This window comes from Gossypium arboreum, chromosome 10 (genome assembly GCF_025698485.1).
Source record: "Gossypium arboreum isolate Shixiya-1 chromosome 10, ASM2569848v2, whole genome shotgun sequence".
Taxonomy (NCBI): Eukaryota; Viridiplantae; Streptophyta; class Magnoliopsida; order Malvales; family Malvaceae; genus Gossypium; species Gossypium arboreum.
Window position 1 is genome coordinate 115,970,543 of NC_069079.1, and position 72,089 is coordinate 116,042,631.

The following is a 72,089-nucleotide window of genomic DNA, read 5'->3' on the forward strand; positions in this document are numbered from 1 at the left end:
TGTGCCGTACTGGTGTGTTGGTTGGATCCGTGTATCCGTCTGAGTCGAGTCCGAGTCATGTTAATAGGGGTAAATAAAGGTATAAAATAACTGATTATTACTGAATAATTGATATTCTTCGAATAATTGATATTCTTGGATAATAGTATTCTTGAATAATCGAATATTCTTGAATAATTGTTCATTACTGAATAACTGATTGTCACTGAATAAATAATTGTTACTGAATAACTTAATTGCTACTGAATATCTAATTTTACTAAATAATTGACTGTTACTGGATAACCGATCAATTGATCGATACTGAATGACTGGTTATTATTGAATAATTGATTGTTACCGAATAAGTGACTGTTACTGAATAAATAATTGTTCTGATTGTTAATAAACATTACTGATTGATTAATTGCTATTGAAATTAATAAATGATTTCGAAATTTAAAGTAGACCAAAACAATGGTTGGAAAGTGAATGTTTGAATACTCATTGAGTTTGAATAGTTCAATTTATATAAATTAATAAGTTTTATAATTGTTTAAGTGTTCGGATTATAGAAATACCACTGAGTGTATACTCAGCGTACGGTTTGTTTCCGTGCGCAGGTTAAGTTAAGGCTAGACTGTTGAATCAACATCCCAGGCCGATCCCAAATTCAATGAGGTAAAGTATGTTGAGTGTTGATAATGGCATGTACCGAGGATGTTTAATGAAAGTCATTTAGGTTGTAAAAGTATTGATGAAATAAATAAATTATGGTTGGCAACAGTATATAGTATGAATTTTGAAATTTATTAAAAATTCTTAGTGATTATAAATTAGTTCCAAATTGAATTTACTGTTCATATTGGATCGCGAGGGCCCATTAATGGGACGACATCTTAAAACTAGGATGAGTGTGGATATTTATTTTAATTAATGACCGAAATTGGACTGATCTTGTTGGTAATGTCTCGTAACCTGTTAAATGACGGTATAGGGTTAGGGGACGATCTGATTCAGCTCAATAGAGTTCTTTATCGCTCGAAGGAGCTTACCGACCATGACTCGAAAGAACATGTATGATAATGAATTGACGGATTACTGACGTTGTTCACTCAATTATCCTTTAAAGTTCTAATAGGTTCAATGGGCTTAAATATTGGTTATTCGGATAAGTTACAGGTTATAAGTGTTAAATATTTGATATGTGACTTTAGAATTGATGCAAAGTAAAGTGCTAATAAATAGCTTTTTTTTTTATTTGTTAAATGACTAACATGTGATGAATACTTGTGATTACGTGATGGTTAAATTGAATTGTTGGCAATTTTTATTATTTCTTAATAGTTTTTAAATGGTAAGTTTAAATTCTAAATTATACGGGCTTACTAAGCTATAAGCTTACTCTGTTTCTATTTCTATGTCTTATAGAGGTTCATTAGCTCTCTCATTCTGGACAATTTAGAGTTGCACGTCACACTATCAAATTTCCAAGTGGTATTTTGAACTTGTGAATAATTGTAAATATGGCATGTATAAACTAGTTTAAATGATGTTAATTATGATACTTAACAATATGGTTTTGTTATGTTTTTGTATATAAGATAAGCCATGTGATTTGGCTTATTTGGTATCATGTTTTGGTTGTATTTATACGTGGTTGAATATGGTATGTTTTGGAATGGTAATATTTGAATGAAATTATGCAAAAGAAGTCTTGTTATATAGATGTTGGATGAATGAATTGTATATGTGGTTATGTAGGTATTTGGATATGTAAATGGAAAGCTTGGATATGGCTTATAATGTCTATTGAATTGGTTAATTTGGTTGCCAATTGAGTTGCATATTTGTAGTCAAATTTGAATGTAAATGCTTATGTTTTAGGGTGGCAAATTTGGCTTTTCAAATGGCCTATTTTTGTCCACACGGGCAGAGACACGGGCGTGTGTCTCAACCATGTGTGACACACGATCATATTACACGGTTGTGTGTCCCCAGGGGTACTCTACAAATTAAAGTCAGTATACCCTACAGTTTTGACACGGCCTAGACACATGGGTGTGTCTATCGGTCGTGTGTGGCACACGGGCATGTGGTCGGCCGTGTAACCCAAGTCAGTTTGGACCACAGCCAAGGCATACTGGCGTGTCTCTGGCCGTGTGGTGCAAGTCAGTATGTATACCTTATATTGCCACGGCTTAAACACACAGGCGTATTTAATGCCTTGTGAGGCACACTGCCTGTTCACACGGGCGTGTGACACTTGAAATGTTGAAAATTTTATAAGTTTTTGGAATTTTTGTATGTTAACCAATTTAGTCCCAAATGCATAATTAAGACTTTGTATAATTGATTTAAGTACATTTTGAATGTGAATGAATGAATGATAGTTACTGAAATGAGATGAAATTTTTTAAATGATTGTTTGGAATTGAGTTATAGGCCTGGTAATGCCTCTTAACCTTTTCCAGCGACGGTTACGGGTTAGGGGTGTTACAGCACGTCATGACGACGAACTTCTCACATCGCAACGAGATTAAGTCATTAAGTGACATCGCAACGTGTAGCCCCTGACTGTGCGAATTTAATCTAATTGTTTGAAAAGGTTACAAATTGGTCCTTAATCGACTGTAGACTATTAAATGAGTTATCGTAAGCTCGTATAAAGTGCAAACATGAGGTTAAATTTTTTTATAAGTACAAGTTGATTATAACAACCTAAATGATATGATGCATTGAATTGTAATTTATTATTTTGTTGCTTTTCCAACAAACATAAAATCCTAGTGCCTTGACCCGGCGATCTAGTCGAGTATGGGGGTGTTATAGTGAGGCCTTGCCCATAGAGATAATTCATTATCTTAACACCTCGTACAACAAGTGATTTTAGGCACTAACACTCCCTATGTAACACCCCTTCCCTTTCCTAGCATCCAATAAGGATAGGAGATGTTGTCACTGTAACACCCCAAACCCGGCCTAGATGTTATGGCCGAATCTAGCAATGTCACATTGAAGTGTTTTTCGTAAAGCATGATATTGTTCACAAAGCCCAATCTTTATTAAGCCTCTTTGTGTGATCTAAAAGATGATTTTAAAACTTGCGTCGCTATCAAAAGTATTTACTTTAAAATGTTTTTAATTTCAAAATCTCGTTTGTAGCTGAAGCTTTTTAAAACAGTTGAGTACTAGTGTTTACTTGTAAAATGTTGTTTTCTTGCGGAAGCTCTTAAAATCATTTACGTATATGTGGTATTTTTGAAAAACATTTGTATTTTTGAAAAACATTTATCTTTCGAAAACCCGTGCCCTACTGCTAGCAGATATAAATAAAACCCTAAATTAAAATGAAAACTTAAAGAGGCCTTATTACAGAAAATACCCAAATTAAAATAATTATAATTTAAAAGATAAAATGGAAGCGTAAGCTATTGTGTGGCCATATTCGAGTCCCTTGCAGCACCGATCCACCCAAGGATTACCTGTGCAGATAAATAGAAGGGTGAGTTTACGAAACTTAGTGTGTAATCCCTTAATAAGCAAATAGTCAAACATACAGTGAGTAAAAACAGTCTGGGCCTAAGCCTATATCAGTAACAGTTCAATTTTAGTTGGGGCCTTAGCCCAACACAGTAACTGTATAAGAGTGAACCTTAGCACATTGCAGTAACAGTAAATAGTGCAATACAGATATGCAATCAGAAATCCTACCCAATCAGCCTCTACACACCACTCCGTCCAGCCCTACACACCATGTGGCGATAAAATCAACCCACCCATCCCTACACACCAAAAATAGCACCATTCTTGCACTAAACAAGATATTCTGAGAGAAGCGCCAAGATAATAAGCTTAGAGCCATTAGTTGTAACACCCCGAATTTGGGCCTAGAAGTATTGGGCCTTGAGTGGGGGTCCATAAGGAGGTTGTATATAGGTAGTTAATTGTGCAATAAAATGAAACAATTAAATGTTTGCTTTAGTGGTTAATCAGCTTTAAGAAGTGTTGGAGAAATCTTGGGTTCAAACTTGGGCTTTAGCAAAAATTTTGGTATTAAGTGAAAAAAAAACCTGGATGCTTGGATGAGGGCTTTTAAATTATTGTGTTAAGTAAATGACACAAGGAAGTTTGTAGTCTAATGGTTGTGGTGTCATTAAGGTTGTATGAGAGCCTGGGTTCAAGCCTTGGCTCTTGCAATTTTTTTGGTTTTTTTTTAAGGGAACCTGGACTTTGGCCTTTAGACCCTATAATTAATTGGGGATAAAATATGACACAAAAAGCCTTGTGGCTTAGTGGCAAGTAGCGTGTGGAGCATCTGAGGGGAGGCATGGGTTCGAATCCAATAGCAAGCAAGGAGCATTTATTTTGCTAACAGGGGGGGCAAGAGTTGGTGTTGAATTTAAACTCTGATGTTGGAGGGATCCCATATCGAGAAGCTAACATAAGAGTGGTTGCGAAGCTGGCTTTAAATAGAGGGAACCATGAGGAGAGTAAAGGTACCTTTTCTTGGCTGATCCCTTTCGTTGTATGGCATGCTCGTTTGGGTTGGGCGTCGGCTAAGAGTACTCGGAGCGTGGATTAACTCCGATCTCCTATCAGTGTGTATTTTCTCGCTACTCTAGTCAGTAGGATGGCTACTTGGACGCGATGGTAGAAAGAGGTCATGTGGGCCTAATGGGCCTCTGGTAATTGGATAAGTTGTTTGATTGTGTAGTAAATATTGGACTAGGCTAGGTGAATCTCATATTTGTGGCTAGATTTGGGCTAAAAGGGCCACACGAGCGTGTGGGCCCATTTTAATGAGAATAGGCTTTAGGCCCATTCGTATTGTTATCCCTATTTAGAATACTTTAGTTTACCAATTACAGAAATGCCCTCGACTTGTAAAATTACCAAAGTACCCTCAATTTATAGAATTATCGTTTTACCCTTGATTTACAAAATTACCGTTTTACCCTTGATTGTGAAATTACTGAAATACCCCTATAGGATAGAATTACCAAAACACCCCTAGTTTGCAAAATTACCAAAATACCCCTAGTTTGTTAAATTACCAAAATATCCCTAGTTTGTAATATTACCGAAATACCACTGGTTTGTGAAATTACCGAAATACCTTCAATTTGTAAAATTACCAAAATACCCCTGATTTACAAAATTACAGAAATACCCTTGACTTTCTAAAAATTATAGAAATACCATTGGTTTACAAAATTACTGAAATACCCTTGGTTTGTAGATTTACCAAAACACTCTTGTAGGATGAAATGACTAAAATACCCCTATTAGGTAAAAAGACCGTAAAGATCGTATACCTTTGTATGGTAAAATGACGAATATGCCCTTATGTTCCGTATGACTGATGTGCTTAGGATTTACATATATTGATATTGGATTAGTTAAGTTTGAGTGACAGGTGGTGGTTATCGTAGGTGATTGATTATGGAAACGTTTCAACTTTAACCCATAACAGGTGTGTACTAACCCTTGTAGTAGCTTAGATTAATATCTGATGAGAAGCTGAAATGCTAAAATATCGGTATTTCGGGAACTTGTAATGTTGCGTGTGGGTATAGATGCGATAAATACGATAAGATCGGTGTTTGGATCGATAGAACGGGTAAGAACTCAATTTTGTGCACGATGGTAAGTTGGGCCTCAATGGGCAGGAATTGGGCCAAATGGGCTTTTGGGCCCATTTGGGTAAAATTAATAGAAAATGGAATTTGGAAATGTTGCATGTTAACACGGTTAGTATTGTTGTAAAATTTGGGTTAAGCAGGCTTAGTGGGCTAAATCAGCATTCGTAGAGCCTATTAGAGGTTTTGGGCCCAAAAGCCTGAATTTGATAAGTGGGTTAAAGATCATTGATTAAACACTCAGAAATATTGACAATTGTAATGAACATGGAAAACCCTGATTTTTGGCAAAATTACGAAAATACCCTTATAATATGAAAAATTACTGTTTTGCCCTTGTGGGCAAGTGACTGACTTTGTGTGGTTGTGGATTTGATTGTGAATATATGTTGGTGATATGAATAACTTGACTATGATTGTTTGATTCAAATATGGGCATGACATTCGCATACATGACATATTGCATGGGATATGGGTTATATTGATGGAGGAGTGCTAAAAGGGCTCACCTGCCATTTCTGAAAAGGCTTTGCCCAGTTTATCGAAAGGGCTTTGCCCAGTTATTAAAAGAGGCTAGGCCTCGGTTATATGATAAAGCGACTATCTTTGCCGGTTGGAGAGTTTGGTTGGGTGGGTTGAGTTATTCCCCACATGGAGAGCTTGGTTGGTATGGGTGGAGAGTAGCGGATGGTGGGTCGAGTAGTCTCCCAAATGGGCTTGCATACATTCATTGACATTACATGTGATATTGAAATGGGCTTGCATACATCCATTGACATTACATGTGATATTGAAATGGGCCTAAGGGCCATACCGTTTCTGAGAAAGGCTTCGCCCAAATGATATGGTTTATGAAAAGGCTTGACCGATGATATGGTTTATGAAAAGGCTTGACCCATGATATGATTTATGAAAAGGCTTGCCCGGTGATATGATTTATGGAAAGGCTTGACCCAAGATATGTCAAGGCTAAATAGGGCTTTGGCCGATTGTACTAATACCGTGTTATTTCTTGTTTGTTTGTTATTGGGGTTTCACACCGAGTTTTCGTAAACTCACCCGTTTCTAACTCGTGTGTAATCCCTAAGCTTAGATGGTTTGGAGCTGCGAGGACTCGGAGATGGCCACACTACTATTTCTGTTTCTTTTAATTGCAATAAGTAGCCGATTTATTTCTTTATAAGTTTTATCTTATTAATATTATTATTTGGTTTTGGGTTGTAATAAGGCCATTTTAATTATTTTTCTGGGATCATTTTATCTTATCCCCTATATTTTACTGATAACAATCCAAAATGGGTTAGACTTAGGGCGCGTTTCCAAAATGATAATTGTTTTCAAAATAAAGCAACAATACAATTAATCGGTTTATCAAAAATATCCACTTAAATGAATTCCAACTCGTTTTTCTCAAAACCTAACCCCGCACCAAAGTGTGGCAATGGTTGTGGGCATGTCTAGGATTGGATCCAATCAAGAGCTTGGTACTTAAGCAGCCTTCATGGCTCACCTCCTCTGTTTCGGATACCTACCTGGTACACAGCTTCCATTCACTTTATTAACTTAACAAAGGCTATCTTTTAAAACACTAAGAAGGATGTTGAAAGAGGCATGAGTTTTCTTAAAAACTTCAATGTGACACGTCGGATCCGGCCATAACGTCTGGGCCGGGTTTGGGGTGTTACATTTAGTGGTATCAGAGCCAGATTAGAAAACTTGACTGTGGTATGGGTAGCAGAAAATTATTTTTATTTTTTTATTTTATTTTTTTCTTTTTTCGAAATTGGGGTTTGAAAAGGGTTTTTCTAAAATTTTGTTTTGAAATTTATCAACGAAACTTGACTTGTTTCTGAAAAGATGTTACTGGAAGTGTGGCACATCGAGTCTCCGGCACCAAATCTGTAAGTTCTCTAACTCTGTTTACTGTTATAGATTGAAATGCTATATTAAGAAACCATTATAGATAGTAGCACTATACTAGAACTCTCTAGTTAGAGTAAACTATAACGCTTGAATTTAGATTTAGTATTTATTTGGTGTGTGTTCTAGAAATGTAGAAATTGGTTGCATGTGAAATCTATCCACTCCGATGGACAAATGTTTTAGGTGTATGTTAGTATTATTAGTATCAGAGTGCGCAGCGAAAGTGTGGTGGTGTAGTCTGAGAGTGGGAAATTTCGAGGACGAAATTTCTTTAAGGGGGTAGAATTGTAACACCCCGAATTTGGGCCTAGAAGTATTGGGCCTTGAGTGGGGGTCCGTAAGGAGGTTGTATATAGGTATTTAATTGTGCAATGAAATGAAAGAATTAAATGTTTGCTTTAGTGGTTAATGGCTTTGATAAGTGTTGGAGAAATCTTGGGTTCAAACTTGGGCTTTAGCAAAAATTTTGGTATTAAGTGAAAAAAAAAACCTGGATGCTTGGATGAGGGCTTTTAAATTATTGTGTTAAATAAATGACACAAGAAAGTTTGTAGTCTAGTGGTTGTGGCGTTATTAAGGTTGTATGGGAGCCTGGGTTCAAGCCTTGGCTCTTGCAATTTATTTTGGTTCTTTTTTTAAGGGAACCTAGACTTTAGCCTTTAGACCTTATAATTAATTGGGGATAAAATATGACACAAAAAGCCTTGTGGCTTAGTGGCAAGTAGCGTGTGGAGCATCTGAGGGGAGGCATGGGTTCGAATCCCATAGCAAGTAAGGAGCATTTATTTTGCTAACAGGGGGCAGCAATAGTTGGTATTGAATTTAAACTCTGATGTTAGAGGGATCCCACATCGAGAAGCTAACATAAGAGTGGTTGCGAAGCTGGCTTTAAATAGAGGGAACCATGAGGAGAGTAAAGGTACCTTTTCTTGGCTGATCCCTTTCGTTGTATGGCATGCTCGTTTGGGTTGGGCGTCGGCTAAGAGTGCTCAGAGCGTGGATTAACTCTAGTCTCCTATCAGGTGTGTATTTTCTCGCTACTCTAGCTGTAGGATGGCTACTTCGGGCCGCGATGGGCGAAAGGGGTCATAATGGGCCTAATGGGCCTCTGGGCCCAATTGGATAAGTTGTTTGATTGTGTAGTAAATATTGGACTAGGCTAGGTGAATCTCATATCTGTGGCTAGATTTGGGCTAAAAGGGCCACACGAGCGTGTGGGCCCATTTGGGCTGAGAATAGGCTTTAGGCCCATTCGTATTGTTACCTCTGTTTAGAATACTTTAGTTTACCAATTATAGAAATACCCTCGACTTGTAAAATTACCAAAGTACCCTCGATTTATAGAATTATCGTTTTACCCTTAATTTACAAAATTACCATTTTACCCTCAGTTTACAAAATTACCGTTTTACCCTCGATTGTGAAATTACTGAAATACCCTTGTAGGATAGAATTACCAAAATACCCCTAGTTTGTAAAATTACCAAAATACCCCTAGTTTGTAAAATTACCAAAATATCCCTAGTTTGTAAAATTACCGAAATACCACTGGTTTGTGAAATTACTAAAATACCCTCAATTTATAAAATTACCAAAATACCCCTGATTTACAAAATTACAGAAATACCCTTGACTTTCTAAAAATTATAGAAATACCATTGGTTTACAAAATTACTAAAATACCCTTGGTTTGTAGATTTACCAAAACACCCTTGTAGGATGAAATGACTAAAATACCTCTAATACATAAAAAGACCATAAAGCCCCTGTAGGGTAAAGTGACCGTAATACCCTTGTATGGTAAAATGACGAATATGCCCTTATGTTCCGTATGACTGATGTGCTTAGGATTTACATATATTGATATTGGATTAGTTAAGTTTGAGTGATGTGGTGGTTATCGTAGGTGATTGATTATGGAAACGTTTCAACTTCAACCCATAACAGGTGTGTACTAACCCTCGTAGTAGCTTAGATTAATATCTGCTGAGAAGCCAAAATGCTAAAATATCGGCATTTTGGGAACTTGTAATGTTGCGTGTGGGTATAGATGCGATAAATACGATAAGATCGGTGCTTGGATCAATGGAACGGGGAAGAACTCAATTTTGTGCACGATGGTAAGTTGGGCCTCAATAGGCAGGAATTGGGCCAAATAGGCTTTTGGGCCCATTTGGGTAAAATTGATAGAAAATGGAATTTTGAAAAGTTGCATGTTAACACGGTTAGTATTGTTGTAAAATTTGAGTTAAGCAGGCTTAGTGGGCTAAATCAACATTCGTAGGGCCAATGAGGGGTTTTGGGCCCAAAAGCCCAAATTTGATAAGTGGATTAAAGATCATTGATTAAACACTCGAAAGTATTGACAATTGTAATGAACATGGAAAACCCTAATTTTTGGTAAAATTACGAAAATACCCTTATAATATGAAAAATGATTGTTTTGCCCTTGTGGGCAAGTGACTGACTTGGACTGTGTGGTTGACGGATTTGATTGTGAATATATGTTGGTGATATGAGTGACTTGACTGTGATTGTTTGATTCAAATATGGGCATGACATTCTGCATACATGACATATTGCATGGGATATGGGTTATATTGATGGAGGGAGTGCTAAAAGGGCTCTACCCTAGTTTACCAAAAAGGGCTTTGCCCCAGTTTATTAGAAAGGGCTTTGCCCGATTATTAAAAAGAGGCTAGGCCTCGGTTATATGATAAAGCAACTATTTGCCGATGGAGAGTTTGGTTGGGTGGGTTGAGTTATTCCCCACATGGAGAGCTTGGTTGGTACGGGTGGAGAGTAGCGGATAGTGGGTCGAGTAGTCTCCCCAAATGGGCTTGCATACATTCATTGACATTACATGTGATATTGAAATGGGCTTGCATACATTCATTGACATTACATGTGATATTGAAATGGGCTTGCATACATCCATTGACATTACATGTAATATTGAAATGGGCCTAAGGGCCATATCGTTTACAGTAAAGGCTTCGGCCAAGTGATATGGTTTTTGAAAAGGCTTCAGCCCAGTGATATGATTTATGAAAAGGCTTCAGCCCAGTGATATGATTTATGAAAAGGCTTCGGCCCAGTGATATGATTTATGGAAAGGCTTCGGCCCAATATATGTCAAGACTAAATAGGGATTTGTCCCAGATTGTACTGATACCATGTTGTTTACTGTTTGTTTTTTATTGGGGGTTACACATTGAATTTTCGTAAACTCACCCTGTTTCTAACTGTGCAGGTAATCCCTAAGCTTAGATGGTTTGGAGCTGCGAGGGACTCGGAGATGGCCACACTACTGTTTCTGTTTCTTTTAATTGCAATAAGTAGCCGATTTATTTCTTTATAAGTTTTATCTTATTAATATTATTATTTGGTTTTGGGTTGTAATAAGGCCATTTTAATTATTTTTCTGGGATTATTTTATCATATACCCTATATTTTACTAATAACAATCCAAAATGGGTTAGACTTAGGGCGCGTTTCCAAAATGATAATTGTTTTCAAAATAATGCAACGATACAATTAATCGGTTTATAAAAAATATCTACTTAAATGAATTCCAACTCATTTTTCTCAAAACCTAACCCCGCACCAAAGTGTGGCAATGGTTGTGTGCATGTCCAAGATTGGATCCAATCAAGAGCTCGGTACTTAAGCAGCGTTCATGGCTCACCTCCTCTGTTTCGGATACCTACCTGGTGCACAGCTTCCATTCACTTTATTAACTTAGCAAAGGCTATCTTTTAAAACACTAAGAAAGACGTTGAAAGAGGCATGGGTTTTCTTAAAAACTTCAATGTGACACGTCGAACCTGGCCATAACGTCTGGGCCAGGTTTGGGGTGTTACATTAGTGATTTGCAGAAGAGCTGCTAGTACAGTACACTTCCTCCAATCATATATAAACCCATACCCATACAATGCATCATGCAACAGGTCATGTCATGTCATAATATTAAACATGTACTCAATAGAGTTACCAATAGCATGCTAAAATATAAACACACATCACATAGGGGCAAAACAGTCATCTTACCATATAAGGGAAAAATAATCATTTTACCTCACAAGGGCAAAACAATCATTTTACCACGTAAGGGAAAAATAGTTATTTAATCACACAGGGGTAATACAATCATTTTACCACAAAGAGGCAAAACAGTCATTTTACCACATAAGGGAAAAATAGTCATTTCATCAAACTGGGGTCTACGTATACTTACCGACCATACAGTATGTCCACAGTCACCTCAGGTGACCCGTGCAACCTTAGCAATCAAACAGTAAAAAATAGGCCCACCATAAGGAGGCCCATGTGGGCCCACAAGCTCGTGTGGCCCACAAAGCCCAAAAATAGCATTGGCTGAGTAAACTACACAGCCTAGCCCAATAATCTCCACACATCCATGTGGTTTTCTCGTGTGGGACCCACAAGGCCTATTTTGGCCCAACGTGGCCCAAAGCGGCCTAAGCCCATGAAATCGCTCATGGTGTCCTTCATGATCAAACGCCCACGTCTATGCGTTCGATTTACCACACAAGCAAGTGCATGCCCATGTGCCATCAAAGATTACGTTTTTCGACTTTTTACCGATCTATAGTTTGGGCAGTGTTTTACACACCTTATAGGATTCTTGGTACGTAATGCTCCTGAAATAATCACCTACAACATAAGACGAATCCATGACCAACATTAGTCATGCTTAGCACTAATAATACAAAAATAGTCCCCAATGAAACCATTACTATCACTTACTTCCACTCCTTCAATCAATATGGCCCCATAGCTCCGCAGGTAAACCAAGTTCAATACAATTTGTTGCTGCCCAAAACAAGTTGACCTAATCAAAAGTTAGAACTTACTCCATAATAAATTACAACTTCTCTTAAAAACGATTAAAGCATACTTTTCCGCTTACCAAAAGACTTACCAAGCCAACGGGATTTAGGAGTTGAGTGCAGTAGAAAGAACAGATTCGGTAAAGAACCAAAGAGGAGGATTGATCAACATTTGGCCAATGAAAAGCAATAGGGAGAGAAGGAGGAGTACCATGCACCCTAAGCCAAATGATCAAAGAACACTTTGCCGAACCAACAACAAGAATAGAGAGGGAGGAATGGAGATGGAGTAATCGATCAAGTAAGGTCACAAAAAGAACAAGAAATCGAGAGAGCCTTTTGTCAAAATCGAAAATGTTAAAAGGGAAAGAGAGTGAGAGTACTGTAACGCCCCAAATCTCGAAAACCCTGATAAAAATTATTTTGTGTGTACATGACATAGATGTATGGTTGCCTTAGTGGTTTGGTGCACTGGGAGTGTCTAGGAAGTCTTGGGTTCAAGCCTTGGCTTGAGCAATTTTTTCTCCTACTTGAATAAACCCTTGTCTTCTGATAGTAGGCTTCTTAAATTAAAGAGAGTATTATATGACAGAAAAAGGTTTGCTAGCCTAGTGGTAAGTGGCGTGTGGAGTGTGCCTAGAAGTCTTGAGCTCGAGCCTCCTATGTGCAAGGATGTTCTATTTTGCTACTCTTGTAATGTAAGAGGTGGGGTTTATTGAAACTCTGTAGTGTGAGTGGTTGAGAGGGTGTGGACAGCATAGAGAGATAAAATTAGGAAAAAAGGGGATTTGGATAGAGGTTGGGGCGGTTGGAGTGTGTGATCGACTTGATGGGAGCAGTTTGAAAGGGTTTGAATTAGTTAATTGAGGGATGAAAGGAGAGATTTGGGGAGATCTTTGAGGAGTAGAAGTAGTTGGCCGAATGTGGGTTTCCTTCTGGTCATTTCGGTCTTATGCTTTTGGTGCCAAAATTGCCAACTTTGCTCTCTTCTCCCTTTTGGATAATTATTCTATTCTTTCTCCCTCTCTTTTGTTCCTTGTGTGATTGATAGCCAAAATTGGCCTTGACCTTTTTGGTATTTTCTCTTCTAATTTGATTCTTTCAATTTTGGTCAAGTACATGTGTAAACCGAACACATCTACTCTCCCCCTCTCTTCAATCTTCGATTCTCTCCTCCTGTTTTTATTCTAGCTGAATACTTCCCCATCTCTTTTCCTTTGATCGGTTTGGTTACCATCTCTCTCTAGTTGTAGTTTTATCGAATACTACTTCACCCTCTCTTCTCTCGACTTTACTTTTGTGGCTAGGTTTGAGTATTCACTGACAATCAGTAAATACCTAGGGTTTTCTCTTTTATTTCTCCTCTCCTCTATGATCTTTTGTTAACTTTTTATCTTTTTTGTCATTGTGCTAGGAGTACTATTGTACCATCTTGTCCCTTTTATTCGACTTTCTTTCGGTGTTCGTGGTGTGTGTAGGCCGACTGTCCTATTTCTCTAAAGTGATCTTGCATTTTCGGAAGGTCCTTGGTTGGTTCCTACTCTTTCAGTTTCCTCTTATTTTTTCCCTCTTCTTGCGCTAATCATGTGGCTAACACTTTCTTGTACTGCCAATTGGCTAGGGGTTTTGGGAGATCAATAATATTTCGACAGCTTAAGTGAATTAAACTATTCTTGGTTCATTCAAGGCAGGTATCTATGCTTTGAGATTGAGTAATTTAGAGAAGGGTGAGTACTCTAGTGTTAAATGGCTAACTGAATGCCTTGAATGAATGCAAGATTGGTACTCATAGACTGCTAGCACTTCTCACTAATAGGTGTGTGTAATCACACTGCTATTGGCATAGATTGACAAAAAGCCGAAAAGTGGGTTGTCGACACTACATTAGCATGTGGCTGCCCATGTGGCAGTCCGAGTAATAAAACGAGGCCTTTTGGTCGATGATATGGCCATGATCTATTTCATGGGCCGAAATGGTATTGGGCTAGTTTAGGCCAAACTGGGTCGTGTGGGCCCAATGGGCCCGTGGGCCCCATGAGGAAAAATCGCACAAAGTGTGGTAGATTGTAGGCCAAGCTGTGTAAACTACACGGTTGAGGCTATTTCTGGGCTAAGTGGGCCATATGACAATATGGGCCTACATGGAAAGGCCCATAATCACTGTTTGATTATTAAGGTTGCATGGGTCGCCTAAGATGATTGTGGACCTACTGTTGGGTCGGTAAGTATACTTAGACCCTATACTGATGAAATAACCATTATACTCCTGTAAGGTAAATTGACTGAAATACCCATGTATTATGTATGACTGTTTTTGAGCATGAAATTTCTACATACACATATGATATTATGTTGCATTACATGGGGTGGGATATATGATTTTGGAGGAAGTATACTGAAAGGCTACAAGCCTATTACTGGCAGCTCTGCTGCAAATACTATTTAGTACCGAAATCAATACGACTTGGTGTGTAGGGTTGGGTGGGTCGATTTTCTCCCCACATGGTGTGTAGGGCTGGTACGGAGATGGTGTGTAGCAGTTGGATTGGGTAGGATTCTTTGTTTGCTTACTGTACTGAAATGGGCTAAGGCCCAGACTGCCTTTGTTACTAAAATGAGCTTAGGCCCAGACTGATACTGTTACTGAAAAAGAGGCTAAGCCCTAACTAGAACTAACGGGCCTAGGCCCAGATTGCGTTTACTCTAATTGTTTGTTATTTTGGGATTTCACACACTGAGTTTTCGTAAACTCACCTATCTGTTGTCTGTGCAGGAAATCCCCAGGCTTAGAAGGATCGAGGTGACAGAGGACTCGAAGCTGGCCACTCAACGTTGTTAGATTATTTAATTACTATAATTTAGATTTTATTTGATATTGGGTTTTCGTTATGTAATAAGGCCTTTTAAAGTTTCTTTTAATTTGGGGATTTAATTACTTAAATTTTTACCTATTAGTAATAGGACTCGTATTTTCAAGAAAGCATAAACCAATGTTTTTTTGAAATCATCACGCTTACGCCATACGTTTTAAAAGCTCCCGCAACAAACACTGTTTTAAAATTTGAAAAACTAGTATAACTAATATCTTGCTTAAATAACTTGAGTTTTCACAAGGAACTAGTCATCCTAACCTTTTATTTAGAATCTAAAGAAGTTTTTATGAAAAACACTCCAATGTCACATCACAAATTTGACCATAACATCTAGGCCGAGTTTGGGGTGTTACAAGTACGGCCAAACAATATGATGTAAAAGAGGAGGTTTGATAGACTCAAAGGAATTGAGGGAGAAGGAAGGAGAGCATTCATTAAAGAAAGGAGTGTAAATCTGAAATCAGCAAAGATAAAAGGTATTACTTAATCTTTCTTAGCACTATTAGGCCTCCAGGGAACAAAAGAAGCAGAACCCAAAATGCTCAAAATAGCCAAAAATGGAGAATAATCCTCCCAAGACCGAATTCTGAGTGGTTTAGCTTACCATTTCGGCACCAACTCTTCCACATATCAAATTCCACATTTTCCTCCCTTAATTCTCTCCTAAAATCCCTCCTCAAATCCCTCTAAGACCAACTCAAACTTCACTCCACTCAACAGTGTTTTAGTCACCCTCTACTACCCACACAGCCAGTGCAGCAAAATAAAACACTCCACTGCTCAAAGTAGGATTCGAACCTCAGTCCTCAGACAACCATAGCACGCCACTTATCCCCTAGGCCAGCAGGCTCTTTTTTGTCATGTTCTTCCCCTATTTACTTAAAAGCCTACTGCATAGAGGCAGTGTTTATTTCTTAAAAAACAAAACTTTTTGCACTTGCTCAAGCTTGAACCCGAGACTTCTCAGACACTACCCAGAACACTTAACCATTGAAACAGATACGCAGTTGTGTCACTTTCTTGCACAACTAAATATTTATGTGTAGCCTCCTAACTATTCCCATTCTTAATACCTAATACTTCTAGGCCCAAATTTGGGGCGTTACAGTCACACTCAGTTTCCTTTAAAACCTAAAAATTTGGAACAAATTAGGGGTTAAATTGAAAGAAATCATAAGTTGGTGGCCTCTATTGAAAAATTAGGAAAATTTAGTAACTGAAATTGTACAGGATTGATGTCCAAATCTGGTTCAGTTAGAATAGAACCATTAATTTCTTTAATGGGAGACAAAATAGTTATCAACAGACAATTCCTAAAGGGTTGATAGCTGAGTGAAAAGAGCTATAAAATAGTTAGGAAAATGACTTCACAGGGAGAATTCTTCTCCCTTTTGTTTCATTTTTCCTCTATTTTTTAGCTTTTTCCTTAGTTACTTCGAAGAAGTGATAATCATGGGAAGCTCTGTATAGAGCGGTGGGTGTGATTTTTGAGTCAAGAAAGTAGAGTATCTAGCAAGCTAAAGTGTTACAAGTTTCTAGAAAATCGATTTTTGAGTTAAACATGCTGAGTTTAACCCATTATTTGGTTGATGTTCTTAGCTGCCTGGAGAATGGAAGCTTTGGCAGTTGGAAAAGCTAAGCTAACAAGACAAATAAGCATTAGGTTAGTTTCTGAACCCAGCCTTGAAATGCTAAGAATGCATGAATTAATTATGATTCCATGGTAGCTCATCTGTGAAATGCATGTACTGCATGTTTATAATAGTGGAACATGTAAGAAAATCATCTTTGGGTTAGACAAAGTTAGGATTTGGAATAAGGGATGATTTTGTCAAATACCGCCATATGATGTTATTGAGTGCACTCGTGATGTGTGAGGCTTTGGGCCTTACGGAGGGTAAATTGTGGTGTTTGAGTATCAAGGTCAAGGTAAAGAATGGAGGAATAGGTGGAGGAATGAGAAAAAAGAAAATTGGAATTTCGTTAAAATTCTGGCATCCGGGATTGCTGGGAGCAAACCGTAATGTGCGAAGCTTTGGGCCTTGTGGAAGGGACATTTCGATGTTTGAGCATCAAGGTAGAAATAAGATAAGAGGATATTGATGGTATTTAGGTTCCATAGAGTATCACTGGGATGGCTGTCAGCAGGCTTTTTAGGGCAACATTGTGACTATGGTAAGGTTTTTTGGGGCGACAACTCTAAAAGGTTTAAAGTGTAAGACCATAACTCGACTATGGCAACCATTATAGTCTGCTGGGATAGTAAACATGGCGAGAAAGGGTGTAAGACCATAGCTCCATTGTGGCAAACAATAGAGTCCATCAAGACTTTAAATTCGATGTAAATCGCTAGGACAAAAATTAAGGAAATTCACGCTTATGGAAAAAGAGTAAGTTCTGAAGAACCCGTCGAATATGGAAAACGTAGTAGAAAAGGAAACAGTAATCATGAAAGCTAGTAGGGCATAAGGGTGGTAACCCAACAAGAACTAGATATGGGAAATGATGTACCAGCAATGCCTTATAATTAGGTAAGAGAAGAGGACTTATTCGTAGATCGCGGTTAAGGACCCACCATTAAAAGCGGTTAAAGAAGTGCTTAAGGAGGCTTTGTATGTTAAAGGAAAACTTAGAGGGTTATAGAGAGACTTGCTTGCAATATATGGTTTGTCAAAGCCAAAGAAGTGAGGGGGGATTGATTAACGATACTCCAGGTAGTCAAACTGGTGAGAAGGGGTTAATTAATACTTGGAAGGATAAACCAAATGACAAATGTGTCTGTCAAGACTATTTCTCTTTAAGGGGATTATATTGCAAAGTACCCACCAAAGGGCTAGTTCTATAAGGAATCATCTCATAAGAGAAATCGTAAACTTAAACGGTCATGTAGATGGCAAACTACTACGTACAGTAGGCCCAAGCAGTTCCTAATAGACGTACGTCTCTCATCTATGAGCTTGGTATCTTGTATAAGGTTGATTATAAGGAAGTAATCCAACCACTGCTCATCCCGAGTGGGACCTAATTTGCCAGAGTGACAGGGAATCTTAATAGTTACCTCAAAAGATTGGATGACTGGAAGTCCTTCGGGATTAGGGTAAGAAAATGAGTCCACTATAGATTGAATAGATTTGGAAAGACCGCCAAGGGGGAAATACCTAAGGGTAATTAGAAGAGTAGACCATAAGACTACCTTATAAGGATATGGTGGAAAAATAATTTCCACTCTAGGAATAAATGGAAAGAAGAATTCAAGTAAATGAAGGACAAAGTCCACGAAAATGGCGAGACGTCTGAGGAATCTGTCAAGACTGATCATGGGTTGATAGGATTACCCAAGGATAATTCGATTAATGATCTATCCACAAGGAGATAGGATTGGGAATAAATCTGAGCTTACTACAACGAGTTTAAGAGAAAATTACTTATACACGCAGGGAGTTATTTGTATTTAGTTCTTTTTATTTAAACCCTTGTAAGATGGGGTCTATTTTTGAGTAATGTAGAGACTTACTAAGTTCATCCAAACTTACAAGAGTTTGACTTGTGGTTGCAGGACTCATGTGTTAAGGAGCAAAGAGGGACTAAGCCAACTTGAGTTATTTCAAGATTTAACATTGGTATGGTATCATGCACATAGGAGAGTTTTAGCCTTGGAGTCCATTGCATTGTAATTATGTAATTCCCTTAGTGTTCGAAGTTGAGACAAGTGAACTTTTTTTAAAAATTTTTGTCTCTTTTGTAAGTTCTCTTTTAAATAGGTAGTACAGTCTGATTTTAAAAATAATGACTTCTAATCTTGTACATGAACACAGTTTAGTTGTGACTCCTTATACCTGGATTCAGAAAATGGGTTAGGTAAGGGTGTTACAGATGTTACTGGAAGATATACATAAAGAAAAGCTTAAGAATTATTAAGAATTTAAAACATGATCAATTAAACAAAATTCTTAAAACACGTTTAAAGTTACTTAAGAGTTTTGAAATCATTTTGATAGGTGTTGGACATACCCAAATCATAAATCAAGGCCTCGGGGACTTAAAATGATAAAAAATAAAGTTGTACAGCAGTAGGGATCGTGACTTGACTTGCGCATGCGTGTTAAAATGAACGATTTTATGAAACTAATTTAAAGAGCAGGTTTTAACTGTAAGTGTATAGTTTGAGTTGTAATATTTATAGTTCTAATAAAATACTAAGTATTCCAAGGGGTCGAACCTAAAGGAAGAGGTGATTGAGTAATAGCTAGCATACACAATAGAGTCTAAGCGGCTACAAACACTATTTTATAGTACGAAAATTTATAAGAAGATAAAATTACAAGAAAATTAAATATTCTACTCTAAGGACTAAATTACAAGAAATGTAAAATTAAAGAACTATCTAATAATTACTAATGGGGGTTGGTTGACTTTGAAGTGGTTCATTGAACCTCGAACTAAGGACATAAATGCGTAAATTACTAAGTGGCTCCATTTTATCTTTTGATCTCTATTTTATCGACTTAAACGAATTAGGTCTGGTTCATCTTCCGACCTCACCGGTTAATCTGCGACTAATAAACGGGTTCGCGGCAAGATTACTTTTCAGTCTCACTTTATCTAGATATTCCCTTAGGGGTGTCACTACCTAAGTTCTTAATTCTATTTGAATTAGTCAAATTTATTATGATTTAGTCCTTTGTCCAAATATTTTAGTTTACCCACATCTCTATCAACCAACCTCCTTGAGGGTTTAGCTACACATGCTCAAAGTAAAGAAAAGAAACGTAACAATGGAAAATAAAGCAACCATGAAAGCAAAGTTTAAGAAAAATATAAAAGTTGATATTTTTATGCAATAAACTTAAATAGCATGAAACCAAAAGCATTTAACAAGAAAATCTAAAGAAAGAAATATAAAACGAACAAGCTTTAATAGATTTAAAGTAAAATAAACTAAAATGTATTAAACTAAAGCTTAAAAAGTGTTGAAAGCAAGGTACAAGGACTGGAAATATAAATAAACCTTAGCTATAGTAATAACTAACTTAACTAACACTAAGAATAGCAAGAAAAAGAACTAAATGCAGAAAAATAAACTATAATCTAAGGTAGAAGAAGAGAAAAATAAAAACCCTAGAAAAGTGTAAAGAAAAACTAAAGAAAACCTAAAACTAATCTAATGTGTGTCTCTCTCCTCCTTAAATTTTTTTGACTATTTTGAAGTGTATTCTTCTGACTTTTCATTTTCAAAAATGCCCTTATATGGGCCTTGTGTGATTGGGGGGCTGTGTAGACATAGACATCCCTTTTTGTCCAAGTTTGTCCCCCTAACTAAGGTGATATCACAATATGCATAAGTGAATATCGAGATATCTCAGTCAATATTGAAACTTGGGGTCTTCCTGGAGAGGTGGATATCGCGATATCCTCTTTACATTTCGTGATACTAATGAAGGGGATCTTTTTTCTTTTATTCTATTTGAGGTATCACAATTCTAAGGGTTGGATATCACAATACCCTTGCCTTAGGTGTCATTTTTGCTCGTTTTCGACCTCCAGCACATCTTTACATCACTTAAATACATATTAGGCCTCCCAATGGCACTATCGACCAATTTGGGTCACAAAAAAAAGAGAGACATTTTCACTTATTAATAAAAAGTACGAAAATAACAAAAAACTACACTAAAGACGCTATTTTACTCGAGCAAAAACTCCTTAAGTACATCAAAAAAGCCTAATTTTCCATATCAATTTGTGGCAGATGAACTCTCGCACACTTAAGTCTTTACTTGTCCACAACCAATCACACAAAACATGCAAAAAAAAAAAAAGAAGACCATTGGACTAAATTAGGTAATTAATTTACGCGGCAGTAAAACATCAAATTTGGACAAGAATTACTTCACATGTAACTTAAGAATGATATCTAGCTAATTTACGTACTCCTAATGCAAATATTATTAGTTTAAAAAGTTAAAGTTTCAATAGATAGAAGGGCAATATAATGAACATATGTACAAGTGTTATCCGTCAAAATAAACTATATGGATCGCTCATAGATTCGTTCTAACAAATGCAAGTAATATACAAATTAATGCATTGGTGTTTTATTCGGGTCCAAAAGGTCTTTTGGCTTGTAACCTTCTGAGGCTGAGGTCGATATGGATTCAAAAAAAGTTCATCTCAAAATGATTCAAGCACTATGGATAGTATAGCACACGACATTGTTCCCAATTCCGCCAAAATATGATCGTTTTATCTCACGCCTTATTTCTCCTTTCACCTTCCTTATTTCTCCAATAATGTGGAAGAGGATGGTAGATATCAACTCATTTTTGTGCACTATGATTTCGAGACTATTTTATGCTTCTTTCCTTTTCTTGTTTTGAGCATTTTTGTCATTTGTTTGTTCTTTTCTCTCATAATGATTTTGATCCTCACTTTTCTCTCTTTCAAGTTTTTCTTTTCTTTTTATGCACAATTTCTAGAAAGAATCAATTATGAGCTAATTCAACCTCTCTCCAAAAATCACTCAGGTACACTTTTGTGAGAAACCTCTGTAATGTTCCTAACCCTTGATGTCCATGGCCTAACGTCCATTTGATAGTGCATTACAAAGTTCAAGAACTGTGAAAGGTTGAGTTTAGAACTCAATTTCGGCTCAAAATCAAACAAAGAGGCTCATTAAGAAGGGCAATGTAAGGCTCAAATTTGAGAACTAGAGATAATGTAGTGTTTAAGGTTGGTCCTTTAGGCTCAAGGCTATACAAATAGTATCTAAGGTCTTTCCTAGAATAATCACCTAGCAACAATTCTATTAAGCATACATCTATTTAAATGAACAATTATCAATTCAAATTATTTATCTATAAGGATCCATATATTTTATTCATCATACGGTACATTTTATACATTTTCATTTGGGTTGTTGCCTCTAACCTATTATACATATAAAAGTGAGCTAATTAATCTACAATTAAGAGCAATAAAGTATCTATTATGATTCAAATTTTACAAGTTTGACAATTTTATATACTTTTGATATGTACAACTACTAACTTACTACTTAAATGCAGTCCAAGCACCGTGAAATAATAATAATAATAAGAAATATTCTTGGAATTTTGGAAAGTTTAAAAACAAAAATGGAAAATAATTTTTGATTTTGATTTTTTTTGAAAATGCATAAAAGCTAAAATAAACACATAAATAAACATAAAAACAAGAAAACATAAACACCATAAAAACTTATGTGCACCCCACTCCTCCACACTTAGACTACACATTGTCCCTAACGTGTTTAAAAGAAGGGATAGCAGGTTACCGGACTTTCCTAGAATTAAGCATCAAACTAGTTCAAGCATTCACCTCGTCGTTAAAGCTTTAAATGTTGTGTAGTATTTTAGGTTACTCGCTGCACATAAGAAAATCAAATAAAGAAAAACAACACAAATACACCAAACAATAACAAACACAAGATAAAAATGAGAAATTCAAAAGTAATCAATAGTTTACATGCTGCATTAAAAACAAATAAAATGCAAAGACATGTAATTATTGAGTTGTCCTCATGGACCTTCACTCGATCCTGCAATTCCTTTCCCCTTGCCTTGCACGATCGACTTCTGGTAAGGTTTTTGGGTTGGTTAGTCGATTCTCTAATGTCGGGGCCCCCCGTGGATGGTTGCTCAGACGCAAATAAATCCTCGAATTCCTTACAGTATGGTGCCATGTTAACATCTTCCCTTGTTTTGGCGTCATTACCTTCTTCCTCTTTGTTCCCCTCTTTTTCGGCTTCCTCCTCCATATCTTCATCAATGGACCTCGTCGGTCGCTGAATATATAGGATCTTTCCCTTGGCTTTCCATGAATGCATCTGCAAAATTTTGCATTGCATCCAGTCTGTGATTAGTGTATCAAATCTCCTTAAAAAACTTTTGAAGTTTTTTTTCGAGACCTCTATATGCTAATTTAATGGATCCTTTCTTTGGACTAGTAGGTGGCATGTCCATCTTATGCTTCCTTCGATGGTTAGAGTTTTTAATTTGGTCTCGCTGAAGAGCTTGGAACTGATTAAGCATTGAGTCACCAAGTATGTTGCGATCCAATTGGTGTGATTGCTCCATTAGGTTTATAATCACCTTCGTCATACGATATAAATATATAATCAGGTGAGGAAAATAGTCCCAACTAACACGCGTGCAAATGAATTGCATGCATCCACATCTTAGCTATGGGGAACAACATTGCTTGTTTAAAATAAAGTAGAAATTCAGTGCCCCCGTCACGTTTCCATACACCTAGGTCCCTGGTTAGAAAATTTAAAATGGTGTCCATATATATATTTGTAAAATAGTCGAGATCTATGTTTTGAATATCGTCACTTTGATAAAAGTGACGCCGTAATGTTCGTAAATATGTTCAGGGGCAATGCCTATCCACTTACACCTTACGTATATCCGATTATCTTATGTAAATTTCAAATTAGCAAAAAAACTCTAAAACAACAGGTACTATTGCAAGTGTAGTTGTTACATCTACGATTTGATTCTACCAATAATGGCGACCAAGTCCCAAATTTTTCAGAAATCATGGGCACTAAGTAAAAACCAGGTTTATAGATGACTGATCGACTTTGAATCAATTAAAAATACTTTTCTGCTTGTGCAGACACAAATTTTTTCTCATTATATCCCGATGATAGGATAGGTTCGATTTGGGTGTGAGATCGTTTGAGGGCTCGTGGTGGCACTTTGAAAAAAAATTGTTTCTTTTTTAACACGTAATTTATATGAAAATAATATAAACTGACCTACTAACTAATAATCAAACTACGACGATAATTGAAAAATAAAAGAAAATGGTAGTAACTAAAAATTCAAGAAAATATTAAAAGAAAAGGAAGATTGAATCAAAATGATTTAATGTTGTCAAAAGGGATCGAGGCGACGTTTCATTATTGACCTAATACAAAGACAAACTCAAACCTGCAAAATGAAAAACAACACATAACAACTAACAAAAGATTCACTAGAAAAATTGAAGAGAGAATTTAGAGAGGTTGGATGAAAAGATGAAAGGAAAATGAGTGTTTTGGGGATTTAGGTTGAAAAAATTAGAAGCAATGAAGATTAAATAAGAGTTTTGAAGACTAGGATGCTTTACCAATTTGCACGGATCGCGATACCTGAAGCCAGGTATCGCCTAACCCAACTTGTATATCGCAATACCCTATAGTGAATATTGCGATGTCCTCTTCTCTTAGACCCTTCAAATTCCAATTTGTTTGAGGTATTGTGATACCACCGTGTAAGCCAATTTTTTTTTTTGTCATTTGAAATTCTAAGGGTATCGCGATATAAGGGGTCTGATATCATGATACCAAAAAGAATTTTGGCCCCTTTTTCAGAACTGTCCACGAAAACGCAACATCCCCAATTGAGTATTGCAATTTCACTGATCTCATTCCAGAAACACTACAAAATCATCAAATTTCACCTTAATCCTCAAAAATTCAACCTATCAAGTTTAAAACTAGACCAACACAAATTAAAATCCTAATTTTCATGTAGAAAATAAGTGGACTCCATGCTCAATAATTTAAATATTCACAAATTCAATCCCCACAGGCAAAAATTCAACTTTGGGCAGTTAGTTACACCACCGAAATGATGTTTCATTGGTGTTCTCGACACTTGAACACGTATTTTATTCTATACATGACCAATGCCTCTTGAGAATCATATCTTCTTTATTATCCTCATTCGTTTCCTAACACTCTTACGTGGCGTTCGAACACTTGAAAAGTGACAACATTCCATAAAGTTTGCAAATCTATTAGCATGATGATTTTTTGTCTCAATTACTTGGCACTTATACTCTTATAATGGAAACACCTTCTTAGACCTAGACTAAGGCTCAACAAATTTGAATCTTTGGTTTCTAGCTCGATGTCCATAGTCAATGCACCCTGTCCAACGTCGATGGTAGCTCTAGACGTGGTTAAGAAAGGTCTCCTTAAGAGTATATGAATTTCCAGATCCTCCTCGAAGTCAAGCATGATAAAGTCAACAACCCTTACTAACACATTTTCAAGGACTCCTAAACCTAACCTCCTATAAATGGTTATTACTATTTCCTTAAGCTCTCTCAAACCTAACCTCCTTTAAATTGACAATGGCATGAAGTTAATATTGGCACCTAGGTCACACAGTGCCTTTCTGAAACTCACTCTACCTATCTCAATTGGGATGGTAAAGCAACCGGGATCCTTTAGTTTGGGAGGAACTCTTCTAGACACTACCGCACTACATTCCTCATTAAGTGCAAATTACTCTTCTCTCCCTATTTTCCTCCTACAATATATAACATCCTTAAGGAATTTGGTATATTTGGGCATTTTCTCCAGGATTTCTAACAATGGCAGGTTCACATTTAAGGCTTTAAACATTTTAAGAAAGTTTAAGAAGTCCTCATGATCCCTCTTTTTCTTCTCTTCCAAGCAGCTCGGAAAGGGTATGGGCTTCGCGCTTGGTGGTGGTGGTGGAATGGTTCTATCCTTGAGTTCAACTTGTGTGGGTTCACTATCTGGTCTCTCCTTTTCTAGCACCCCATCTCCAACATTAAGAATGTGGATGCTCTCATCCTTCTCACCTACTTCTTTCTCCCCACCATTTGATCGGATAGGTTCCTTCACCATAGCCTCAGATATAAGGGTGATCGCCTTTGTGTGCTCTGTTCCTTCTCTCTTTGGATTAGGTTTGGTATTACTCAATATGCTGAAGGCTAAATTGTTTTGCAACAATTGCAAAACTTGGTCTAATTGACCATGAATTTGGCACACATCAGCTTACACTACATGTAAACCTTCCTCTACTTTGCTCACCTTAATTGACAATAGAGGGTCACTACTATAGGATGATTTTTTCTCTTGGTTTTTGGGTGCCCTAAAAGGTAATAGAGGTTGATATGATGCACTGGGTTTTATAAGATTAAGGTTCTAGTTCCTTTGATTTGAAGGTCCCGCTTGGTTCCCTCCCCACCCGAGGTTAGGATGGTCACGCCATCCCAGGTTATAAGTGGAGTAAGGGTTATATCCTCTATTCCCTACATAGTTGACCTCCATAGGGTTGCCCTCATCATCGTGTCTTAAATTAAAATAGGTTAGATTAGGTTGATTTTAGGCTTGCACCTTGGTTACATTCATTTCCAATTGATTTAACCTTTCGAGGGCTTGTTGGTACTTATCCTTACTACCAATAGTGTTCATTGCCAATTGTTTAGCCCGGTATGTAAATCGCTCAACCGTCCACTTATAAGAGTTCATGGCCATGTCCTTGATGAGTTGACAAACCTTGACGTAAATCTTTGACATGAATGCTTCTGTAGATTCTCTATCAATACTAGAGCATAAGTTTCTGTCAAATCCATTAGAGAAGAATTAAAGTTACAACCAATCTTGTCAACCATGGTATGGACACTTGCGCCACATCAACTTAAAGCGCTCCTAAACCTCGTATAGTGATTCTCTATCCAATTTTCGAAAATTTGTAATATCCATCCAAAGTTTCATAGTCTTGCTTGGTGGAAAATATTTTGCCAAAAACTTGCTCGCTAGCTCATCCCAAGTGTTGATGGAATCTACCAACTTTGAATCTAACCACATAAAAGCATCGTTAGTAAGAGAATAACTCAAGACGTATGGTGTCATTAGGTACCTTATTATATTTCAAAAGTATCGCAAATGGTTAGTAACCACTTGCGATGCTGATTTGGATCCTCATTCATCGACCCTCGAAATTGAAGGTTTGATTGTATCATTTTTATCATTGTTGGCTTGGTTTCAAAGTAGTTAGTGTAGACACTCAATTTTGCCCGGGCCTAGAAATAAGTCCAAAAACGAAGATTTCAGCCCAGAATTACAAATATAATTTGGCCCGATTGGAATGGCCCATTACTTGAAAAGATTTAAGGTCCATCTACAAGTTTGACTCATATGGAAATATAATCTTCAATGATATGCAATCTTAGATATGATATGCAATCTTAGATATGATACAATCTTAGATATGATTGCAATCTTAGATATGATTGCAATCTTAGATATGATACAATCTTAGATATGATTGCAATCTTAGATATGATACAATCTTAGATATGATATACAATCTTAAAAGATATGATTTTGTAATCTTGGAGATATCTTTTAATCTTAACTGTTGATATAATTGATCTCATCTGTTAGATTTGGGGAGGCACAACTATAAATAGAGGCCTCTCCCCTCATTGTAAAACGACTTGACTACACTTGAGTTTTGGGAAGCAATAAGAATTCTTGAGAGCATTCACTCAAATTTGTCTCCCTCTTGCGTTCTTATTTTCTACGGTTTGTTCTTATTTATTCTTTGTTCATCTTCGTTTTCAACTTTTTATTTAATCCCTATCTCCTTGATTTTTAATTCTCTTTTATATTTTATTTTTAATAATTTTAGTATTATATCAAATTATTTTTTATTAAATTCTATATTATTCATTGTTTTAAAAAATATATTTTATTTAATTGAAAAAGTTTTTTTCTTAAATAAGGCAATGTTTGGTGTTTAGAAATTCGGAAAATAGTGCCCTAACATGCTGGGTTGCGATTTTTTCGTTTGACTAAATAACCAAATATCCTTTTAATAAATTTTCAAAATCATGAGATAATTTTAGTTACGAGGATTTAAAACATCGTGTCCTAACATGCTGGATGTGATGTTTGTATACTTTCGGAACAAAGGAATCTCAAGTTTCAACTTTAAATTGTTCAAGTTTTAAAATCTTTTCAAATTTTCTGACATTAAGACAAAAAAATTATTCAATTTGGTACCAATTTTGGGCGTTACGAGGGTGCTAATCCTTCTTCGTATGTAACCGACTCCCGAACCTATTTTTCTCATAATTTCATAGACCAAAATTAATGTTTTAAAATAAAACATTTTATAAGGTGATCCAATCACACCTAAAAAGATTGGTGGCGACTCTGGTTTTCATTTTTCAAAAAGTCGATCCCCGTTTTTCAAACATCCCTTTAAAAAATAGGTTTCGACAGCTTGGCGACTCCGCTGGGGACCTATAAGAGAGTCAAGCTGAAAATTGATTATTTTCTGTCTTAATGTCGGAAATTTGGAAAATTTTTAAAATATGTCATTTTTACATGTGTTAGTTGCATATGTTTGTTATTGTTTACGCACACATTGCATTTGCATGACCATTGTGGTCACACCCTTAAGTGGGAGTGAGAAGCTATGCTTTCGTGAGGTTTTCACCTCCGCATAGGCTAGTGGATTACTTCCGGGATACATCCGTACCTATGTCTTTGTAAGATTTTCATCTCCGCATGGCCATAGGGAAATGTGTCCCCCTGAACCGAACTTGGTCCATATGAGCCTATAATTGGTGAGGATCGAGGAATCTGCTGGTTCAGGTACCCTTGCTTTAGAACCGAAATACATATAGTGAACTTTAAGTGCTTGCCCCAGGTAGTATGATGATGACCTTTAGTGCCTACCTTTATAAGTTCTTATTTATTATATTTTTTTTTATATATGTGACACTAACTTGTTTTTCTTATTTTGCTATCATTGCATGTCATTTATCATTAAAAGGTGTCAATTCAAGGTTCGATTTCTAAGTTAGAAAGTTTTGTAATGGGGAACGAATATCTTAATAGAGTGGAGGACAACTCTTTCGTTTGTGCTTGGTCAGAGAAAACCCAGATAGAAAAAGGAAATAGTGTCATCGAAGGATACACATCAGAATTATGGGACTACACTCTCATTAGTGTGATGCAAAATAACCTCCAAGAGTTAAAGGAAATATGAGATTAATGGAGTAACAAAGCCAAGCAGTTGTTCTACAACAGTTATGGGGAATTGCAGTATTTGCTTGACATGAAGATAGATGAATAATTCAAGGTGAGCGTGGGGAGTACTGATGGACACTTCTACATTACAGATGAAGATAGTCACCTCGTGGATGGTAAGGGTTTAAGACCTACAAAATTGAATTGGATGGAAAGAATTTTGCTTATGATGGTAGAAAGGCTCACTTACTATAGGACCACTACCAAACAACAAGCTGGAATTTACTGTGGTACTTTAGGATGTTGTACTTATCAGATATAATGGAAATGCAAGCCCTGGTGACCGGGACAACCCAAATGAGCATGAAAGAAAGAGATTAAAGAAGATCGTATCGTTTAAAGACCTTTAAAGTAGAGATTAGCTATGCTGCGAAGATGCCCACGCAAGCAATTCGAAATGTTCTGTGGAGGCAGAAATTTAAAGACTCTCAAGAAGCACTGAGGATGTTTGATATCATTTTAAGGCAGTATGCTGTGAAGCTGGAATGCCTACTTGTTCGCTAATCTTTTTTTCAAGGTAATCAGAGCAACTTCACAGATATTGGAGGAGGTGTCTTTGGCTGTAGAGCTTATTTCATAGGTGAAGCCGTAATTTAAATTCAAGAGATAGCTGATCATTTACAGATACTAGTAGAAAAGGCAAGCATGTTGAGCACCAATATGAGCTACAATTCAGATAGAGGTCGAGAGTTAGCTTTGTTATTAGATAGGGTTAAGACTCTGGGCCTACGAGTGAAAGCGTATTTGTAATCCATTTTATGAAAAGACTTTTGTTCCTTAAATAACGTTTTCTAAAATGAAACTGAATCGAGATCGATACCTTTTTGCATTCATGCATTTGCATTACATTACATCAAAGAAAAGAAGGTGTTGATTTGAAATTTGATTCCTAAATAGAATAGTTTGTCATAAGGAAACAAATTTCTTGATAAAGTAGATTATAGTGCGGTCGTCTGAATATAGTCCAAGTAAACACGACGAGAGAAAGCTGGTAGTCCACGGAGGAATACATGATGTAATTGCCAGAGATTCAAGCCAAAAAAGGTTATCCAAGAGCATGACAAGAGAAAGTTGGAAGTCTACGAAGGAATACATGACTTGATTTAATTGCCAAAAAAGATTATCCAAGAGCCGACACTTTTTGATGAGTATTATGGAGATAAGCGAGCAAGAGATCGAGGCTCAGATTATGTAGCAATGAGCTAGCAAAGGCATCTTTTGGAGAATTTACAGGATTCGACCATGAAGAAAAGATCAGCGTTTACTTGGACTATGAAGGGCAAGATCGCATATGTAATCTATTTTCATGTAAAGAAATCTGTTTTCTAGAAAAGTTATTCTAATGGAATTGAATTCAAGATCAACATCTCCTTTTCTTTTGCATTCATGCATTTGCATTGCATCACATCAAATGCATTTAAATCCATAAAAAGACCCTAATTAGTTAAAGTTATTAAAAAGAGAAAGAAAAAGAGAGAGAGAGAAGAGGGTCACGGCTCAGTGAAAAAGAAGTTGAATGGGAATTAACGACATTCCCTTACATATCCTCGACTTTTGTGTCAGGAGGGATAGCTTACTCGGAAAAGGGGGTGTTTGGAAATGAAAATCATCCCATCAATGTCATACATGAGGAAATGACTGAACAAAAAAACCTTGAGGGCATTCGCCCTTACGAACCGGAAATTTCTTTAAACAATTGGACTGCAGAAGAACTTCTTGTAATCTTTAGGAATTTTACAGAGCAATATTCAGAACACTCTTATTGCTCTATAGCCTAGGAGTAATGAGATTTCTTTTGTGAAATAGGCTCATGTTCGGACATTTTTATTTTCAATAAAACATACTTTTATTATTCATCCGAGTAAATATTCTTTCATTCTGATTCTTTTGACCTTTGACATTCTTTATAAATTTTCATTTCATGTAAATAGTCATTTTTGAATTCATTTATTCCTTGTATATTCTTTTGTGTGCCTATCATAGATCCCTAGATATCAATGACACGAGCAACGATACTACAGATTCAGAGTTCCTTTTGAGTGCGATATGTGTTTAGAGGAAGGAATCTCAGTACTTTGAAGGTGACAAAAATTGTGACTTGTTTCTGAATTTGTTGAAAATGGTTTTTTACCCCATGAAGTGGTGGTAGGAAATATAGCCTTAGAGGAAGGAAAGATTGTGAAATTGGAATTAGCCGAGGAGACAAGACAAGACCTTGTTGAGACTATTATGGGAATTCAAAAATGTGGTCCAAAAACGCATGCAGGAGGATTTGCAATTGCCAGAATGAACATGAGGTTTTGGGACACTGTTGGTCGACCATGAAAAGGGATCGTATCAGTTGTACAATGAATGCCAAATTTAAGGGAGTCAAGACTTATTGGGCATGTATGTTATGGGCCCGAGCTCGTCAAAAGTTTCAAGCTGACAATGACTCATCTTTATGGACGTCAACTGCTCCATTAGGAGGGGAGATAGCTTCATATACCAATATTACAAAGTCAAAAGTCATCCATCTCAAAAAAAAAAAAGAAAAAAAATTATATATAACTGCACAATGCCAAAAGTTTGCAGTCTTTTCAAAGATAATGCGCCATACCACAGTACAAAAAAGGTTCCCAAAAGAAAAGAAAAAGAAAAAAAATTACAGAAGATGACCGAGACTGGTAAAAATTGGCATAAGAAACTACCGCCTACTCTCTATGCTTACGCTGGGGCAAACACCTTTAATTCCAGTTGTTTCAAAGGTTCCAACCATCATCCTTGGAGTGGGTACATTGTTTGGCTTTCCTAAGCAGTCTAATGTGTCGCCAATAACTGCGATTGTTAGCTCCAGGCGGTGGCCATTGATTTCCAGCTATGGGGCATCAGGCCGTACATAGTCTCTGAAGCTTAAAATGATAGATTCTTCCTTCAAAACCAGTTTCTGACAAAGTGGATGACGGTATCATGAAGGAAGCTCTCTTAGACTTCTATACGAGTTCAGGGAAGAGGAAACCTGATCAAATCATTATTTTAGGGATGGGGTTAGCGAGTCTCAATTTAATCAAGTTTTGATCAAGTTATTGAGTCTTTCAAGTTCCTTGACGAGAAGTGGAACCCTAAAGATTGTGATTATTGTTGTACGAAAAACCATCATACCAAGTTTTTTCAGCAGGGATCTCCTGACAATGTGCTACATGGTACTGTCATTGACAACAAAGTATGTCATCCAAAGAACAATGATTTTTACCTTGGTACCCATGCTGGAATGATTGGAATCACAAGGCAGACCCACTATCATGTTCTCTTAGACCAAGCTGGGTTTTCGGCTGATAATCTGTAAGAGTTTGTTCATTCTCTATCCTATATGTATCAAAGAAACACCACAGCCATATCTTTTGTGGCTCCTATTTACTACGCTCATTTGGCAGCTTCACAGTTGGGGGCAATTTATGAAGATTAGGGATGCTTCAGAAACATCATCGAGTCATGGTGGGATGTATGCTCGGAGTAATCTCTATACCTCGGCTTTCCAGTTGAAGGATAAAGTCAAGAACTTCATTCTTGTCTCACGAGAATCATTAAACCATCTTTTGTAGGGTTTGACAAACAACGACCAGGATCATTCTTTGGGCAATCCTTTCATGGGTTTATGAATCAAGATTTTTCCTCCAAGCTTTGATGGAGTCAAGAATTGAATACCTCTAGTAAACTTAACTTGAAAGTATTCATCCTAAGCAAACGTACCAAGAATGGATGGCACTGACTTATGACAAAGAAGGTTCATCCAAAAAGATTTCATAAAGGAAACCTTATGCTGAAGAAGATCTTTCTCATGCAAAAGGATGCCGAATTGGTAAAGGCCATATGTTGCGAAGGGGGCTTTCTCTAGAGGTGCACTGATTTTGACAAGAAATGGATAGGAAGAATTTATCTGATCCAGTGAATTCAGACTCGGTCAAGGAGTACTTTGTCTGAAGGAAGCCAAGGTGAAAACCCGCAAAAGGCACTTTGGGACTTCTATTTCAAAAGAAAAAAAAAAGAGAAGAAAAAAAAAGAAAAAATAAAAAAATAAAAATGGAGAGGCCAAGGTGAAAACCCGCAAAGGGCGCCTTGAGACCAAAGGGGTTTTGAGTTGAAAACCCGAAAGGGCAGCTCAAATTTGGAAAGTCATGCATTGACCTTGCCATCTTGGATTCGACGAGAAGTGAAGTATGTTACATATCGAGGCATCAACGAATTACTTTGGATCTTTTAAACACATGTTGAACTCAAAAAAGTCTTCATGGAGCTGGTGTATAGATGCTCAAGTGGCGATATCTGGGGCATCTGATTTCTGTCCTATTTACTATCTTTGAATTCTTTTTCTTCGCAAAGATATGTTCTCAGGTTAATCTTTTCGCATTCCTTCCAATAATTTGTCCAAATCTAATTATCCTCAGGATCCATTTATTTGTCTCCCATTATTCATAAAGCATGTTGCATTGAAATAATGATAGATGAACTAAAATATCTTCACAAATGAAGTTTTGCATATTACTCTAGAAATTTCTAGATAATACAAGAAACTGAAACAAGACAATTGTTTAAGGAATTCTCATATGTATAGGTTGGAGATACTCGAGAGATTTTCTTCTTCAGTCCAAAAGGTGGTTGGACGTTTTAAGCAATATTGATCTTAAGAAAGGATCATTTCATAAACATCTTCAGTGGGTCGTTACATTCGGGAATGGTAAGGTAGACCAAATTGATGGAGAAGATTCGAGGCATACGAGCAGAGTATGATTGATATGTTGAGAAGAATGAGGTGGAAAGCTCGATAGATGAATGAGTGATGACGTCTGAAATAGGAGTTATTTTCATAAACATTTTGCATCATAATATGTCTAATTAGGAGCATTTGACTTATTTCGATCATGGCATCTTAATTATTTGGCATAAGCATAAATTCCAGGAAATCAATTCTACTGTGGATTCCCAAAGGACAATGTAGCAAGATTGATTGAAAATTACAAAATTCAGCGCCTTAATCCCCTAAGCAGTAGGGTAACAGGTTAAATTTGCAGATCTTATTCTCCCTAAGTAGTAGTGGAGCAGATCGAAGACCCGCCTTAATCCCCTAAGCAGTAGGGTAACAGGTTAAATTTGCAGATCTTATTCTCCCTAAGAAGTAGTGGAGTAGATCGAAGACTCGCCTTAATCTCCTAAGCAGTAGGGTAACAAGTTCGCAGATCTTATCTCCCTAAGCAGTAGCGGAGCAGATTGATGACGACTCGCCTTAATCCCCTAAGCAGTAGGGTAACAGGTCAAAATTGTAGATCTTGTCTCCCTAAGCAGTAGTGGAGCAGATCGAAGATGCGCCTTAACCCCTTAAGCAGTAGGGTAACAGGTTAAAGTATAGCATATCTGGCCTTCAGGTGTTCACGCTGAAGCAAATCCAAGATGATTTGGCGTCTCTGTATTGTCAGAGAACAAATCGAAGAAACAGATTTGGTATCTCCATATTCGATGGAAAGTAGATCGAAGACATAGCTAATTTAGCTTTCACGTGCTTATGATGAAGCAAATCTAAGATGATTTGGCATCTCTGTATTGTCAGAGAACAAATCAAAGTTTGGCGTATCCATATTCGACGGAGGGCAGACACATAGCAGATCTGGCCTTCAGATGTTTATACTGAAGTAAGATCCAAGATGGTTTGGCATCCTTGTGCTTACAAGGAACAAATCGAAGACATAGCTGATTTGGCTTTCACATGTTTACGTTGAAGCAAGTCTAAGATGATTTGGCATCTCTGTATTGTCAAAGAACAAATCGAAGTTTGGCGTCTCCATATTCGACAGAGGGCAGACACATAGCAGATCTGGCCTTTAGATGTTTATACTGAAGCAAGATCCAAGATGGTTTGGCATCCTTGTGCTTACAAGGAACAAATCGAAGACATAGCTGATTTGGCTTTCACGTGTTTACGTTGAAGCAAGTCTAAGATGATTTGGCATCTCTGTATTGTCAGAGAACAAATCGAAGTTTGGCGTCTCCATATTCGATGGAGGGTAGGCACATAGCAGATCTGGCCTTCAGATGTTTATACTGAAGCAAGATCCAAGATGGTTTGGCATCCTTGTTCTTACAAGGAACAAATCGAAGACATAGCTGATTTGGATTTCACGTGTTTACGTTGAAGCAAGTCTAAGATGATTTGGCATCTCTGTATTGTCAGAGAATAAATCGAAGTTTGGCGTCTCCATATTCGACGGAGGACAGACTTATAGCAGATCTAACCTTCAGATGTTTAGACTGAAGCAGATCCAAGATGGTTTGGTATCCTTGTGCTTACAAGGAGCAAATCGAAGACATAGCTGATTTGGCTTTCGCGTGTTTACGCTGAAGCAAATCTAAGATGATTTGGCATCTCTGTATTGTCAGGGAACAAATTGAAGAAGCAGATTTGGCGTCTCTGTGTTCGATAGAGAGCAGATCGAAGATATCAACATGACAGTCATGAGTTTGCAAGAAGCAGATTGAAGCCGTCAAGTGGCCAATTAAAGAAGATCAAGAACTCAAGACTCGGCAAGACCGGGCAAAATTGGTCTTTTTATAGTCTTTGCTCTATTCCTGTTACACAGCAATGCGTAAAGAGGGGCACTGTAGACACTCAATTTTGCCCAGGCCCAGAAATAAGTCCAAAAACGAAGATTTCAGTCCAGAATTACAAATATAATTTGGCCCGATTGGAATGGCCCATTACTTGAAAAGATTTAAGGTCCATCTACAAGTTTGACTCATATGGAAATATAATCTTCAATGATATGCAATCTTAGATGTGATATGCAATCTTAGATATGATACAATCTTAGATGTGATATGCAATCTTAGATATGATACAATCTTAGATATGATTGCAGTCTTAGATATGATTGCAATCTTAGATATGATACAATCTTAGATATGATTGCAATCTTAGATATGATACAATCTTAGATATGATATACAATCTTAAAAGATATGATTTTGTAATCTTGGAGATATCCTTTAATCTTAACTGTTGATATAATTGATCTGTACCGTTAGATTTGGGGAGGCACAACTATAAATAAAGGCCTCTCCCCTCATTGTAAAACGACTTGACTACACTTGAGTTTTGGGAAGCAATAAGAATTCTTGAGAGCATTCACTCAAATTTGTCTCCCTCTTGCGTTCTTATTTTCTACGGTTTGTTCTTATTTATTCTTTGTTCATCTTCGTTTTCAACTTTTTTATTTAATCCCTATCTCCTTGATTTTTTAATTCTCTTTTATATTTTATTTTTTAATAATTTTAGTATTATATCAAATTATTTTTTTTATTAAATTTTATATTATTCATTGTTTTAAAAAATATATTTTATTTAATTGAAAAAGGTTTTTTCTTAAATAAGGCAATATTTGGTGTTTAGAAATTCGGAAAATAGTGCCCTAACATGCTGGGTTTAGATTTTTTCGTTTGACTAAATAACCAAATATCCTTTTTAATAAATTTTCAAAATCATGAGATAATTTTAGTTACGAGGATTTAAAACATCGTGTCCTAACATGCTAGATGTAATGTTTGTATACTTTCAGAACAAAGGAATCTCAAGTTTCAACTTTAAATTGTTCAAGTTTTAAAATCTTTTCAAATTTTCTGACATTAAGACAAAAAAATTATTCAATTTGGTACCAATTTTGGGTGTTACAAGGGTGCTAATCCTTCCTTGTACGTAACCGACTCTCGAACCTATTTTTCTCATAATTTCGTAGACCAAAATTAATGTTTTAAAACAAAACATTTTATAAGGTGATCCAATCACACCTAAAAAGATTGGTGCAAAGTTCGATCCCCGTTTTTCAAACACCCCTTTAAAAAATGGTTTCGACTGTTAGTTTAACCGCTGGGCGACTAATGCTACCTTGAGCAACATCTAAGTTGGGCATCACGCAGTCGTGCAAAGTTCGTTGCTCTATATGCAATTGTGGTGGTTGTCGAATCTCTTCTTGCGGATTTTCAATAGGTTGCTCCCTTGGTGGAAATGGAATGCATATAGGGTGTTGCACCCTATTTATGTGTGTGATGATACGTTTCAGTTCTGGATCAAATGGTAAGACACCGTTATCAGTTCAAGCCATACAATGTTTCCTACAAGCAAGAGATAGTGAAGAAAATTAATTAAAATTGGAAAAAAATAAAAACAAATAGAAAATAATGTCATATCTATAAATTCTATTTTGGCTACTTGTCTCTACGTAAAAGTGTACACTAAAAATTACTCAATCTTACACCATCTTCCCTAGAAATAGCGCCAAGAATTTAACCCAACTTCCACGTGCTTGTTAAAATGTATGATTTTATGAAACTAGTTTAAAAAGCGGGTTTTAACTATAAGCAATATTTATAGTTCCAATAGAATACGAAGTATTCCAAGGGGTCGAACTAAAAGGATGAGGCGATTGAGCAATAGCTAGCATACACAATAGAGTCTAAACAGCTACAAACACGATTTTATAGTAAGACAATTTATAACAAGATAAATTTGTAAGAAAATTAAAAATTCTACTCTAAGGACTAAATTGCAAGAAATGTAAAACTAAAGGACTATCTAATAATTACTAATAGGGGTTGGTTGACTTTAACATGGTTCACTGAACCTCAAACTAAGGACATAAATTGTGTAAATTACTAAGTGGCTCCATTTTATCTTCCAATCTCAATTTTGCCAACTTAGACGAATTAGGTCTGGTTTATCTTCCGACCTCGCTGGTTAATCCGGGACTAATGAACGGGTGTGCAACAATATTACCTTCCAATCTCACTTTATCTAGATATTTCCCTAGGGACGTCACTACCTAAGTTGTCACATCCCATATTTTTATTAATATTTTCACAAGAATAAGAACAAGGAAGTGAAGTGGTCTAGTGGTTTAATTCTCCTTAACTATCCTAGTGGTCCTAAGTTCAATCCCCCATGTTCATACTCCTTTTGTTTAATTTTTAGATCTTTTTCCATGTACTCTTTGTGCTTGCCGTCCACCCGATTTTCACCATAAATAGGAGGATTTCTTTCCTCCAATATAGGTTAAACTTACCTCAAATTTAAGAAGCATGATCCTCTTTTTCACTCATTGTCTCCCTCTTATTGCCAAACTTCATACCTTGCCTTTAGTTGAGGTTCATTGAACCTAGTCATGGTTGACCTAGCTCTCACCACCCCTTTGTTGTCCCTACCTCCCTTTTTCTCTCATTTTCTCTCATTTTCATTTCTTTTCTCATCTATTTTCTCTCCATTTTGCAAAATAACCACCACAATTTCTTTTAAACTTTGCTCTTTTCCTCCACCATTACCAAGCCCTCCACCATTGTTCACCACACCTTGTGGTAGTCGTACCTCCTCTCCTCCTCTTTTTCCCTCCATCGCCACCAGGATCGCCACCGTGCACCACCATGGGTCCCATTTCTCCTTCATTTTTATTTTTTTCCTCCTTCTCTTTGTACGGAACTCCTTTAATTTCTTCCTCTCTAACCACTACTCCCTCATCACCAGACCTCCGTCGAACCATCACCGTCGCCATTGTAGAACTGTTGTCATTGCTGTTATCGCCATTAATCGAATTTTTTCCCTTTCTTCCTCCTCTATTTTTTCGTTTCTCATATTGAATAAACTTACACATTCTCTTTGCTCTATCAATTCTTTTAGATCCCTTAACTCATCAATCTCTTTCCCTTCTCGATTAATTGCCCATCCCAGTTTAACCAAGTTGTAAGTGTAGGTTATTTGGATGGTAAAATCCTTCTCTTGGTGATTTCATACCATGGCCAAATGGTATAATGGCCATAGGGACAATATTGATATTATTATTTATTATTTATTTATTATCGTACTAATACTATTTCATATCATTTGATAGACCAAACGATAATCATAGGGGAGACCCTAAGTTCGCATTAAAAATCATACTTCAAACATAAAAATTTCTAAATGAACTTCTAAAAAGAATTCTAAGTGACTTTAAAGCCATTTTAAAGCACTTTTTTGTCCAATCGAACTTGACGTTTTTACAAAGTAGCTTAGACAATGAATATGTTATTATCGAAAATCCTTTTACAAACCTCCTATAGTACCCAACCAAACAAAAGAAACTTCTCACTTCTATAACATTCTTCAAGGGTTTCCAATCCATAATGAAAGTGATCTTACTAAGTTCAACTTGATACCTTCAATAGATACAACATATTCTAAAAATTCTACCTCACGAAGCCAGAATTGTAACAACCCGTTTTTAGTGGAAACGAGAATGGTGGTTTCAAAACCTCGTACTCTGATAACTAAGTTAGTAAATATTATTTATTAATATCTAAAGTTTGTTATAGTGTTATATTGAATTTTGATCTGATGAATTTTATCTATTGGACAATTAGTAAAAATACAAATGGTTCGACCCTAAAGTTAGTGGCTTTGGAAAATGAGGTATTGAGACTTCGTTTTCATAAACTGAGCCTGTATATGGAGTTGTTTTATAAGTGAATTAAGGTTTGGATAGGTAATTTTATCAAATTATTGACTAATTAAGGTACAAGGACTAAATTGTAAAAACCATAAAAGTTAATCGCTATTGAATTTTATTAGCTAAAATATTTAATTAGAAATTGTTTAAGGCTTTAAGTGACGATTTACCAGTTTTTAATATTAGTGGAGAGTGGGAACATGAATTTTCACTTTATTTTGTTAATAAATTATGGTAAACAAAGAAATGGAAAGTGTTGTCGTCCATTTTCTTCATTTCTTCCATTGAAATTTCTCCCTAAGTAACCAAAGGAAGCCATTTTTATCTTCAAGCATTCATACTTTGCAGGTAAGCAATTTTGAGGTAGACTTTCTTTTTTAATTTTTACATATTTGAGATTGTTATAGCTTAATTTAGCTAGCCCTAGTATTAAATCATAAAATTATTAAAGTTTTAAAATGTTTCTATTGATGGTTTTTGAGATTTTTTATGTTTAATGGTAGGAGTTGAAGCTTAGAAATGTAATAGGACTAGTTTGTAAAGTGAAATTTGTTAGTTTTGGGAGTAAAATGAAAATATTTCAAAATTGGCATGAAATTTATATAATTATTGATTTTAGAGGGGTTTTCAAGGATGAAATTGAAATCGGAATGAAGAACGGGGCTTAAATATGAAATTTATGATTGTTTTGATTTTAGGGACTAAATTGAATAAATAAAAAATTTTAAGGGCATTTGAATAAAGAAATTGAGTTGATATGTGTTTATAATAAGGTGCAATAAAAGAGTTGAAATTGATAAATTGAATTGAATAATTGTATAGATCTGGAATTAAACCAAATCAAAAGTAATCGTGAAAAAAGGCGAAATTGTTGATTAGTCCTTAGAGAATTGTTCATTTTTTGTTTGTCCAAGTAAGTTCATATGGTAAGATTGTACTTAATTTTCTATATATTTGAATTATGAATTTGCGTATCTTGATAGTAAATTAAATTGTTTGCAATTTGGTGCAAAAAGGTGAGGTATGAACTAAATCGTAAGGAATTGATCAATTAATTGATAATTGGATACGGTGAATTGTAAATTGAAATAATTAAGGAATTGACCTTGAATTGGATTGAAATAGGATATGTTATGTGATAAATTGATGATTTGATAAAACGAGCTAAATTGATTCGATTTAGATCGTTGATAGTGATAAGGACCAAATTAAATATATGTGAAAATATGATATAATGTGATAAAAGTGATATTGAAATAGTATTTTTATGTGCTATGCTATCATATTTGAGAATTGATTATTGGTTAATGAAATTATGTAAATGAAATTGAGAAATTGTTACCCTACTAATTGTTCGAGTAGAGTCGAATATAATTGGCATGCCATAGGATAGGAAGAGTTCAGGGTTTTTACAACTACGAGTCGAGGAGTGTTGGACACACCTATATGTTGGTTATACAGACCAGTGTTGGGAACATCTATTTTTCGATTTTACCGACTAGCATTGAGCGCCACTACTATTTCAGATTTATCTGATAGGCACTGGGTGCCAAATTGGTGTGATTGGTTGGATTTGTATATCCATTTGAGTCCAAGTTAGGTTAATAGGGATATGTATAATTTAAATGGAATAAATAACATTCAAATTGAGTTGATTTAATGATTGGACGATGCATATACATATTGTGAATCGATTATACAAGTCTGGAGGGCCAAAATGGAAATATGACAAACCGATGAATGTGATTCTGAATTCGTATTATGAAACGAAGTAGTGATTGACATTAAATTGACATTTGATGTATATTTGATATAAAGATGAATTAATAAGATGTGGAAATGAAGTTCATTTGGTTTAATATGAATTAGGTTGAGAATGATATTGAATGTGATTCTAAGTGATTGGGTTTGTTTTATATTTGAATTGCTATAAAATGTGGTTAAATGTTTAGTCACCTTTTTTATATTTGATTGTTCATGTTAGGAAAAGTTACCAAGCTAAGTAGCATGTAGTGTTCTATTGTAAATTGAGATAAGTTAATGGTTTAATGCCTATGAACTTACTAAGCATTGTATATGCTTACCTCGTTTGTTTTCCTTTTCCTTGTAGACTGCCAACTTGTGGAACAAGTCAAGCGGATCATTCAAAGCTCACACTATCCTGATATTGGTTCAGTAGTCTTTTGACCGTATTAAGGCTCGATTATGTATGTTTTGGTTTACTTGTATAGTGATATGGTTTAAAATCCTTGTTGGTATGATTATGGAAAATAATATGCTTAGTTGAAAACATATGCATTTAGTAAATGGATTGAATTGTGCATTTGGTATTTGAAATGACATTTTGAGTATGCAATTACATAAGTAATATGATGTCATGATATGGATAAAAGACTTGGTCAACGAGGTTGAGTTTATTTAAGTTAATTTGATATGTTTTGATGCCAAATTGTGGAAATGTTGGATTAGTTGGTTTGAAAGGGAGATATATGATATTTTGGCATGTTTATAGAGTTTATAAATGTATATGGGCTTTATGTAGATAAGTATTATCTTGGATGTCAATGGTTATGGTATGCATATACTACTTGTTTTGATGGCTATATGTTTATAAACCTTATTATGTGTTCATGCTCATTTCAGTTGTAATGTTGTGGAACTATATTGTCGTTAGCATTTAAAGTGATATATGTCTTGTAATTGAAAAGTGTGTGTTTGTGAATGAGGATGTCAATACTTTGAGTGCCTAGATGAATGGGTTGATGTTCATGTGACTATTGAGGAATGAATAAGTATTGAGGTTGTGTGTGATTACTTAAGTAAAGAAATGGATGCATGTTTGAATACCATTTGATGTATATTAGTAAACTGATTGAACATGGTTTAACTGAGGTCATTTGTGGTATTTCAAATGATTTAATATAGGTTGATTGAGTGCCTTTATGCACCATTGTATTGATCCATAAATATGGGGCATGATTTCCAAACTTGTCGTTTTTGGCCATTTGGGTAAAAATATCGATATCATGCACTAAGGTATTGGTATTTTACCAAATGAACAATTTTTTTAAAAAAATGGACAAAATGCCAAATTGGTTTCGATACCCATAAAAGTATCGATACTTATTTGTTAAGGAATGATACTTTTTGAAAGCATCGATAAAATGGTTTTGTTTCAAATTTCCAAATTTGAAAAAATGTCAAACGGTATCGATACCGTATTTAATATCGATACTTCTTAATGGGAGTATAAACCTAGTTCCAAAGTTTTAAAAATTTTCAGATTGGTCCTTAATCATGCTTGAATCTATTAAATTATGGTTGTATGCTCGAATTAGTCTTTGTTTGGTTCATAACTTCTATTATGCATGTATTTAGAATAACTTGATAATTTAAATTGAATTCAATTTATGATTTGCATATGAATATTCCGGTAACTATAGTAGCATCCTGAAACTCATGTCCGACAATTAGACCAGGCGAGGGTGTTACAAGAACTCACAATTACTGAACTTAGCAAAATGTTGCCTACACATCAGAGTTTGTATTAATAATTCTTTATTCTATAATTTTTTTTACATTTTTATTTACTTTATATTTTTTAAACTACTTTTGATACTCATTTAGTAAAAAATTATTATTAATTGTTTTTTTTTAATAATTTTCTTATACAAATACTTAAGTAAATAGAAATCATGGTGAAACTAAAATTGGAATTGCTTTTCCAACAAGGAAAAGGAACGAGTCACCACCGACTCTAATAATATTATATAAACTCAGTAGTACCCTCGCTTTAAATCCATATTTCATTACACTAATATCATTGGTTATAATTTTCTTCGTTCAATTTCAAGTCATTGATTGTCTTTGAGAAATACTTAGATCACAAGAAACCATGTCATATCATCAAAGAAAATTACTATAGATAGAAGTTTATTCATCCCAAACCGAAAGATATCGGTAATTCATGGAAACCATTGGCTACATGGGAGAAAAATTTCTACATGAAAGTGGGTGCAAAGTCATGGGAAATATTTGTTGAAAAATAATTTATTTTAAATTGATAAAGTATTCAAGTGGGATGATTCGATTGGTTTAAAAGCTTTTCAAGAGGCCAAACAAAGATTTGGGAAAATTATCATGGTTTGTCTTGCAAAAACTAGTTGCCAAGTAATGCAATAGATATGTATATCGATGATATTGATTGAAATGCCAAAATCGACCCAAAATTTTTTTCGGAAATAAAATTTATTTTCGATGATAAAGAGCAGGAGGAGAAAGATGAAGTTAAAAAGATGGATTCGTTTTCGATCCCATTAGAGCAAATTTCAGCCACTGGATGGGATGAATATAAGAAACCTATATCACGATTACCTTTTATAGGTGAAAAAAATTATTAAATATGAAATAAAATAATTTTATTTGATAAAAAAAAAAGTGTGGATTCAAACAAATTTGAGATGCCTTAAGTCTGAATGCAAACCCAAGTAAATACAAACACCTATATCTAAGAAAAAAAAAGGAAAAAAAAAAAAGAAAAGAAAAGAGAAGACATTAACGTAGTATACTAGTTTTTTTTTATGTAAAGTTGATTTACATGTTGAATTATTTTTATTTAATTAGTTATATATATTTAAAAATACATGATTAATTATTTTTAATTCTTGTAATATAAAATAATTATGATATATAATAAGATGTTGCTTATATATAGATTTCAATTGTTAAAATTACAATAAAATGTAATTCGAAATTTTTATTTAGTTATAGTATAATAGTAAAATATTTTATTATTTCAAGAAAAACAATTTAAAATAATAAGATATTGCTTATCATATAAATTTAAATATTTTAAATTACAATGAAAGTGTAATTCAATGTTTATTCGATTTTACTTATGCAAACTTTTCTATTAATTTTTTAGTTCGACATAACAGCATAAACAATAGTTTAAATCACAATGAATGTATATTTCAACATTAATTTAAAATATAATCAATATTGTCGATTGAGTCTTTATTCGATTAGCATCGGTATTGTTATCAGTATAGGAGGACGTGAGTTCGAGTATGTTGAAACGCATTATCCTCCTATTTAAGGAGTGAGGAGAGACTATGGGTAGTTCTAAGCGATGTATCAAAAAAAAAAGATATGATAAAAACCTATATAATTAGATTAATGTTCAAAAAATATAATTTAATATTTATCAAATTTTATCTATTCAAATGTTTAGTTTTAATGTAATAATAAAAACATTTTCCATATTTAAGGAAGAAACAATATAAAATAATAAAAATTTTCTTATTTAGATTTTTTTTGTTGAATTCTAAAAGAGGAAAATCCTTAACATAACGCGACTAGCACAACTTGAACTAAAATCACACTTGGGACAAAGTTGAACAACCTAACTATCGTGCCAACACACGATTTCATATATTTGAATAATTTAAATTACAATAAAATGCAATTCAAGATGAATATAAAAGTATAATTCAACATTATGATTTTAATGTATTAATAGTTATCAAATTAAATATTAAATTTAAATTTAATGTAAAAATATTAGTTTTAATTTTTGAAATCCACTTAAAAAATTTTAACATTTCATATTTAAAATATATTTTTAAACAGAATAAAAATTAAATTAAATTAAATATTTAAAATATATTTTAATATAGAATAAAAATTTAATTAAAGACAAATAAAGATAATTAAAATTAAATTATATGTAAACAAACTGAAATTCAACTTTCTAAAAAATTAAAATGAAATCTAATAAACATATTTAAATGTTCTCAATCTTGATCTTCTTCTTCAATCTATCCTCCTCGTCATCATCCTCTTTCTTGATCTTCTTCTTCAATCTATCATCCTCGTCGCCATCTTCAATTAAAATTGGTTCTTGCATTTTAGCACAACATCATGAATCATCAAAGCTTGAATTTTAGTTCCATGATAATTAAAAATTAAAATAGTAAAAAGTGAATAAAAATAAAATATAAATATCACAAAACAACCTCATGTTCGATTAAATTGGTTTTCCATCACATTCTAGTACCTTGTTAATGTTAACAAGTGAACCTAATAAATAATACCAATAATGATTTTGTTTTCCTAGCTTATTTTAAATTCCACTTGAAAGTGTTAGAATGTTTATAAAGCTCAATTTACTTTTAATTGGCATATAATTGTAACACTAGCTAAATGACAATTAATCTAAAATGATAATTGCAAATTAAATATTAAGATAAAATTAATATATATAAAATAATTTAGTAATATAATATAAAAAATTCAAAAAAATTGGTAGCAAACATATACTAATTATTGCAATAATATTGTTTACTATATATACAACTACTATTGTTATTAAATAATTTAAGGCGTTGTTGAATTAAAGTGGGGTGCACAGAATTATAAACCAAGAAGAGCTAATATATATGATACGCTATGAAAGCCAAGCAGGCTGCTGGAATAGCTCATTTGGTTAGAGCGTGTGGCTGTTAACCACAAGGTCGGAGGTTCAAGCCCTCCTTCTAGCGCTTGTCACATATTTTTATGGTTTAATTTGAAGCCCAACTCTACCCAGTATCAAAACTGACCTGACTCAATACTAAAGGAAAACAAAACATTAACAATATTTTACCAATAAAATACATACATAGGAATTTACGAAATTTAACAAATTTATTATTTTTCCAAAATTAGTAACATAATCAATTACCACCCATGCTACTGTGGATCTGTTCTTATTTTAATATTTTATATTTTAAAAAAATTACAAATTTATTTTAAAAGTTATTTTTATTTAAAAATAATCTATAGTTCTAATTGAGTTGTTGTCATGAAAAAAAAAGTTAATTGGCACCCCACTATAGGTAAGTCTTTTTTTGGGGAGGGGGGGATTAAAGTTCTTCAGACAACTAATAGTTTGTTTTTAACCCAATACAAGTATATACTTAATTTTTTAATAGAAACAAAAATGCAAGATAGTAAATGTGTGCTTTCTTCAATTGCCTCACTGCAACAACTAAAGTTTTTTCAGTTTATGTTCTCTCCTATAGAAACTCACTAGAAAGCAATCAAACGAATCTTCTTATACTTGAAAAATACTATAAATTATGGCCTATGAATCATTGCCAATTTTAAAACATTCATAGCATATATGCAGATGGGGATTAGGCTAGGGGCCCAACAAATCATGCTTCCGCCATTGGATATATTCTCTTCTTTGGGCACACTCCTATTAGTTGATTGTCGAAAAAATAACCAACTATAGCCAGGTCCTCGACTCGACTTGTAGCACCCCAAACTCGGCCCAGAAGTTATGGCCGGATCCGGCATGCCACATCAAAAACGTTAAAAAGAAAAATTTCCATTCTAAGTCCAGAAAATCGTACTTGATGTTCAAAAGATTAATTCATTAAGGGTTAAAGTGAATGGAAGCTGTGCACCAGGTAGGAAACCGGAAAAGAGGTAGTGAGTCCATCGGACTGTTTAAGTACCAAGCTCCCTTCGGATCCAATCCTAGACATGCATACTGCCATTGCCACACCTTAACGTCATGGATATTTCTAGGAAACCGATTTGATTAAGTCATTTTTAGGAAAAGTGATTAATTTTGGAAAATACTTTCATTGCGGAAGCTTTGCTTGTTGTCATGTTATTTTGAAATCAACTGTTGTTTTTGAAAACGCGCCCTAAAGCTATCCAATTTCAACAGTTAAAATAAGTATTACCTATCTTAGTAATACATATTAAAAACCATCAAAAATAAATAAGCGGCCTTATTACATTTAAAAACCCAAAACTTCAAACGTAAATAAAAGGATGTCCAGTTCACAAGAAGAAAATCAAACTTTCAGAACGGGTGGCCACTCCGAATTCCCTCACAGCTCCAAGCCCACTATGGTTGGGGATTACCTGCGTGGATGAAAATAAAAGGGATGAGTTTGGGGAAACTCAGTGTGTAAAATAACCCAACCATAGTCTAAATCAGCTCAACCCACGTAAATGAATAAGTTGGCCTTAGCCCGAATGTAATTGAGAATAAAGCCCATAGGCCCATAATGTAACGTAAGATATTACATGTTTATGCGAAACCCAACCATATCCAACCGTATACACCCCGTACCAACCTTACACCGTGGGGAGACAACTCGACCCACCCAACCGCTACACACCACGAATTTGCAGCATGGCTGCAGAGCGAATAATGTGACAGAGTCACCAGATCTGATAATCGTGGCGAGCCACCGAACAGATATATGTGGCGAGCCACCAGATCGAATATTTGTGGCGAGCCACCAGATCGAATATTTGTGGCATAGCCACCAGAACGCTTCCTCCATAATATAACCCATGTCCCCATGCAACAGATATATAATCATGGCATACATCATACAGAATCAGATCGCTATACTTTTCAGTCAAAATTAACCCTACGGGTATAACGATAATTTTGCACCTAGGGGTATAACAGTAATTTTCCATACATAGGGGTATTATAGTAATTTAGCTACTTTCAGGGTTTTCATGCATATTCTAACTATTTACGTACTATCAGAACACTTACCGCGCATACTTACCGAATTGGGCCCGTTGGCCCATGAACCCGATCTTTGGCCTATTAAGCCCAAATTATCAAAATGTACGAAATCGCGCGTACTGCAGTTTATTACTTTAGATTACCAAATATACAAACCCAACTATTTTACGAGCATTCACACACTCGCAAATTCCCAAAATACCGACTTTTCAGCATTTCGGCTTTTCGGCTTTTGCCAATCTAGTCAATTAGAGGGTGTCAGTTACACACCTGTTTGCGACGATATGCTGACGAGATCCACACACGAACCGCCTACAATTGGATTACTAACACGTTAATCTAACTATTCAAATACAAACTACGTATTAACCCCTTACAATATTCGGCCAACCACACCTACAGATCATAGTAAGCTTATAAGAAATCAATAAGCAACTCATTAACAAATTTTTGTCAATGTTTACTACATAATCATAATTGTACTGCAAGCTGTCTTCCTGAGCAACAGTCACTAAATTATTTATAATTGGAGCTACGAAAATCCAAATCAAGTGCCGTTAATTTTCCCTGAAAATACACTCATATATCTTTTATCCATAAAATTTTCAGAATTTTTGGTATGGCCAATCAATACCAGATTTTTCTTAAAGTTTCTCATGTTTCACTGTTTGACTAATCTGACCACTCTTCATTACGAATCAAATTTCTCATTGTACAGAATTCAAAATATGTTCTCGTTTATCCCATTTGAAACTAGACTCATTAAGCTTTAATTACATAATTTATGCAGCTTCAAACTCATCTCCCACAATTTATGGTGATTTTCCAAAGTCACGTTACTGCTGCTGTCCCAAGCAGATTTTTTACCAAATCACTCTTTCACACCTAACTTGCATGCTTGTTATTTAAACATGTATATCACCAATCAATTATCACATATCTATGATTTTACTTAAGTATAATCTCCATTTCATCATTTTAAAGCACAACATGTTAGCCGATTTTTCCCTTTAGCATCTAAGGCACATGCATGCTCATTTGTTTGGCTCAACTTCACCTATCTTCCATTTTTCATCAAAAGAACATGAAACAACAACCATTTCCTTCATTTTAATTCATGACTAAATGCTCACAACACAACTAAAAATCAAAATATACTTCAAGAGTTAAGGTAGAATCAAGAAGAACTCATGAACCTCAAAATAGAAGCAAGGTACCAAGAACTTACCTTCAATTTTCCTCCTCCTAATGACCGAATACTCAAGAGCTTTCTCCTCTCCTTTCTCTTCTCTAACTTTCAGCTATGATGAACAAAGATGGACAAAGATGGACAAAACTTTGTTCTTTTCACCCCTTTTTCTTTTAATAAAACTTCATATTTCATCCATTTAATTCTTTAATACAAAAGACATGAAATTCTTATCATGAAACATTTACCTAACCCATTATCATGAAACATTTACCTAACCCATTATCATGGAACATTTACCTAACCTATTATCATGGAACATTTACCTAACCTATTATCATGGAACATTTACCTAACCTATTATCAATTTGTATCAATTTGTACCATAAATTATGGATATCAAGTGTACATTTTGTCTACAACAACATGATGGCTGGCCACTTCATGTAAAATGGGAGGTTTGTCATGCAAATCCTCCTATTTTGCACTCCTATTTATTTGACCACTTCAATTTAGCCTATAGCATTTTCAAACATTTTCACATAGGTTCTATTTCATAATTTCACCCCCTTTTTGTTATGGAACAAAAATTAACTAAAATTGCCGGGTTCTATCTTAAGCTTGGGCTTTCTAGAGGCCCACTAACATAATTAAACCTATGCCAACATTCATAGGATTCCCGAAAATTGGGGCGTTACACGACTGAAGTTGAATATAGGGTTGTTGCTACTAAAACATTTTGAGTGTTTAATCTTTTACAAGAACTTCAAGTCCCTCTTTCTTGTACTCTTCAATTTTTTTCTGATAATCTTGGGGCCACATATTGTTGTCAACAGCTTGTTATGCATAGAAATATGAAGCACCTCGTAATCAATCTTCACTTTAGCCAAGATCGCATTGATTGGAAAACTTTCAATGTCAATCAACCTTACCCAAATTTGCCTTTGTTCATTAACTTTCCAATTTAGGTGTTGTTCCACAACCCCTAAACTTAGGGAGGCATATTAATGATAGAGTTTGACCAAGTCTTCCTTTGTTCTTTTATCTCTTTTTAAAATTTGGATTTATTTTTTTAAAATATTGTTGTCAACAGTTGGTTATGCATACAAATATGAAGCACCTTGTAATCAATCTTCACTTTATCCAAGATCATGTTGACAGGAAAACTTTCAATGTCAATCAACCTTACCTAAACTTGCCTTTGTTCATCAACTTTCCAGGTTAGGTGTTGTTCCACAACCCTCAAACTTAGGGCATATTAATGATAGAACTTAACCAAGTCTTCCTTTATTTGTTTTTATCTCTTTTTGAAATGATAAAATGATAAAAATTCAGATTCTTTTCAATAATTTTAGAAAATTATTAAAAAATAAAAGTAAATAAAAGTTCAAAATATATAAAGTGAGAGAAAATGAGGGAAAGTTGTTTTTAAACCCTCTAAATTTTCTCTCTACATTATTTGTATGGAAATAACCAATACCCATACTTTGAAAAACATTAAGCAAAATTATTGCTCCTTTGTTTTTTACCTTTTATGTTTCTTAACATGGCTTTTTTCTTAAAAGAAAAAAAAAAGAATATAATTTGTTTTTGCAATTTGGATTTTGAAACAAAATAAATGAATTAAAAATTTGAATTGATTTTAAAAAATAAAATTTTGATGTATATTTTGTGTTTTTTTTTTAAATGGCATTAGAGTCGATTTCACAAACCCCTATGATATTAGTTTTGGATGCTCTTCAGAGGTATAGAACTTGACTTAAAGATATTACTAATTTGGTTTTAAGAAATATTGAGGAAGCGTTTAATGATTTAACCTCTTTTTTTTTGTTCTGTTTTTAGTTTGTTATTAAATTCTATGGAATGATAATTTTTTTTATACATATTAGTTCTTCAACAACATTGTTTGGTGTCTCTGTTATCCATGGTTAAAACCATACACGCAAAATAAATTACAATCACGTTCAAAACATTGTATATACTTAAGTTTCTTCTTAACCCACCGTTGTCATCAATGACATAATATTCAAGGTTTTCTTTATTTTTATTTATAATTGAGTTGATGATTTCTTATTTGATTTTAATATTCTTATTTTCTTAGATAAATATTGAAATATATTTGGAATTTTCAAGATTTTATTTTTCTATAATTTTGATATAGAAATTTCTATTTTATATATTTTTGGGTTTTTTTATATATTTTACATTGAACTGGCTCAAATTGAAAGAAAAATAAAATTTGAGGACTAAAATTTTTACTATACCAACTAAAAATGCCACTTAACAACCCAGTGACAAAAAAAATTAGAAAAATTTAGTGATCAAATTCTAATTTTTTAGTGAAGTGGCCAAAATGAAAACTCATACATAATTTAGTGACCGATAGTATAATTTACTCTAATTTTAACTACTTAATTGTGATTATTATAAGAAATGTTATAAATTTTTTTATAATTAAGTTGACTTCATAAATTAAATAATATCTACCCACTTACTAAATTAACTAAAAATCCAAGTAAATCATATGCCACATTTAAATATCATAAATATATTTATTACTTTTTAATCATTATATATATTTAAAAGCTACCAACATTTCTCACTTTTCTTGAAAAATTACCCATGTATTATGTTTCAGGTTTTATATAATTTTAGTTTAGGCAGTTGAATTTAACATTAGTTTTTATATAAACCATAAACCATTAATTTCATCAAATTATATTATTTATTTTTAATAAACTAAGTCCTTATGCTAACTTTATTAATGTGACAAGCGCATTTGTCAATTTCAATGGCGTCACAAGAAATTGATAATGCTCATATCGGGTCCTAAAAGCACTTTCTTAGAACATCACACCCTCACATTTAATTGGTAATATTCAAACCTCAAATTAATCTTGAAAAATATTGCATCAGCTCTCAACTGAGCAAACAAGTCATCTATTCAAGGCAATAAATACTTATTATTGATACTTATTCTGTTTTATGTTTAATATATTTCAATTTTTATTATTCAATTACATTATATTTTAAACCCCTTCTTTTATTTTTCGTAGATTCACAAAAGTTGTGGGCATGAAATTGCCTACAAAATGCTTTGGTTGTAACCAATCATGAAATGAGTTAGACTGATTTCTGTGGTATCAACCCTACTTTCCTAATACGAATTTTAAACTTGTTTTAGGCGTAAGATATTTTATTTTTGGTGAATTTGATACCTACCAAATTTTGACGTCATTGTGGAGGATTAGCATTGATTTATTTGTACTTTCTTCTATGACAAGGTATGAACGTATAGTAGATACGGATTGTCAATTTTAAAACATTCTCACCATATATGCAGATGTGGATTAGGCTAGGGACCCAACAGATCATGCTTCCACCATTGGATATATTCTCTTCTTTGGGCACACTCCTATTAGTTGATCGTCGAAAAAACATCCAACTATAGCTAGATCCTCTACTAAAGTTGAATATACAGTTGTTGCTATCACTGCTACTAAAACACTTTGGGTGTTTTATCTTTTGCAAGAACTTCATGTCCCTCTTTCTCGTACTACTCAATTTTTTCTAATAATCTTGGGGCAACATCTTGTTATGCATAGAAATATGAAGCACCTCGTAATCGATCTTCACTTTATCCAAGATCACATTGACTACAAAACTTTCTATGTCAATCAACCCTACCCAAACTTGCCTTTGTTCATCAACTTAATGGGGCATATTAATGATAGAGCTTGACCAAGTCTTCCTTTGTTTGTTTTTATTTTTTTTTAAAATTTTAATTTATTTTTTAATTTTATTATCTTTTGTTATTATTTGAATAACTAATCTTATCTTAGTTAGTTTTCTACTTGCATAAATAGGGCATATTACTAATGAATTTTTTATTCCTTCTTCTCATCATTTACAAAACCTTATAATTCCAACCATTCGTAAGTAATTACGAATGAAAACAAGGTTAAAAATCATTTTCAAATATCATTTCAGGCTCAATTACGTAACCTACAACCCAAGTATCAATGCAGAGGTTGTAGGTATCGATACCTTGGCTAAATTTCAAAAAAATAAGCTTTGATGGTTTGAAGTATTGATACTCCAATGGCTTGTATTGATACTTGAGCACACGTATCAGTCCTGGGGGAGCCGTGTATTGATGATTGACATCGAGTACCAATACTCGGGGTTAGGTACTGGTACTTGCCTCTCACTTTTCTGAAAGTTTCGCTATTAACTTTGAAAGTTTTAATACTTTGAGTCTAGGTATTAAAACCCAACCTAAGAGGAATTGATTCCTAGGCTTGAGGTTCCCATACCTATGCTTGGAAATGCAATTTTCAATTGTTAACACATTTCAACACCTTTAGTTACCTATACCAAACGTACATGACATGCTATAATACTTAAACCATCAAATTTAACACATTAAAACAATAAAAAAGCACCTTTACAAAATACCAAGAAACAACTGTTATGCAAAATGGCTCATTGAGTAAAATTTGAATCAAAATAGCTCTAACTGTAACAACCTAATTTTGGGCAGTGTAAGAAAATGTGGTTTCGAAAGCTTATTTTTGTAAACCGAGTTCGTAAGAATAAAATAGAGAAATGTACAAAGTTGGTATGAAAATATATTGAAGATCGGTTAAGTAATTTAACCGAGAAAATCATTCATTAAAGCTTAAGGACTAAATAGTAAAAGCCTAATCGCTATTGAGTTTTAAATTAGAAAATGCTTAGGGATCTAGATAATAATTATCCAGAAGAATAAAATAGTTATTTAACCAATTTTAAATATGAGTTTGTGGATGTTGATGGTAATCCACTTACTTATGATTAGTAATTTTAATTTGTTAAGTAAATAAGATTAATAAATAATAAATTAATTGAATTAAAGTTAATGACACCTTAATTAAGTATATATAAAAAATTGTTAGTGGAAAAAGATGAAAGAATCATCTTTTCCACAAGCATTGCCATCCATGGTTGAAAAAAAGACAAAGTTTTTCACTTTTGAATTTGGTCCAAATTATCAAGCTAAAAAAAACATTGAACCATCTCGAGAGAAGGGAAAGACGAGAATCGTAAACAAGTGATGAAAGAATTCAATTTTCATAGATTTTGAGGTTCCGTGAAATGAAGTGACATCCAAGTTGCAACTCTCGACACAACAATGTTTGTATAGTTCTTTACGTTTTAAATATATGGCATGTATCTAAGGATTGAGTCGATTTTGTAACGTAATGGTCATTTAAAATCCTGAATTGGTAAGGCTAATTTGGGTCTATTGTACATAAATTGTTAAATGCATAAATGGGATTTGTTTAAGTAGCTGAAATGGTTAAAATGTGCAAATGGTAACCTTTTTTGAATTGGTTTTTAAGTTTGAATTGTCAATTAGATGATTTTGGATATTAATGTTGTTTCAATGGTAGTATATGAAGTGTTTGAAGTATGTATTATGCTTAAATGGTTTAAATATACAATTGGTTATTTTGTTATGCTGATACGAAGTAGTACCACAAGGATACTTTGGAAATAGTAGGTGGCGTCGCGACAACATTCACTAGTTTTTGGGGATCACGACGTGATACATTTGACATCAGGATATCGACCCAATTGTTTTGAAAATGTTAGATTTTAGTCCTCAACCAACCTCGTTTTATCAGAAGAGTTTTTGTAAGCTTGTTTAAATCTCACAATATGATTGTATAACATGTAATTATGTATTGAACTTAATAGCATGTATTGCTTGTTGAATTGAATCACAAATGAGATTGTAGTTGCTTCGACAACAAATGTGGCATTTCGCTCAGACTCAACAATTGGGTCGGGTATTGGGTGTTACACAAACATTTCCTTAAAAAATCTATAAGAAAAAAATTTAATATTTCAACACAATCAAAATAATAGGTAACGTTGAAATACATCCTTATGAACGGCTTCAAGATGGATGATTTCTTCTAATTTTTCCACTTGGGAGTAGGATACAAAGACATTTCTATTATCAGAAATCTATCTAATGGCACCAAAGTTTATTACCCACTATTTTGTGTTACTCACAGTATTGTTTTGAGAAATGACTGCAATAATTATGTCATTTTCTTAAACCCAATTGGAAATTGACTTAGGAAATTATCATTTGTTTCATTTTGATGTAGGTGAACTATAATAATTTGATACATCAAATTAGGCTCAGCAATACACTCGAGGAGCTTATTCTCAAGCAAATTAAGTGGCTTTTCTATAATTTTTTTGAATTTTAGCTTTCACCATTAATAAATGTTTTTGGCTGAGTTTCGCTTCTTTTTAAGACCCAAATTGGCAACATGGTGCCATGGGGGACCTAATGAGGTGTTTGTTTGAGTTGGTGTAGGAAGATGAAAATGGCCCAACCTTAAGGGAAACATCATTTAGAGTGGGTGTCATGACACTAATAATAGTGATGTCGTGACACAAAACCCTTTCACTTTGAGGATGCAAAACTTCAACATGAAATTAAAATGGAAACTATTGTCGAGAGTTTAACACCCCAAAATTCTTATTTTTTTTATTGTGGAAGTGTGACACAACTGTGTATCTGCTTCAGTGGTTAAGTGTTCTAGGTATGTGTGAGAGGTCTCAAGTTCAAGCTCTAGCTTTGGAAAATTTTAGTATTTTTCTAACTTTACCCCTATTTCTGGCTAGTAGGCTTTTAAATAATTGTTTGTAAGTTTACATCAGAATGGGCATGCTGGTCTAGAGATTGAGTGAAGTGTTAGTCTGCTGAAGGTTCTGTGTTGTACCGAAAATCTGAGAAGTGGGTGGTTGAGTTAGTGTAGGTAATGGGATTTGAGTAAATCAGTTCTCCCAAAAATCTCTCTCTTCAGAAAGAAAAAAAATTGAACATTCTCTTTACCACTTCTCCTTTTTTTCTTGTTGTTTCCTTTTTGCTGCCGCCCTTTTTGTTACCTTGCTGCCATCTTTTTGCTTTCTTTTCCATCTGCTTTCATATTTCTGTGACTCGTTACTTCGGCTTTTGCGTGTTATTGGTAAGTTTCGGCTTTTGCTAATCTAAATTTTTTTCTGAATACTTTCTAAGAGGGGTTTCTTTTTAGTGTTTAGAAGTTAAACAAGGGACTGTATATCATTCCCAATAGATGAGTTAAGTGCGTAAAATTCTCATTTCAATCGAAGGTATGGTTATCGATAGTTAATGGATGAACGTCTCGTTGCAATCCTGTTTGAGCTTTGATAATGTTATTGAAATTGGGTGTTGGAATGTCGATTTTTAGGTTTTAGAGTGCTCAGGGATCGTTTTAGCATCAATCGATACCAGGTGTGTATCCAAAAATGTAAAAAATAGGGTTTCAGTGAAAGCCCAAAACCTCACTGTCGATGCCACACAGACATGTGGTTGCTCGTGTGGTAGGCTATGTGCCCTAACATGGGCATGTGATCAATGAGGCCAGGCCATGCGTGCAACACACGACCTTGTGATGGCCAGGCAGGCCGTGTGAGACACACGGGCTAAACTAATTTGAGTATGTGGGCCACATAGACGTGTGGGTCCACACAGGTAAACCACACAAGCGTGTGGGATTTTGGGCCAGGCCGTGTGATCCACAAGACCAGGCCACATGGGCGTGTGAGCCCATTTTTATTGAATTGATTGCTAAGGTTGCAAGGATCGCCCAAGTCGACTATGAACCTACTGTAGGGTCGGTAAGCATTACTTAGACCCCTAATTGTGTGAACAGACTGATTGATGTATATATATTGAGTATGATAATAGTATGCATGTATACATTTACTGGTTATGTACTGATATTATGAGATAGCATGTCATGTATTGTATGTTGCATTGCATGGGGTTGGGTTGATTTTATTTGGAGGAAGTATACTGAAAGGCTCTTAAGCCTAATATACTGGTAGCTCAGTTGCAAACTACTATTTTGTGCCGCATTCGGTACTACCTGGAGTGTAGGGATAGGTGGGTTAATTTAATCCCCACATGGAGTGTAGGGTTGGACGTAGATGGTGTGTAGAGGCTGGTTGGGTAGGACTTGGTTACTGAATACTGTATATATGTTATTGACATTTTGATGGGCTAATGCCCTTGTGCATACTAATACTGATACTGAAAGGGGCTTAGGCCCAACATTGTTTTTGACTGTACACTGTGCACTGTGTTTACTATTGTTTGTTTTTCATGGGATTACACACTGAGTTTACGTAAACTCACCCCTCTCTGTTTAATGTGCACAAGTAATCCCCAGCCCTAGACGGATCGGGCGGCAGAGGACTCGATGGTGACCACAGTTTTTGAGACTTTTATGATTTATAATTTGTGATTTATGGTTTTATTTTCCATGGTTCATTTGGATGTAATTTTTTTTATTTATTTTTCTGGATTTATAACTGCTAGACGTAGGAAAACTCGGTTTTCAAAAAGGCAAAGTGTTCTCTAAACACACGATTTACTTAAAACGGTTTTAAAAGCTTTCGCAACGAATTATGTTTAAAATAATCGATTAAACGAGTAAGGATTTTGGAATTAATAAGAGATAAGGAAAGCAATTAAACGGAAATGGATTTATCTTAGAAACTTAGTTTTCAAACACCCTACCATGTGACATCGTCAGATTCGACCATAACATCTGGGTTGGGTTTGGGGTGTTACAGAGAGAGTTGTGACACTGAAGGTAGGATGTCATGACACTGAGCCAACATCATGTTACCGAGCCTCTAAAGTCATGATATCCCCTGAGGTGTTAAAATGAAGAATTTGGAGCCAACACCAGTGATGTCGTGACACCAAGGGTATGATGTCGCAACATCAGGACTCCCCACAACCACAGGTTCGCTACTGTCTAGGGTATCGCAATACCGGTGCCTGATGAGGGGACAACAACTGCAGGGGTATTCTCTTTTCCAACATCAACCCAAGCCAAAATACAACTTTTAGGGGTATTTTTATCTAAAATTTGGAATTGTATTCAGCTATTAAAATGAACTTTTGGTTGGTAACTTTAGAGGAGCCACCTTTTCTTTCATCTTTTAAGCTTAGTAGTTACTTCTTATTCTTTTTAGGGTTTTAGTTCATAGATTTTTTGAGTTTAGTTAGTTTTAGTTAGTAGTTTAGCTAGATTTTAGTGTAGCTCTAGTATTAATCGCACTTTGGTACTTTAAATTTGCTTTGTATTTTTATTTTCATCCAAATCCTTCAATATATTTTAGATTTATTTCCTCTCTAAAGTCCAAAAAATATGTACTTTATTTGTATTTGCTATCTCCATTGTTGTTGTTATCATCTTATTCAAGCTTCCATCAAGATATTTCTAATCTTTTCTTAACTCTACTGTTGTGCTTATTTTTATGTATGATTTCAGTATGTCTTGGGTTGTTAACTAAATTTATGGTGATTGGTTGATGAAAATGTTGTTTGGTTAGTTTTTGGTAAGGGACTAAATCATAAAATTTGGGTTAGATCTAATAAACCTCAAAACTTAGAATTGACACCTCTTAGTGAATATTTAGATAGGTGAGCTCAAAAGGAGATCATATTGAACACCAATTTGATTGTCCCAAGTTAGTTTGGTGAGGTCAAGAGATAAATCAAACTAAATTGTTTAATTTGATAAAGTGGTAATCGGAGAGGTAAAATTGAGTCAATTAGAAGTTTAAGCCTTTTAGATCCTTAATCCAAAGACTAATCAACAACATGAAAGTCAACCAACTTCTTGTATGTGTACTAAATTGTTAATTGCCTAATTTTGATTGTTTTACAATTTGGTCCTTTTTAGCATGAGGTAGCCGATTAGTATAATTTACCCTTGATTATGAATTGTCATAATATAATACTTAGCGAGTAGTTAGCTAGACTTCCTATTTACATGTTTGTTGCTTAGGAATCACTTTGTCCTTGAACTATCTTGGGTTCGATCCTTGGAATACTCGAGTGTTCCATTGTAATACTATAAATATTCCAACTCGACATGCACACTTGCAATGTACTGTTAAGTATTTAGAGATAATTGTGTTGATTCATAGTGTAATAGCCTAATTTTCAGTGGTGTCGGAGACAGTGATTTGAGATCACTAAATCCGACGAGTGAGTTTAAAAATTTAATAAATTAATATTTATTACTTAAGAGTGATTTTAGAAATATGCTTGAATTAGTGAATTTTGTGATTTAAAAGAATTTATTAGGTAAATTAGGTAGAAAATGAGGTATCGAGACCTCAATTTCATAATCAGAGTAGTAAATATTTTTTTAAATATTTATGGAGTGTTATTGAGTTAGTATTATAGTTTCGTTAGAAAATTTTAACGTTTTAAAAGTTAATTAATTAAAAAGGACTAAATTGAAAAAGGTGCAAAACTTGCTAAAATGATTAAATAGCTCAAGTGTTAAATAAAAGAGGATTTAAAAAGCAAATTAGCCCAAAAATAGTAGCTTAGGAGGCATGGGCTAAGAAAGATCAGGAAAATTGAGTGAAATAAGGGTAAAATTGGAAATTTTGCAAATTAAACAAATAAAACAAAGACTAAATTGAAAATCTAGATATTTCTTCATCATTCATTAGCCAAAGGCACCATAGAAGAGATCATTTAAGCTGGTTTTTCATATTTTTGCTACATGTAAGTTCAATTCTTATTCTGTTCTTGAAATTTTTATGTTTTTGAGACTTTTACAACTAGGTCCAACTATTGAATTCATTAGTTTTTGATTCTATGAGTGATTTTGAAAGTTGACATGAATGAGTGCTAGAATTTTATGATGAATAAGCATGGATTTGAAGTTTTAATTTTGTTATGTGATGATTTTATTAAGTGATTTCAATATAAATTGATTTTTAGGACCTAATTGTGAAAAAGTTATGAATTAGGGTTTGGTGTTGAAATTATGATTTTCAAAGGTTGTGTAGTAGCTTAAAATAAAGGAATAAACTGTTAATTAAGAGAAATTATTTCAATTGATGGGTTAATTAATTAGGGACTAAAGTGTAAAATTGTAAAATTTAGGGTAAAAGTGTAATTTTAAAAATTGAAGGGTATAAATTGTGAAGTAGAATGAGATTGAAAGATGTGTGCTAATGAATAAATAATTTTATATTATAAATCAAGAGTCCAAAGAAAATTGAGGAAAAGAGAAATTATTCGAATAATTCTTAAGCTACAACAAATTTTGCAAACTAGTCTAGGTAAGTTCGTATGGTTAAATTTTAATATTACTTATTAAATTGATGATTGGTATTTATGTTTATTATTGAAAATAAAATATTATTGACATTATGAAAGTTGAAATGAAACGTTCGAAAATGATGGAACGTTGGATTGAGTACAATCGTTCAATGCAAAAGAAGAATTGACAGAAAATTATCTAAGTAAATCGAGGTTCAACATTTGTTGCAGACTTCCATGTTTGCTTTTTGTTTAGCTCACATGAGCTTTAGTTAACTCATATGAGTTTCAGCTAACCCTAAGGGTTTTCAGTTCAACTCTTTCGAGTTTCAGTTTAACTCTACTAGGTTTCCATTCAGCTCTTATGAGGTTCTGTTCAACCTTTGCGGGTTTCTGTTAGCACTTATGTGCTTTTGTTCAACCCTCGGGCTTCCGTTTATAATGTATTCATATCCGTACGACATTCATTAGTCTAAAAAAGGTTGATAATTCGGTAAGTGATATTTGATACTAGTGGTTGAAGACTCGTTGATATTGTTAATTCTAATATGAAATAAGTGAATTAATCAACTGAAGTTGTGATTGGTAGGAAATGTATATTGAATGTTTTATTTAAATGAGTTGTTAGTATGTTCGGTAAGATTTATTTTTTAAAAGCCAACGAACTTGCTAAGCTCCATTAAGCTTACTTTAGTTGTTCAATATTATTTGTAGATTTTCAAAAAGTTCGGAAGATTCGATCAACACATCAATTCACACTATCCAGACAACTCCAGTAGATTTTGTTATGCATCTTAAGGTTTATATGGCATGTATAGGAATAAACTTAAAAGAAGTAAATTTGTAATATGGTTGAGCGCGGCACATATATACATATATGTATGTTTGTATGCTTATACTTAGTAATAGTCTATAGTAATCAATGAATGGAGTTAATGTTGTAAGTTTATACAAATGAGTTGTGTGATGGCATATTAGATCTAAAACTTGATTTTTGGCTTGTATTGGTTGCTTGAATGGGATATTTTGGTATACAAGTGTAATACCCCTACCCGTATTCATTGCCGGAATAGGGTACGAGGCATTACCGGAGTTTACGAATTAATTTTTTTTTTCAATTCAACATATTTTCATGATAGATTCATGCATTTATATAAGATAACGTCATCACATATCTATAACTGTGTTTGTTAACCATACTAATGGCTAACTTTACATTCATTTCACGTTAACATTTACTTTGTTAGCTTATACATGCCATTGATTTCCAAAATAAAGTTTCTTTATATACCGAAATCCCGAGGTTGATGATGTGATGTGTCTCCACCAAATTCGACCTCAGAGCTCTTAACACTACAAAACAGGGAAAAGGAAGCGGGTAAGCACTTTGTGCTTAGTAAGCTCATGTAACAAGAATTATACTTACCTAATATTTTCAATACAATATAATAAACATTCATATATCCATTCAATGCATTATTACCCTAACATGCACAAACTCAACATTCAAGTTAGTACAATAATTTCCATGTATCAATAATATATATATATATATACCATGATTGATGTACTCATCAATACCATGATTTTCATTCCTTATTATTTTTCATATTTATCCCGTTGAATTTATCGAATTTGATGGATTTTCGAGGTACACTTTTAGTGTACAATTCGTTCAAATCAATTCATATTCATGTGCGCACATTTCCATTTCAGAGAGCACACTCTCATGAACCTCAACCTTGCGTGGGATTACCATCGAGCTAAATCCCGCAATATAAACTCATAGAGTATTGTCGGGATTACCAGTCGAGCTAAATCCTCGCAACGACAATTACTCTAATGAGCTTGGATCTGAATTACCAGTCAAAGCTAAATTCAGACCCTAATTGGATTACCCGTCCGGGCTAAATCCATTTTACACATATTCTTGGAGGGCTATATCAGATAGGATCACCCGTCGGGCTAGATCCTTTTACCGTCAATTCCTTTTCAGAGATCCATCGAATTTTCCTTTCATTCAACCGGGATTTCTTCCCATTTTATCAAATATATCAATGTTTCATTAACTTTCATACAATGAACACTCAAATCATATTCACATCAATAACATACAATCTCAAGCATTTCAGAATATAATTCAAGTTACACGAACTTACCTTGATACTTGTTTGTAAACAGTAAAAATCTATTAATCCCGAACTTTTTCCTTTCCTCGATCTAGCTTCGTATTTGAATCTTCTGGATTTGGTGCAAAAATTATGAAATACCAGCTTAGAGAACCCTCCTATGGCGTTTTTAGCTGCTGGAATTGAAGAGAAATGAAGAGAAATCTAGATATTTCCTATTTAGTCCTAGTTTTATTTAGTTAATTTTGCAATATTCCAATTTTACCCTTAATTTATCAATTTTTCTCACGATTTCATACCCTTGCCGTCCAGCCCAAATAACTTTTGGGTCTAATTTCCTTTATATCCTTTCTCATTAGACTAATAAGCTATTTAATCACTCTAGCAACTTTTACACCTATTACAATTCGGTCCTTTTCATTTAATTGACTACCCAAACATTAAAATTTCCTTACGAAATTTTAATACCACATTAATAACATTTCATAAATATTTATAAAATTATTTTTGACTCGGTTTTACGAGATAGAGGTCCCGATACCTTATTTTACCTAATTTCTTCAATAATTTCTTCAATAATTTCTTTTCTAACTAATCACTAAATTGATAAAATTTTCCTATCAATATTTTCATACGATTTTCCTATCATATAAATTTTCAAGCAAAAATATTGAAATAAATTTCTCTTTAAATCGGATTTGTGGTTACTGAAACCATCGTTCGATAACATTGAATTTACGCCATTACAACTCTCCCCCTTTTAAGGATTTTCATCCTCGAAAATCTTACCAATAAAGAGGTTTGGGTATTGTTTCCTCATTGCCTCCTCCGGTTCCCATGTTGCTTCCTCAATCCTGCTTTTGCCACAATACTTTCACCAAATTTATCTTTTATTTCTAAGCTCTTTTGTCTCCGTGCCAATATCTTAACCGGTTCTTCACCGTAAGTCATATCCGGTTGAATCTCTACATCGGAGAAATAACATGTGAAGGATCGATCGATATCGTCGTAACATAGATACATGAAAAACATTATGGATTCTATCAAGTTCCGGTGGTAATGCCAATCGATATTCTTTCTATGATTTCATAGGGCCCGATAAATCTTGGACTCAATTTACCCTTTCGACCGAATCGAAGAACTTTCTTCCAAGGAGACACTTTCAGAAATACCTTGTCACCGACTTGAAATTCAATCTCTTTTCGCTTAAGGTCGGCATATGATTTTTGACGATCGGAAGCTGCTTTTAGACTATCTCGAATAACCTTTACTTTTTCTTCATTTCCGGATCAAATCAACCCCATGTATCTACCTTTCATCGAGCTCATCCAATATAACGATGTTCTACATTTTCTACCATACAAAGCTTCATACGGAGCCATTTTAATACTAGGCCGATAATCATTATTGTAACCAAATTCAATCAAAGGTAGATACCTCTCCCAATTACCTTCAAACTCTAGTATACAACATCGAGCATATCTTCCAATACTTGAATTACACGCCGATTGACCATCGTTCGAGGATGAAATGCGATCTTGAAATACAACCGAGTACCCAAGGCTTCTTGCAATTTGTCCCGAAGCGAGGCGTAAATCGGGATCTCTATCGATATAATGGAGACAGGCACTCCATGTAACCCGACAATCTCGAGATATGTACAGTTCACTAGTTTATCTAAAGAATAATCCATACGCATCGGAATAAAGTGAGTGACTTTGTTAATCGATCAACAATCACCCAAATAGCATCTTTTTCCTGAGACAAAGGTAGCCCGATACAAAATCCATAGTGATTCTTTCCCATTTCCATTCGGTATAGTAATTGGTCAAGTAACCCGAAGGTACCGATGTTAAACTTTAACTTGTTGACATATTAAACACCTTGATACAAACTCGGAGATATCACGTTTCATTCCGACCACCGGTACATCTTTTTCAGATCATTATACATTTTATTACTCCCGGATGTACGAGACATAGTACTCTTGTGGGCCTCGCGTAGAATCTTCAGTATGAGCTCAATTCGAGGTACACATACCCTACCTCGAATAATAAACAATCATCGAACCAATCAAATTCGAATCATTACGACTCACCTTGTGCCCGTTTAAGCGTAACTTCTCATCATTCTTCCGAGCTTCACATATTTGCTATAAAAATGTCGGTTTAGCTCTCAATTTAGCTAGGATTGAACCATCATCAGTCAATGATAACTGGGTATTCATAGCTCGTAAAGCAAACAGAGATTTCCGGCTCAAAGCATCACTACAACGTTAGCCTTACGGATGGTAATCAATAATCAAATCATAGTCCTTTATTAGTTCAAGCCACTTATACTGTCTCAAATTCAAATCTTTCGTGTCATCAAATATTTCAAGCTTTTATGATCAAGTATAAATATGACATTTCTCACAAGACAAATAATGCCGCCATATCTTCAAATAAGAAATACAATAGCGACTAATTCAAGATCATGTCTTGGGTAATTTCTTTCATGTGGTTTAAGTTGTCTTGAAGCATAGGCTATTACTTTACCTTCTTGCATCAAAACACAACCTAAACCATTTAATGAGGCATCACTATAAATAACAAATTCCTTACCGGTTCATTTGCACTAATACTGAGTGCTTTCGTTAATAGGTCTTTCAATCGGTTGAAACTTTGTTGACATTCATCATCCACTCGAACTTTACATCTTTCTACAATAATCGAGTCATTGGAGAAGCTATCATAGAGAATCCTGTACAAATCTCGATAATAACCACTAAACCCAAGAAACTTCTAACTTCGGATACATTCTTGGTGGACTCCAATTGACAATAGTGAGATTTTACTTGGATCTACCCCGATGCCTTGGTAGATACAATGTGTCCAAGAAAACGACTTCTCGAAGCCAAAATTCACATTTCTTGAATTTAGCATACAACCGCTTCTCTCGTAGAATTTGCAACATAATTCTCAAATGTTCGCATGTTCTTCTTCATCCCGAGAATAAACCAAAATATCATCAATGAATACTACTACAAATCTGTCTAAGTACGGTCTAAATATCCGCTCATCAAATCCATGAATCTGCGGGTGCATTAGTTAGCCCAAACGGCATAACTAGAAACTCATAATGCCCGTACACGGTTCTAAAATTGTTTTTGGCACATCGACTCCTTTACCCGAATCGATAATAACTCGATCGAAGATCAATCTTTGAAAACATAGTAGCACCTTTCAATGATCAAATAAATCATCAATCCGGGTAATGGGTACTTATTCTTTATGGTTACTTTATTAAAGCTGCGGTAGTCGATACATAATCTCAAAACCCATCTTTCTTTTCACAAATGTAACCGGAGCACCCCAAGGTGAATGACTCGGTCGAACAAAACCCCATCAACAAGCTCTTGCAATCGTGTCTTTAACTCTTTTAATTCTATAGGAGCCATCCGATGCGGAGCTATGGAGATCGGAGTAGTTTTCGTAATCAAATCTATAGAAAATTCCACTTCTCTTTCGGTGGCAATCTGGTAATTCTTCCGAAACACATCGAAAAATTCACATACCATGGAATCGCTGTATCTTTGACTCGAGATACCTTGGTGTCGAGTACATAAGCCAAGTAAGCATCATACCCTTTTGACATACCTGCGTCGCCATTATCGAAATCATATCGATAACCCTACGTTCGATCGATTTAACCCGAGTAACTCACCATTCGACATTTTAACACAATATATTTTTGTTTACAATTTACTACCGCATCATCTTTGGGTTAACCAATCCATACCCAATATCACGTCAAATTCATCAAATGGCGGTAACATCAAATCACCGGAAACAATAACCTCTTACCATCGGTGGACAATTTTACAAATTTTATCCACTAACACAGATCGCCCGGGGGTTCGAGACTTTAACCACAAATTGATGAGGTTCAACAGATAAATTTTAACAATTGCAAGTTTAACACATATATATGAATCGTAGAACCAAGATCAATCAATGCAGAATATCGGTATCAAGTAAAGAAAATGTACCGATAATAACATCGGTCTTTGAAGCATCTTCTCCGCACGAATGGCATATGTCCTAGCGGTGCTCGTACCTCGAGCCTACCTATAGTATCTTTTGTAGCTCCTCGACTACCACGACATTACGGATGGTCGAGGTGGTCGCCCTCGAAACTAGATTACTCGGCCGATATATGTTCAACTTCTTTTCAACCCTTTCGGACAATCTCGAGAAAATGGTCAAAAGAACCACATCGGTAACAAGCCCCACTTTTAAATCGGCATTCACCAAAATGAGCTTTATTACGATCTTGGCATCTCGGTTTAGGAGTGCCAACACTGCCAACACTGGTCACTGATGGAGTAGAAGGCCTTGGATTAGTGCGTTGAGAACCTCGCTCTTTGCCCGAATACCCAATGGTCAAGTAGAACGATCCGATATTTCTTCAATTTCTTTGAAGCGTAAAACCGGATTTTCCCATCGGTCTTTTACTAAAATTGAGCTTCCTCTCACTGTTTCTTTTCTTTGCTCAATTCTTACGCTTTATAAGCTCTATCGCCAATGTAGCAAACTCTCGAATTTCAAGAATTCGATCGGTAACTTAATGTCTTCATTCAACCCTTCTTGAATCGTTTGCACATTTTCACACATTGTACCCATTCTTGAGCATATTTACTTAATCGAACAAATTCTCTTTCATATTGAGACATCTTGATCTATTGCCTGCTTTTAGCTCAAGAAATTCTTTTCTTTTCGGTCAATGAACCTCTGGTGATATATTTTTTCTAAACTCGATGCGAAAGAATTCCCATGTAATTTCTTCTTTGGAACAACAAGCTTTAGTATTCCACCAATGGTAAGTTGTATCTTTTAGCGATGAGACGGCACATTTGAGACATTCTTCGGTGTACAAGATAATTCTTCCGAACCCGAGTAGTATTTTCTAACCGAATTCAGCCGCTCGAATCATCATCAATCGCTGCTCAAATTCTTTTACCCCATATTTTCGAATTTTATCTACTGGAGCTTTTCCTTTTCTGACTGATTCAGTACTGTACCTTGTGAGATCTCGGGAACCGGTGGAGGAGCAGGAGGGGGAGCTTGAACTTGCTGCACTACAAGGTTAGTTCTTAAGTATTGATTAAACCATTCATTCATCATTTGAAAGAAGGCTGTTTTTGCCTCCTCCCCTCGACCCTCTGTCTCGGGCCTTCTACTGCTAGTTTCTTCTCTTAGTACTGAAGCCGGAGCATGACTCCCAGCTTCCTCAGATTGAGCTCGGTCGGATGACATTACTATAAGAAAACACATTTTAAATGGTGGGAGATATCACACTATCAATAATAATTTAAATGGCATGTATAGCTAATCCCATATTTGCTACATCGGTCCTAGAACCGGCTAAACCGTAGCTCTGATACCAATAAATGTAATACCCCTACCCGTATTCATTGCCGGAATAGGGTACGAGGCATTACCGGAGTTTACGAATTAATTTTTTTTTCAATTCAACATATTTTCATGATAGATTCATGCATTTATATAAGATAACGTCATCACATATCTATAACCAGGTTTGTTAACCATACTAATGGCTAACTTTACATTCATTTCACGTTAACATTTACTTTGTTAGCTTATACATGCCATTGATTTCCAAAATAAAGTTTCTTTATATACCGAAATCCCGAGGTTGACGATGTGATGTGTCTCCCACCAAATTCGACCTCCGAGCTCTTAACACTACAAAACAGGGAAAAAGGAAGCGGGTAAGCACTTTGTGCTTAGTAAGCTCATGTAACAAGAATTATACTTACCTAATATTTTCAATACAATATAATAAACATTCATATATCCATTCAATGCATTATTACCCTAACATGCACAAACTCAACATTCAAGTTAGTACAATAATTTCCATGTATCAATAATATATATATATATACCATGATTGATGTACTCATCAATACCATGATTTTCATTCCTTATTATTTTTCATATTTATCCCGTTGAATTTATCGAATTTCGATGGATTTTCGAGGTACACTTTTAGTGTACAATTAAGTCCGTCAATTCATATTCATGTGCGCACATTTCCATTTAGAGAGCACACTCCATGAACCTCAACCTTGCAACGGATTACGGTCAGGCTAAATCCTGCAATATAAACTCATAGAGTATTGTCGGGATTACCGGTCGAGCTAAATCACAACGACAATTACTCTAATGAGCTTGGATCCGAATTACCGTCTAGGCTAAATTGGACCCTAATTGGATTACCCGTCCGGCTAAATCCATTTTACACATATTCTTGGGAGGGCTATATCAGATAGGATCACCCGTCCAGGCTAGATCCTTTTACCGTCAATTCCTTTTCGAGATCCATCGAATTTTCCTTTCATTCAACCGGATTTCTTCCCATTTTATCAAATATATCAATGTTTCATTAACTTTCATACAATGAACACTCAAATCATATTCACATCAATAACATACAATCTCAAGCATTTGAATATAATTCAAGTTACGAACTTACCTTGATACTTGTTTGTAAACAAGAAAATCTATTAATCCCGAACTTTTCCTTTCCTCGATCTAGCTTCAGTATTTGAATCTTCCGGATTTGGTGCAAAATTATGAAATACCAGCTTAGAGAACCCTCCTATGGCGTTTTTATGCTGGAATTGAAGAGAAATGAAGAGAAATCTAGATATTTCCTATTTAGTCCTAGTTTTATTTAGTTAATTTTGCAATATTCCAATTTTACCCTTAATTTATCAATTTTTCGCGATTTCATACCCTTGCCGTCCAGCCCAAATAACTTTTGGGTCTAATTTCCTTTATATCCTTTCTCATTAGACTAATAAGCTATTTAATCACTCTAGCAACTTTTACACCTATTACAATTCAGTCCTTTTCATTTAATTAACTACCCAAACATTAAAATTTCCTTACAAAATTTTAATACCACATTAATAACATTTCATAAATATTTATAAAATTATTTTTGACTCGGTTTCTGAGATAGAGGTCCCGATACCTTATTTTACCCAATTTCTTCAATAATTTCTTTTCTAACTAATCACTAAATTGATAAAATTTTCCTATCAATATTTTCATACGATTTTCCTATCATATAAATTTTCAAGCAAAAATATTGAAATAAATTTCTCTTTAAATCGGATTTGTGGTTACGAAACCACTGTTCCGATAACATTAAATTTACGCCATTACAACAAGAGTATTGTATGCAGGTTAATTGTGAAAAGGGTGAGAAAAATGGCCTTTAAATGGCCTATATTCATCCACACGAGTAGAGACACGAGTGTGTGTCTCAGCCATGTGTGAACACGGCCATGCACTTGGGCGTGTAGTCTGGCCGTGTGTCCCCTGCATCTTAAAATTTAGAAATAGAATGCTCAGAATTGAGCACACAATCAGAGACACGGGCGTGTGTCTCAGCCGTATGAGACACACGGCTTAGCACACGGGTGTGTGGCTTTGTTATGTGAAAACTGCACCTAATTTTGGGAAAATAAATTTGCCACATGGTCTAGCACACGGGCGTGTGGATTGGCCATGTGACCCAAGTCAGAGAGTTACACAGGGTAAGATACGGCTTGAAGCACGAGCATGTTATGGGACCACACGGGCATGTCCCTTGGCCACACGACCGTGGGACCCCGTACCTAGGAAAAATTTTGAATTTTTTTAAAAAATTTACTAAGTTCCCGATTTAGTTCCGATTCGATTTTAATACTTTATTAGGCTTCGAGGGTCCAATTAAAGGACATTATGAATAGTCTCAAAAAATGCATAGTATTTGACATGAATTATCTGTAATTGATCTAAAAACTCCAGTAATACTCTGTAACCCTGTTTCGACAATGGATACAGGTTAGGGGTATTACACATAGCCTCAGTGTACACACCACGAGGTGCGATCATTAGGCATAATGTCAAATTTAAACATTAATATTTACATTTTTTGTCAATTTGACCCCTATTCTTTTTTTATTATCTAAATTTGACCATTTTAATGTAAAAGCTGGCTAAAGTGTCACATTTTAGCAATGCTGGTGTGGCAACCCACATGGCAATCCGTATTTGCTTCATCACATCAAATTGTAACTTTTTTAATAAACTTACCCAAAATGAAAACTTACCCATCATGAACATCCTTAAAAAGAATTTTTCGTTGCTACGATTATTCTCACACCCATCAATCATGTCACCTTGAGGTCCCATGATTAACTAGAAAGAACATGGATTACATCCAGTCAATTCATGAATATTTATTCTCAGGACTTTACATGAACCAATGAATTTTTAACATTTGGTCACCATCTCTAGCTTAAATATGATTTCTCAAGAAACTATTTAATAAGAGACTATCTTGAGTGTGTAACGATTGAATCAACACCCAAAATGAGCATGCTTTCATTTGTGAGTCATCTTGGGACAATCTCACTGAAAGTCATGCATGACTAGTTTTCCTTAAAAGGAGATACCACCCAGTTAACCCACATGACAAAGTTTACCTTGGGGTGCGGCCAAGGTAGGAACCGACTCAAAATTCATCATGCTATCACTTAAGGACCATCAATGAAGGTCGTAGGTATTGTTTAGGAACCTTCTCCTATTCAATATTTAAAAAAAAACATGCAAGGTTTTTTATTCCAGATTTAAAAAATGATCATACAATAGTTCTAGTGGCATTCTTACCTAATATATATGACATGCTTCCAATATATGTATCGCATGCTACGAAAGTTTTATCATATTCACATTTATTCATTCACAATAATTAATCAATCATAAAAATAAACAATTTTGATTCTCAACAGTTTTTCGTTCAAGGGAAAAATCAAAGAAGTGAATGTGAACAATGCACCAAGTAGGGTCCCAAGAAAATGAGGTGAGTCTTATTTGACCACTTAAAAATCAAGTCTTTCATTGCCAAAAGCAATCCTAGACATGCACATTGTAACGCCCCAAATTTCTATAGTTTTGGCTTTTGTAAGTGTTGGGCTTGGAAGTGTCTGAATCTGTGTTTCGAGTATATGTTGGATAAGTGATAGTGTGCTATGAGGTGTGTTTGGGAGGTCCCAAGTTCAAGCTTTAACTTGGGCTAAATTTTGGTTTTTATTGAATAAAGCCTGACTTGATGTCAGTGGGCTTATAATGAATTATGGGTAAAAACTTAACAGAATGGGCCTGCTGGTCTAGTGGTTAAATGGCAAGGGAATACGCTTAGGGTTAGGGGTTCGATTCCCAATAGTGGCAATGGGATTATTTTTGCTGTAAGTTGCAATTAAGAGTTGGGCTTATCAGAAATCTGAGTTGGGGTTTTAAGGGAAATTAGGGTTTATTACCTTCTTTTTGGAATAAATAC

The 72,089-nt window shown here is 34.8% G+C and overlaps 2 long non-coding RNA genes, 1 other non-coding gene and 1 pseudogene across 3 annotated transcripts; 3 read left to right on the forward strand and 1 right to left on the reverse strand.

Moving 5' to 3' along the window:
• The first annotated feature begins 8,462 nt into the window (after positions 1 to 8,462).
• On the forward strand, positions 8,463 to 10,982 carry LOC128281550 (uncharacterized). The gene is made up of 3 exons (XR_008271778.1): positions 8,463 to 8,566; positions 9,451 to 9,491; positions 10,798 to 10,982. It is a non-coding gene; the product is annotated as an uncharacterized LOC128281550 (long non-coding RNA).
• Positions 10,983 to 31,860: 20,878 nt separating this feature from the next.
• On the forward strand, positions 31,861 to 32,739 carry LOC128282135 (protein argonaute 4-like; annotated as a pseudogene).
• A 13,386-nt stretch (positions 32,740 to 46,125) lies between these two features.
• On the forward strand, positions 46,126 to 46,199 carry TRNAN-GUU (transfer RNA asparagine (anticodon GUU)). The gene has a single exon. It is a non-coding gene; the product is annotated as a tRNA-Asn (tRNA).
• Positions 46,200 to 47,338: 1,139 nt separating this feature from the next.
• LOC128282581 (uncharacterized) lies at positions 47,339 to 49,589 on the reverse strand. Its single transcript, XR_008272906.1, has 3 exons — positions 49,434 to 49,589; positions 48,476 to 48,517; positions 47,339 to 47,580 (listed from the first exon to the last, which is right to left on the reverse strand). It is a non-coding gene; the product is annotated as an uncharacterized LOC128282581 (long non-coding RNA).
• Positions 49,590 to 72,089: the final 22,500 nt, after the last annotated feature.